Source organism: Synchiropus splendidus, chromosome 17 (genome assembly GCF_027744825.2).
Source record: "Synchiropus splendidus isolate RoL2022-P1 chromosome 17, RoL_Sspl_1.0, whole genome shotgun sequence".
Classification (NCBI taxonomy): Eukaryota; Metazoa; Chordata; class Actinopteri; order Syngnathiformes; family Callionymidae; genus Synchiropus; species Synchiropus splendidus.
In genome coordinates this window covers 4,669,148-4,740,551 of record NC_071350.1, presented here as the reverse complement: position 1 = coordinate 4,740,551, position 71,404 = coordinate 4,669,148, and the positions used below count along the sequence as shown (strand labels likewise).

Here is a 71,404-nt window from a genome sequence, read left to right as displayed (position 1 = left end):
GGACCCGCCTTCCCCGTCCACTGAAGCGTCTTGTGAATGGTGGAGAGTTTCAGCCAATAAGAGCAGAGGACTTCAAGCGGCAGCTCAGTGATTGGCTGACTATGGTGGCAGTCTCATGTGCACGAGTTGAGCGCGAGCGTATGACACTTCGAACTCGGCAGCCCGAGGTTGAGCGCGCGCGTATGTGACGTTGAACCAAGACACGTTCGCTCAAGTCGGTGGCAGAGATCTAGCTCCTTGTTCTGTCGCTCTATATTTCGACTCGAACAACTCGTTCTGGTCGTAACGAACGAGGACTCGTGAACACGAAAACGAGCCCGTCCGAGAATTGACGGCGTCATACCGCATGCGGTCACTTCCAGTATGGAGTTGCCTGAATTCGACCGTCTTGTCTGTGATTGGTTGCCTCTCCACAGCGTACATCTTGTACTGGTCTCGTACTCGCACGCGACGGTTTGGACGTCATTGCATCCCGAGTTTAAAAAAATACGAAGCACTGATCGATGACCGTTAAAAAATGACGTCAGCACTAAAGGCATCAAAGACAGACGTCTGAGTCTGAACTAGATTTTGTTCTCACTACTCTCCGGTCAGACATGGAGCTCGCCGCCACCAACTTTCTGTCATCGGTTGATCCAGGTTTCCACCATTCTCCATCTTCCTGCCACAGCATGATCGTTTGCACCTACGATCATCCCAGAGTCCCACTGGAACAGTCTGGACCAAACAGGGCTCAGCCAGGTGTGGGTTTGGCTTCTCCCAGACGTGCCAAGGACGCACCGACTCATGACGCCCAAGGCAACCAGGTCATCTGCATCCCCTCGCTGAAGACAAAACAGGTAGGAGAAGACAGAGGAACACCAACCGAGAGACTTGGACTAGATTCTGCACAGTCTAAACTTAGTGTCACCTCGTGTGTTTGATCGGTGACATTGATCACGTCTGTACGTTTTGGATTATATCAAGCGTGAAATCACATTTTCTCAAACAAAATGTCAATTTGTCGTTACAACTCAACAGAAACAAGGATTGGGTGCTTGTGTTAGATGTATTTTCACACTGTGCTGATGCTTTTCAGGTGCTGAGGAGTCCAAATGGGACCGTTCTGGATGCCTCTGGACTCTTGTAAGTTGTTCAGTTGACCACACATTTTCTCATATTACTGTACCATATTGAATAATCGTTTTGAATCTGTTGGCGAGTGTCAGAGACGTGAACTGTTTTTGTGTGTCGGTTATATGAATTTCTGTCCTGTACTGAATGTCTGGTTTTTGTTTTGTGTTTTCAAGTTTCAAATGTCTCTCTTCAACCAGGGAACAGAAAAAAGCAGCCCGTTTAAAGACGGACAACAAAAAGCCACCAAACTCCTTTATGCTGTTCATGAGGGAGAACAGGTCCAGGGTGGCAGCTGAGATGAAGATCAGCAACGGCTCTGTAGTGTGTAAAGCTCTGGGACAGATGGTGGGTGTGTGGGCTTCAAACGAAATGCAGCGAGTGTTGCCTTTTATCCAAATCACCCAATTCAATTCTGTCTTGCCATGTGTCCACAGTGGTGGTCTCTGACTGCCCAGCAGAAGGAGGAGTACTACCAGCGAGCCCTGCTTGAGAGAAGACTGCATGAACAGCAACACCTAGACTGCCCCAGGGTCGAACACGCGGTACGCATGTGCAACATTAAAGCATGTTGTTACTGACATGGATGACCAAACCCTAGTTAGTTCATCTGTGAGTGCCTGTTGAAAGCCAGTGTTGATGGGCTGAAGAGGCTCCATGATCATGTACTAACTTTTGATGGACACTAGATGGCACTCATTGTTCAATCTTTGGCTTTACTACTCAGTGCTCAATGTCACTTTATGCTCAGCTGCATGGGGTGACAGAAAGTTACAACGAAAGCATGCACTAAGAACAACTGCTGTCGTATTATTAATTACAACAATTATTTATTCGTTTTGCATTTGGAAAGTGACTTCACTTCAGTTAAACTGTGGAGAAGCCAGCATGAGCGCTATGAGGTCTTTTAATTTCATAATACTGAAATTTGATGGAAGAAAGTTCAAATCCCAAATGAGTGATTTTTTTTTTTTTTTTTTAAGATTAAGAAGAGAAGAAGAAGGAGCACAAAAGCACAAGAGCAGGACTGCCAGCCCCCCCGAGGTCGATCCTGTCTTGACAGCTTTGTAGCCGATTTTTACCCTGGATCTATCACTGCTGAGTTGCCAGACTTAAGCAAACTCTATGGACCCGACTTCATGGAGGAATTTAGCAATTTAGAGGGGACCGGTTTCTCGGCCAGGGGAATTCATATTTAGTCACCTTTTTATTCTTTGTTTTTGTGCTGACAAGTCCTTGTGGAAACATCTGCCTTCCGCGCCATTTTCTTGCCAACAATGGATCCCAGCGACGTGGTGCAGGAGAGACATCCATCATAAGAGCAGCTCCTGAAAACAAGAGAGGCACATTTCATCATCTGGAGTACAATACAGTTGGCTTCACCAAACTTTGTTGTGCATCTGTGTGTGGCAGAGAAATGCATATGAAGCTGTAATCAAACCAGTGGACTTGTGAACCAGTCCCCTACAAACTCCAGGGGAAAACACTGACAATGAGGGAGATAAACATTGTGAGGTTGTGCTCCATAGAGCTTAACCTTACACTAACAGTAGACTAACCTTTGGCTGCCTCCTTTCCTTATGGATGGATGCCTGTCTGTGGTGTCCACTTCAACATCAATGCCCTCATTAAAGTAAAAGATTTCTTTTTTGCTCGTTGCTTTTCTAAACTGAAAAAAATAATGTCAATTTTGTTCTCCTTCCTCAAGCCATTTAGTCCATGATCTAACAAATGCGCCCTTCGCTCTACAAAAATGTAGACAGATTATCAAGAGGTTATTTAGTGAGTAGCACAGATGTCACCGAGATCAGCACTGTTAAAGCTGTCACATATTATCAATACCCCGGTGATACTAAGAGAGAGTTTGCATTTTGTTCTTTAACCAGTTTTCTCACTATGAAAGTTGACTTGCGTCTGACATTTCAGTCAGTTTCAAGTCAACACGAGTCTTGCCATGGCAAAGACCAAAGAGCTCAGTGAGGACTTGAGAACACACATTGTAAATGCTAAAATAGAAGGGAAAGGGCACAAAAAAATGGCAATTTCAGGTGCCAGTAGCAACGGTGTGCCATCTGGAAGTACCAAAAATTTCACACCGTCAAAAACCTCAAAGGACGTGGACAGAAGTCAATAGTGGCAACGGTGTACCATCTGGATGTCAGGTTTACTCTGCAATCTTCTTATATCTAATTTATCCTCATTTGTTAAAAGGTTAGGACATTTTTGACACAATGTGTTTGTCTTTCACCAGATTCTCTTCTTCCATTCTCCTTATTCGAACAGCTTTACTCCCACTTTTCCTTAACAACATACCGACTTCATACTTTAAAAGTTCCCAGTTTGAGCTTTATTCTCAAGTTTAGCCTTCATCCAGAACTTCACGATCAAAGGTTGTAGCCTGAAGTTCTTGAAAGAGATGCATTAATTTTAATAAAAATGACGTTGTGGTCAGTAAGAGGGGTAGGATGTCTACAGTCACACCTTCCTTTTCAAGGTTATCTGAGATTAACCAAAAGTCTATCCTTGACAGATTGGAGCCAGATACACTGCTCCATGGATACGGTTTCTTAAATATCCAGATATCAACAAGATTGAAGGTGCTAATAAAAGTAACCAGATTTGCATTGGATTTATGGCTACTACTGGGAGACCGCTTCAGGATATTTTATTAATAAATATGTTAGTATGGCTGTAATGGATGATATAAGCACATCGTTCTCCTTTTTTTAATTATAACCATAGATGTTTGAAATGATTAAAATTCCTTCCCTGAATGTAATTTCTTGTGAGATGAAATGACCATTTGGGTCACAATGTGTGTGTGAGACCTCACCACCAGAAGTGTTTTTAAAGAGTAGTTACTCCACCAGATCGTTCTGTTGCATGAGAGAACCGTAAAGTATTTCCCCACTGACTTCTCCAAAAAGATGCATCCCGTGCAACAGAGTGAGATTCCTGAAGAAAAACAAAATCTGAGTTAAACTGCTTGACAAAAAGAAAGGAAGCTTTCCTTTTAGTGTTCTCACGCAACCCCCGAGCGTTAAGAGAAACAATCAAAAACGTAGACAGATTATCAAGAGGTTATTTAGTGAGTAGCACAGATGTCACCGAGATCAGCACTGTTAAAGCTGTCACATATTATCAATACCCCGGTGCTACTAAGCGAGAGTTTGCATTTTGTTCTTTAACCAGTTTTCTCACTATGAAAGTTGACTTGCGTCTGACATTTCAGTCAGTTTCAAGTCAACACAAGACTTGCCATGGCAAAGACCAAAGAGCTCAGTGAGGACTTGAGAACACACATTGTAAATGCTAAAATGGAAGGGAAAGGGCACAAAAAAAAATGCCAATTTCAGGTGCCAGTAGCAATGGTGTACCATCTGGAAGTACAAAAATTTCACACCGTCAAAAACCTCAAAGGACGTGGACGGAAGTCAATAGTGTCACCTCAGCTTGCCAGAAAAATCAAGCGGAATGTTGAAAACAATCCAACGACGACTACCAAGGCTGTCCTAACTAAGTTTGAGCGCTGTGACTCTGTCAAGGCAGACACTCCAGCGGGTACTGCACCCAAGTGGCCTCTATAGACGTCGACCAAGGAAGACCCCTCTGCTTCAACCAAGGCATGTAAAAGCTTGACTGACCTTTGCAAAGACACATGTAAAGAGAGATCAAAGCTTCTGGTCGTCCGTTCTGTGGTCAGATGAAACAAAGATGGAGCTTTTTGGGCACAGAGTCGTGGCTTTCATCTGGAGAAAGAAGGGTGAAGCCTTTAAACCAAAGAACACTCTTCCTATGGAGGTGGAAGTATAATGCTGTGGGGCTGCTTTTCTGCCAATGGACCTGGCAGCTTGGTTAAAGTGGAAGGAATCACGAGGAAAGAGCAGCACATCAAGATCCTTCAAGAAAACCTCAAGAAGGCAGCGGAGAACCTGGACCTGGGGGAGCATTGGACCTTTCAGCAGGACAATGATCCAAAGTATGCGGCGAAGGTGGTGAAGAAATGGTTCCAGGACAATGATATTCATGTGATGAAGTGGCCAAGTCAAAGTCCTGATTTAAACCCCATCGAGAACCTTTGGATGGAGCTCAAGAAACGGGTGGCAGCACGGAAACCCTCCAACCTCAAAGATCTGGAAACATTTGCAAAGGAGGAATGGTCCAAATTTCCTCAAAATAATCCATCTCTCCTGCTCGCTCAGTGTCACACGCTCGTGCTCAACTTCGGTTTCACTCGCTCAACCACATGCAGTTACCCAGCTGCCACAAAGTCAGCCGATCACTGAGCTACCGCTTGAAGTCCTCTGTTCTCATTGGCTGAACTTCTCCACCATTCACAAGACGTTACAATTGGGAGGATGGCGGGTCTTGAGGAACTGAAATAGTAAGTTCATAAAAAAGGCACAAGACAATGAGAACAACTTACAGCAACCTCAGGTAAATTATATTGTTACAAGTTTTCTTAATGTTGGGATTTGTTATGTAGCACATGTAATGGATAATTTTAAAGACGCACGGTCCTCTATATGATGCTAATGAGATGATTGAACTTACCTGAGGCTGAGCTCCTTATTCCTCATAGCCCAGCTATGTGGAGATGGCAGAAGTGACCCGGAAACTCCAGCAAACACAACACACACTCTGTCATGGATGACTCCACAAATCAGATGCAGGTAAGATGGTGAATTATTTTCACAATGGTCAGTTCTATGTTTTAGAGATCCTCATGCATATTTACTCTGTTACTGTTTGTCTCAGGCCTCAGGTTCTGTTGTAATGGGACCTTTGGGCTTGAAGAAAGACCTGGAGAAGAGCATTGATGTTGAAGTGGACACTACAGACAGGCATCCTTCCATAAGGAAAGGAGGCAGCCAAAGGTTAGTCTACTGTTAGTCTAAGGTTAAGCTCTATGAAGCACAACCTCACAATATTTATCTCCCTCATTGTCAGTGTTTTCCCTTGGAGTTTGTAGGGGACTGGTTCACACGTCCACTGGTTTGATTACAGCTTCATATGCATTTCTCTGCCACACACAGATGCACAACAAAGTTTGGTGAAGCCAACTGTATTGTACTCCAGATGATGAAATGTGCCTCTCGTTTTCAGGAGCTGCTCTTATGATGGATGTCTCTCCTGCACCACGTCGCTGGGATCCATTGTTGCCAAGAAAATGGCGCGGAAGGCAGATGTTTCCACAAGGACTTGTCAGCACAAAAACAAAGAATAAAAAAGTGACTAAATATGAATTCCCCTGGCTGAGAAACCGGTCCCCTCTAAATTGCAAAATTCCTCCATGAAGTCGGGTCCATAGAGTTTGCTTAAGTCTGGCAACTCAGCAGTGATAGATCCAGGGTAAAAATCGGCTACAGAGCTGTCAAGACAGGATCGATCTCGGGGGGGCTGGCAGTCCTGCTCTTGTTTTGTGCTCCTTTTTCTTCTCTTCTTAATCTTAAAAAACAAACAGAAAAAAACAAATTACTCATTTGGAGTTTGAACTTTCTTCCATCAAATGAAGTGAAGTCACTTTCCAAATGCAAAATGAATAAATCATTGTTGTAATTAATAATACGACAGCAGTTCTTCTTAGTGCACTCTTTCGTTGTAACTTTCTGTCACCCCATGCAGCTGACCATAAAGTGACATTGAGCGCTGAGTAGTAAAGCCAAAGGGTGAACAATGAGTGCCATCTAGTGTCCATCAAAAGTTAGTACATGATCATGGAGCCTCTTCAGCCCATCAACACTGGCTTTCAACAGGTACTCACAGATGAAAATACCCCAGGAATAGTTTCTTTATTTTAACCCGAAACTTCCACCTGGACTGCACATGCTAGTACACACAAACACAGATTTTTGTAAATCGGTGTCTTGGTAAGCTCCAACTTCTATGTGACCATAACGAGGGTTTGGTCATCCATGTCAGTAAGAACATGCTTTAATGTTGCACATGCGTACCACGTGTTCGACCCTGGGGCAGTCTAGGTGTTGCTGTTCATGCAGTCTTCTCTCAAGCAGGGCTCGCTGGTAGTACTCCTCCTTCTGCTGGGCAGTCAGAGACCACCACTGTGGACACATGGCAAGACAGAATTGAATTAGGTGATTTGGATAAAAGGCAACACTCGCTGCATTTTGTTTGAAGCCCACACACCCACCATCTGTCCCAGAGCTTTACACACTACAGAGCCGTTGCTGATCTTCATCTCAGCTGCCACCCTGGACCTGTTCTCCCTCATGAACAGCATAAAGGAGTTTGGTGGCTTTTTGTTGTCCGTCTTTAAACGGGCTGCTTTTTTCTGTTCCCTGGTTGAAGAGAGACATTTGAAACTTGAAAACACAAAACAAAAACCAGACATTCAGTACAGGACAGAAATTCATATAGCCGTCACACAAAAACAGTTCACGTCTCTGACACTCGCCAACAGATTCAAAACGATTATTCAATATGGTACAGTAATGTGAGAAAATGTGTGGTCAACTGAACAACTTACAAGAGTCCAGTGGCATCCAGAACGGTCCCATTTGGACTCCTCAGCACCTGAAAAGCATCAGCACAGTGTGAAAATACATCTAACACAAGCACCCAACTCTTGTTTCTGTTGAGTTGTAACGACAAATTGACATTTTGTTTGAGAAAATGTGATTTCACGCTTGATATAATCCAAAACGTACAGACGTGATCAATGTCACCGATCAAACACACAAGGTGACCCTAAGTTTACGTTGTGCAGAATCTAGTCCAAGTCTCTCGGTTGGTGTTCCTCTGTCTTCTCCTACCTGTTTTGTCTTCAGCGAGGGGATGCAGATGACCTGGTTGCCTTGGGCGTCATGAGTCGGTGCGTCCTTGGCACGTCTGGGAGAAGCCAAACCCACACCTGGCTGAGCCCTGTTTGGTCCAGACTGTTCCAGTGGGACTCTGGGATGGTCGTAGGTGCAAACGATCATGCTGTGTGGATCAATCGATGAGAGAAAGTTGGTGGCGGCGAGCTCCATGTCTGACCGGAGAGTAGTGAGGAGAACAAAATCTAGTTCAGACTCAGACGTCTGTCTTTGATGCCTTTAGTGCTGACGTCATTTTTTAACGGTCATCGATCAGTGCTTCGTTTTTTTTAAAACTCGGGATGCAATGACGTCCAAACCGTCGCGTGCGAGTACGAGACCAGTACAAGATGTACGCTCGTGGAGAGGCAACCAATCACAGACAAGACGGTCGAATTCAGGCAACTCCATACCGGAAGTGACCGCATGCGGTATGACGCCGTCAATTCTCGGACGGGCTCGTTTTCGTGTTCACGAGTCCTCGTTCGTTACGACCGGAACGAGTTGTTCGAGTCGAAATATAGAGCGACAGAACAAGGAGCTCGATCTCTGCCACCGACTTGAGCGAACGTGTTTTGGCTCAACGTCACATACGCACGCGCTCAACCTCGGGCTACCGAATTCGAAGTGTCATACGCTCGCGCTCAACTCGTGCACATGAGACTGCCACCATAGTCAGCCAATCACTGAGCTGCCGCTTGAAGTCCTCTGCTCTCATTGGCTGAAACTCTCCACCATTCACAAGACGCTTCAGTGGACGGGGAAGGCGGATCCTGCTGCAACTGAATCATCAATTAAGAAAAATGGCGCGCGTCAATGGAAACAGCGCTCAGCAGCCTCAGGTGAGTCATAGTCGTTTTCTCAACCAAGGGATTTGTTATGAAACACATGGAATGAATGGAGATGTTGAAAGATGCACGGTCCTCTACAGATGCTCCCCGTTGAGGAGATGAGAAGCTCAGCAACAAGTTAGCATGAGGCCCTGAAGCCAAGTGTCAGTTAGAGGAGTCAGGTTCGCTCTTTGGTTGACGTCCCTCTCTAAATGAACCACTTTTTTTCAGGGGGGACCCCCGCAGTTTTACTGGATTTATTGGACACACCAGGTATTTTCACATTTTGCTCATATGATCATCAAATGTGATGTGTGATTAATATAAAAATAAATCAGACTGTGTTCAGTCAGTTAGTTTGCAAAGCAGTTGTCATTATTATGGACTTGTTTCTGATTCGCTGAACAGTTCATGCCAGCATTCCATGAGCAACTAACTCTGTTGTCTTCTTCAGTGTTCAGAAAAGGAGCCTGACAATAACCAATCACCCCCCCATGTAAGTGATATTGAGGCATCCCTCGAGAAATGAGAAACAGACATCTTTATTTCACATCAAAATTTGTTTGTCCATATTCATGATTCATGCTTTCTAACTGAACATTTCCCCCATAGAACATACTGAGGCATCAGCTGATAGAAAGTCTTCTCGACAAACTGCAAGCGGCGTTGAGTCAACAACCAATCAGCTTGGATTATATGGACCTTCTACACACCATGAGCTTCTTCTATTTAGGTCATTTTCTGACCAAGTTGGTGATGTGTCTCAGATTACAGAGGCACTGCAAAACCTACATGAACTTGTCCAATGTGACCTTAATGCCAACTCGATACCTGTTGTGAAACTGGAAATGGAAACTCTAAAATCATTATTGAGAAAGAAAAACCTGACTATTTGAGACACACACCTTCCAGTCCCTTGCGTTGCTAAATGTCTGGGTGTGTCAGAAAGAACCACTTACAGGAGAATGCAAGAATTTGGGCTGTCTGTCAAAAGGAACATAAAGCACAATGAGTGACCAAGAACTGCACAATGTTATTTCTCAAATAAAGCAACAGATGCCAAATGCAGGGTATTGAATGGTTAGGGGCCATTTAGTTTCAATGGGCATCCGCATCCAGTGGAGTACACTGATGGCTTCTATGCATCGAGTTGACGCTCACAAGTCTGACAAAACTAGGATGTGTCATTCGAAGATGTTATTCCGTCAGAGGCCCTCTCTCCTTTGTCTGTGTCGATCCAAACCACAAACCAATCACGTTGGTGGCTTTTCAGAGTTATTATGAATGCCCCTGTTGAGTGCAAAAATAATTTTTGTTTTACACTGTGCTTATTGTGCTTTCCTTTCCTTTAATAGATACAACATTATGATATTCGGTGGCGTGTGAGCAACGGGATGGTTGTGACCGCAGAAAACATTCATGAAACAAACGCAATTGTTTAAACATCCGTATGTATCAGGACACTTCAAAAAGGCTGATGTCTGTAGACTGCAATCAGTTCATTGTCAGTCAGGTGTTGCTTTTGTCAGCTGAAACCTTGTTGGTTAAGCTCTGTGTGCTTGATAGGTTTGAACAAAAACCTGCACCCACGACGGCCCTTGCTGGAACAGTTTGCCCTCCACAGGCATACGCAGTATGACTTAATGTTTTTCTACTGCTGTATCATAATTTCTCTTTGTTCTTATTCTCCTTGTTTTTATTTTTTTAAGGAAATATAACCTGTAGATGATATCTGGACTGCAGAGTTGGCAGTCATTTCCATTGATCATTTTGTGGAGCAACATTACTGACAAAAGATGACACTAAAAGCGCTCTGCCCCCGAACAATTGGACTACAAAGTACTCCAGGATTTGATGGAGAGCTATTTAAAGTTGCAGTTGAAAACAAGGTGCAAAGAAGCAGAAGTAGCACATGTCCCCCTGTCTGTCCTTGCTGGCCTCACTGTCTCTCGAATTATTCATGACTCCTAGTCATTACACCATTCCCGTATTTTGGGCGGATTTTTTTGTACCAAATAACATTAAGAAAAACACTTGGCATTGTCCCTTCAAGGAATGTTCTCATTCCTTGAAGGTGGCATTGCAAAGTGGCATCTTTTTCAAACTCATAACTTTTTATAACCGTGTCATCAGCCCACACATCTGCAACGACACCTCAATCAGTCTGTCGCTCCCCTGCAGATATTGAGAGCTCCTACAGATTTCTGTCCATGATTGTATCCTATTGAAATCACACATACGCTTTGTGAAGAGATCCAATGCTGAGGCTGAAAATATAAGCTACAATCAATGGTATGGAAGGCTTAGTGCTAAGTAAGTAAACATTTTTTTGGATGAATGAGCATGTACAGTATTGTTAGTATTCATAGTGCTATTTTGTTGTATTTCAGACATTTCAACTTCCAGTCCTCTGGGTCCACCTGGTAGATGAGCTACTAAACCAAAAGATACAATGGACATATAAATTTTTTTGGTTATGCCTCTTTTTCAACACGTTTGCATATTACACATATGTCTGTTTTTGTTATATTGCTATCTTTTAAATGCTTATTGTGCATTTTGTATGCCCATTAATCTATGGTAAATAAACATGGCAGTCAAAATAAAACAGTTTCACACTATAGAGTTTGAGCTTCCTAATCAAACTGTCATTCTCAGGGAAAGGTCCATAGTCTGGTCCGTCTAACTGAATTGCTTCAGAGCTCTGGCAAAATGAAGCATTTGCATTCCTCATCCAAATGATTTGGCTGAGTGTAAAAATGGTAATATTCTGACTGTACGTTCTTCAGTGACGGATTTTTTTATTTCATAGGTGGATCATTTTGTGTCCCCATGGAATCGTGTACAGCATCAAGGTCAAGAGCTGAAAGCCCCAGGGATTTTGCTGACCTCTTGCTCTCATCGGAGCATTTCCCAAATGTCTGTGTTTATGACCTTGCTGGTGGGTTTTGCATGTTGTCATTTTAATGTCACTAAGCAGTCATAGTCGAAGTTCTGTCCTGCTGCACATGTACCTGATGAAACACATTGGTATCTGGATTTCATTATTGTAATGCTTCTGAACTGCTTCTCCAGGAAGCCTTGGCACAGAGGCCTGCTGATGACAGCTGAGAGTGCGTGGCTGAGCCGGAGAGGTTTTGTGTTTTCATCTCAAAGCACTGGAGTAAGGTGAGTGAGAGACACAATTTAGGAAAGGGACAGTTCAAGGCCACATATTTAATATGTTATTTAACTATGTTTTCACGATTGACTATTTATCATCGATCATTTATGCAGTGACACACATGTAAGAATAATATTGGACAGTATTTGTTTGACTGAAAGGTTGTCCCTTCTGTATTGGCCCTCATTGTATGGTTCATGAAATAAGGTGATAAGTATAATGAAAACACATACTGTCATGAGATAACATGATACTGATCCTAAAATATGTTGCCCCTGCTGTCAGTTCTGAGCTTCCGTGCATTTGTCATTAGACTATTACCCCCAGACATTGAATGTCTGCAATGGGTCTAGTGCCAGAACTGTGGGTGCACAGACTACATTCAACGATCAGGCTCTTTTGTTTTTCTTTACAGAAAGTGAAGTCCCTCTCTAGAGGTGGAAGAAAAGGCGAGACAAACGACTATCCAAGCCATTCCCATTCAAGAAAGGTCCTCAGCTGTTTCTACTTGGTACCATATATCCTAATGTGCAATGCACACTTACTGTTAGAAAATATCAGAGGCCTAGTTATCTGTTTGGACTACTTGGATTGCCTTGCTAGTTACGAGGTGTTATTTTCCAGTAATGGCCAAAACTGGATCTGGACTTTACTGAGAAAGTAAAAAAAAAAGAGGCATTTGAATTGTGATTATATTTGCTTCTTGGGGATGGCAGAATGCAACACCACTAGCAGGTTATATTGTTGGAATTTACACTTGACATCTGCTTGTTGTGATGGTTCCACTTCTGAGGTGTCTGGCTGTAGGACAAGCATCTTTATCAGTGTGGAGGCAGATTTTTTGTGTGTGGTGTAAAGACTATTGGGGCACTCCACTGACATACTGTATGATTTTTTTGCTTCCATGTTTGAGGTCTCTGACAGAAAAAAATCCTTGCGTGTGGCTCCCTATATACGGCTGTAGAATATTTTATCTGGCTTGTGTGGACAGATTCAAAAGACCAGTGATTTGGAAGTGGATAAATGCATAAGGACAATCGCTCACGCTCAACCTGAGAAGGGGTGATAAAATCAAGCGCTCCTGGTCATTCATCACGCTGCAGAGATGCAGCAAGAGTGCCTGAATATATTAGTAACTTTTATAATCAAAGGAGAGACTTCTTCTATCACGTAAAATTAATTTAAAACTTGGAATGTGACATCACAGCGTACAAATCAGAACCACAGAAACATCTTAGCGTCCCAGCCAAGCGCCTGCTCAGCTTGAAATATTGTCTCCTGTCTTCACTGTTCTCTGAAGCCTGACCATACAGATTGGTGTTTCTGGAGAGAAACATTTAACCTACATGAAGAAGGTTAAATATAAGTGTAATATTATTATTTATTATTTATATATGTTCCACATTGATTTATTGTTCATTGTTCAACAAAGTTTGAAAGTTTAATGACAGCTAAATCCTAAATTGTTCTATGACGTTTGAATAATCGTTATTTTAATACGAATAAAAATAATCGTGATCATCACAATCACATTTAAACTGGAAGTCAAAAGTTGTACTCCATGAAAAAAAAAAAAGATCATCCTCGACACCTTTAAAGGTGTCACAAAATACACACTGAAGGGCCATGAAAATCTTTAAAATGAAGACATTTCTAAATTATCGTTCTCAATGTCCTACAAAAAAACAAATAATACATTTCCCCTGACTTCTCTACAGTCTATTCAAATTCCCTCTTCAAGTTATTTTATGTATTTGTTTTAGAAAAGAAAACTTCCTCTAACCAAAACACCACTTAAACATGATTGAAGGTTACAGGACTGCCACTGCAGATATTTTGGAGACATATAAAGTAGAGCTACTGTACCAAAACCCATCAATTTAAAACATAATGCATTTACCAGGATGGTCAGCAGATTGTGCGGGGCCAAACGCTCCACCAACGGTTAATATATCAAACTCAAAAAGTGTTCGTATTTAACCACCGGCTGCAAAAAACAATTTGAAAGGGAAATTAGCATGTTCCTCTCAACTGTGCATCATCATTCATTTCTCATTTTGTAACACATGGATGACCGGTAGAGTAAATGTTACATGCCAATCTTGTGTTACAATAGATGACATCAATCTGACCAATGTACTAATGTGTTACAGATGAAACCACCCTTCTGCTGCTGGACCTGCTGGACAGTCATTGACCTCTTCCGTCGAAGCTGGTGTGTTACTCTGTAAAAACCTGGAAACAAAGCCAGGTGCCACGAGGCTACTATACACCATGATCATCGAAAAGAAAAAGGAAAAAACAAGGACGCCTCATACAGGACCTCATACATAAGGGCAGAATGCAGTCGAAGCATTTTATTGGCTTGTGGGTGACCTCTAAAAATAAGAGTATATATTTTGTGAATCTTGAATCTCAAATGATCCTCCACAGACAATGGAATAGATGAAAGGTGTGACTGTCGTACTTCCTTAAATCTACTTAGTGAATGAGATCATGTGGTTTATTGAAACATTTGCGCAGAGAAATGGACCCAAAATAAAGCTGCAAAACAAATTCAGTCATATCATGATGCATTTTATTGAAATGGCCCACAGAGAACAGGATATGATGACAACAATGAGGACATTATATTATAAACTGTGGTAGCAAGTGTCAAGCAAGGTGTTTCAAAAAGGATTGCACTTTGAGGTGTGGCATGTAGTTTCCCAACTAGACTTACTTTATTTTCCAATAGAGTAAGTCAGAATTGACGGATGTGTGTATGAATTGTATGGGGAAGCTGCAGTCAGAGACTTGTTTTAATGTTTTAGTGAAATATGGAAAGGCCTTATGAAATGAAGTGTTGTGATTTGTTCATTTGAATGAGTCTTTAAAAGGACACAAAAAAGTTCTTTGTTTTTTTTTAATCTGTCAGTGACCCCACGTGATTATTTTAAAGTCTGCTGTTGCCTGTCGGTGTCTGGTGTGAACCAGTAGTCTCTTCACACCGCATAACGCACATAAATAAACTTCTTCTATAGTGACGCCTCATTTCAGTGAAACCTTTCTGTAGTTTGAGGTGGAAACTAATACAGTAGCAGGCAAACAAGCTGTATCACTTGTCAAACAAGACAGCAGTATCAATTTTGTCCAGCAGGTGGCAGCAGTCGCATTGAAGTTTGGTGGTGTTCCTGTGAAATTCCACTGCAGTCTTAAACGATTACTTGGTGTTGAGTCGGTGCCGGCTGTGTGATATGCTCTCCTTCTACAACAAATAATCCACTTATCTTAATCTCTGAAAGAATTGAATGGCAGAAACTTCCCAGGAGCGTTAGACGTGGTTCTGTCTCATAAACATGCACGCACAAGACCGAATTCATGAGGGTAAAGACCAAGTACATCTGTGTCATCCGCCTGTGTATTTTTTATTATTTTTTTAATCATTAACTTGGTGTCCTTTTCTCACTGCCAATGGTCTTGAGACCTGATTCTCATATTGGCGTATGAATGAGTCCACAGGTTGTTTTGAGGCTTTGGTGGCACTGCTTTCGATAAAAGGAAGTGTTTCTTGTGGGGAAGAATGATCAAATTGTCGAGAGCGAAGAAAGTTGTCAGGACCAATGTTTATTTTCCATCTGTCAGGATTGAAAGTCATGTTAGACGTCAAACATAACAACAAAATACAGACACACATACAAATAAACACAAGTCAGTTTTTCACCAATTTCCGAGGGGCTCAATAAGAAAAAGCATTTCTTCTGGTAACTGCCACACAGTAGTTTCAGTTTTTATTATTGTCAGACTTTTCTAACAATAAACACTTTGACCTGCATACAGTGTCACTTGTCCTGCGCTTTTATTTCTGTTCATGAATACAGCCAGGTCAATTTTATTGAACAATTAAGTACACAAGTACTACTAACCTGAGGACTCAGATGATGCCCAGGTTTATACATGCATACTTTGTACTTCAGAATACTTCAATTATATTTCTTCACCGTAAAACTTTGCTGACCTTAGTGTTCAAAAGAATAGAGGCGGACCTGGTCAACAGACAAAGTGTGCATCTAACTTTATTATTAAAGTGTGCAGTATTGGCCACACAAGTGAATGCAATGAGGGACTAAGTCTACCGTGAGTGAACACACACTTTTCTCTGTTCACTTTTAGGAATCCAACACACTTCATTATGAATAAATATGAGTTGGCTGACCACTAGTTTCTTGCTCTTGCACTTAAAACGACAAAATCCTTGTGTATAATCAATAAAACATTACTACTTCTCCATTGTCAGAAGAGAAACTGCTGACTGACGGTTGAATATTGAACAACAGCATTGTTGGGAATTCTTTTTGAGCTGTGCAGAGTGTGCAGAAAGTGAGCTTGTTGATTTATTTCATGTATCAAATCACCCTGCTGTCACACATTGAGAAAAAGTTGCAAATGATTAACCGCCAGCGTCTCTCCAATGCCTGTAAGAAACCATACTGAGTCATCCATTTGTCTTGAATCAAACTTGGGTGTCAGTGATGACAATGTGAAAACACTAGTACTTCAGTTTTTACTTAAATGTGTTTGGACCTTGGGTTTTTAAACTGCTCTTCTCTTCTGAAGTGGCGTTTTGTGCAAATTATCTTATATTATTCTGACCTTTCACCTTGGCTCCTCAGACAAACCGTTCATGTCATGCAGATGAAGTGTTATGATCTGACTCTCCTTCCTTGCTTTAGCCTTCTGTTCCTCTGACTGTTTGGAAAGTCTTTGTCCGTTACTGAAACTGAGACGTTTCTGCACGTGGATGTGTGCATTCTGCAGTTTTTGGCAGGAGAACCGTTTGCAGAAAAGAAGGTCCACATAAGCACGGCGGAAGTCCCTATTGAGCAGTGCGTAGAGGATCGGGTTTAGTGCTGAGTTGAAATATCCAAGCCACAGGACCACGGAATGAAGCATGTTGGGAGGCGGGGTCATTCTCGAATTGACGCCCACGCAGGTGAAGAAGGTGAAGTAAGGAAACCAGCAGATGATGAAGGCGCCGAGCACAGCAGCCAGAGTCACTGTGGCTTTGTGTTCCTGGAAGATGGCGGCCGTTGACGCTCGTGCAAATGATGGTGTGTTGGCACGGATGCGCTGCACCTGAAGATGAGCAGAGGTATTATATACTTGACTGAAAAATGTTGGAAATACCAATACATCTGAATGACCATGTTTTCCGTCTCCATTTCTGTGTTCACATGTGCTCTAACTGCCGGAGCGAAATAAAAACGCTGCGATATAAACGGGTCTTTCCAGATGAAATGGACCCATTTGTACATACATAGATCTTCAGTTAACCAGCGCTTAGTCCTGGTCAGGGTTGCAGGGAGTGCTGGATATGAAGGGGAGTCAATGGAGGGAGGTTATTTTGTGATCTAGCTTGAAATATGCCATAGATCTCACATATGATGTTTGTCAATTTGAAAGATGCATTCTAACGCCGACCAGCATCAAAAGTTACGTAGTAGTGAACTACAAGCTCTACAAGGGTTACGGTGAGTATTTAATAATGTCAGGTAATGTTCTACCTTTGATAGTTTAGAACATTTTGCATCTGCTGTGACGCCATTCATGACGATTGGTTTGTCATCCAAATAATTGTTTTCACAAGCAAATAAATTATAAATTACACGACAAACAGTAAAAACATCACACAACACTTTTTTTTTCTTTTTCTTCTATTTTTTTTCTATTTTCTAATGTACAGAGACTTCCAAAAGCAGTTGTGTTTGGAGAAATAAAACAAGTGAATTATACTACATTATGCCTTTACATCTAAATATTTCATTTAAAATAAAAACCGTGAGGAGACACAGCGAGGGACAACCAATAAAGTTCATGAATCCAGTAAGAATTGACATGAAGAGAATCGGTGTGACAAGGCAACCACAAGGAGGATGCACAGGATATTATACAACATCCACTTACATCCTTTCATTCAGTCTTCTTTTTTGTTGTTGTTTAAAAACATTGCTAACAAAATGAATTTGCTTGTCCCAAGATCGTGACACTTGTCACTTGTCAACAAATGTTTTTGTTTCGTGGTTACGTACTCACCTGCTTTCGTGCCACTCTGAAAATACACAGATACATCCCCGTCATCAGCATCAGTGGCAGGTAGAAGGTGGTAATGGTATAAAAAAGAACATAGTTGTTATTCCATTCAAACACGCAGTATCGTCCCTTTTTGTCCTCCTCGCCGATTTTCCAGTCCACGTGTTGGACACTGTAGTCCGATGTGTTCCAGCCCATGTGAATGGGGAGAAAAGACACGGCCAGAGAAAGAGCCCAGATGGCAGTGATGGCCAGTGTCACCCTGGGGGGAGTGACTCTTCTGGTATAGCTGAGAGGTGACGAGATCACCAGGTATCGGTCCACACTGATGGCCAGAAGGGTCAGGATTGAGGCTGTACAAAGCAAGACATCCATGGAGATGTAAATGTTGCACAAGGCTCCGCCAAAAGCCCACTTCCCACCACTTATCTCCACAGTGGCAGAAAAGGGCAATACAAGAAGCCCTAGCAGCAGGTCCGTCACTGCCAATGACACCACAAAGCAGTTAGCAATGCGCCACAGTCTCCGACTCAAACCAACAGCCAAACACACCAATACATTTCCGCCGATGGTCAGGATGATAAAAATGACGAGCACCACGGCCTTGGAGATCATGATACTCTCCTCCACAACCACAGAAATGGGCCCACTCGGGAATGCGAAACAGCATTGAACATCAAAACGTCATTCCACTTCCTCCGCCAGTGAATTCTGCCACGACCTCAGTGACACGGGGTTAGCTGGTCCTCGAGTCGGTCATGGAACTGTACCCCAACCGCCTTGTGTTGCGTCTGCAATGCTCCCTGCAGAAGTGAAAGAACTGTTACTTTGCGTTCCTTATGAAGACTTGCTGGAGAAGACTGTGATGCAGGAGCTGATTGAGTGGATGCTTTGGTAACTAAGCACAGCTGGAAAACAAAACCAAACACTTGTCCAGGATAAATGCACTTGTCGATACTGCATGATAATTCATCAGAGAAAGGTAGTTCAGTTAAATGTGTGTTACGACCACCTCAGAATCACGTGCCCTATCACTGGTGAAGCAGCCCTATTGTCACACTTTGCTAGTTATGTTTTGTTTGTTTGGACATTCGGTTGTCGATTTCTGGTTTTATTTTGGTGAGAGTAGTCTGGTCTTCCTGGGTGCGCACATTAGAAAGTAAAATTTGTCATGTCTGTGGGTCACGTTTTCTCAAGTTTTGTCACATTTCGCCATCAGGTTAAGAAACAGTTTGGTTGAGTCTTGTCCATCCTCTTGTCAAGTTGGGTCTAGTCACCAGATCAAGTACAGTGTGGTCAATTGCCCTGTCAAGTCAAGTAACAGTATGGTTGAGTCCTGTCTAGCCAAGTCATTGTCCCAGCTTGCCCCGTAAAGTCCTGTCTCCAAGTCGAGTTAAGTAACTTTCAACTGTCGTCTTATCAAGTTAAGCCAAGTCTTGTCACATCTTGTCTGGTCATTGTTTTGTCTTCTTTCTTGTCAAGTCAAGGTGAAGTCTTTTATCTCTTGTCTTGTCCGCTTTTGTCCTCGCCCTCTTCTTGTGTTGCCCTTTGAGATTTGTGTTTGGATTCAGGACCCTGGTTAAACTCTGGTCCTGTTCTGTCTCCTGCTACTGGGTCCTAAAGCCCAACAAACTCCTGATACCTGTTTAGTAATTTTCGATCAGTAAGTGAATCACACAAACAAGAGTAGCTTCCAATGAAAAATACAATTTTAAACATGTACAGCGGTACCTCGGTTCTCGACTACAATCCGTTCCACAGGCGAATTGTTCAAAATCTGAATCGATTTTTCCCATTACATTGCGCTGTTCCTCTATGTGTGTGGCCGCTGCATGTGGGAGGGGTTGCCGAGTGAGTGACGTCTCTCCAGAAGTGAAGAGGTGCCCGGTGCGTGTCCAGCTCTGAATGTGCGCTTCTGTGCAGTTTGTCTGCATACAGAGGCTGCATTATACACAATAACAAAGCGCGTTGTGGGTCAGCTGATCGGTACGCACACGTTATGTTTTTTCCAGCTTTTTTCGGGGGTGTTCGAGTTCTGGATTTTTGTTGGAAATCCGAAGCAAAAAAAAATAGAAAATTTTGTTTGAACTCCAAGACATTCGAAAACTGAGGTACCACTGTCTTTATTTTTATTTAGTCAAAGCTTACATAATGGTCTTCATGTTTGAACTTAATGTTTTGATAGTAAAAACAAACAAATTTCAATAAGCACTCTGCAACTGCATTTCAACTCTTGACCACAAAACCTTGTCAGACTGACTCCTGACTGACATTGCTTTGAGGAGCACCATCTCTGTTTGTGCTCCTCCTCCTCCAGTTCGTATGTCTGTCTGACACCACCACAGCGCAGCGCTCCACAGGCATGGGTGACTGCCACTAAGGACGGCTATGTGCAGACCAGTGGTGGGAACATTTTCCAGAGATTGAGCATTCCTGTTCAAGTGAGCGTGACTGTGCTTTGTAAAAGTGCCAAACCTAAAATATCGTGAGATCACCATTGAACATTCTGACAGCTGCGTAAGGGATTATGTAAACACAGCTAAGAGCCTTTCTGGAGAAGCCGAGCTGTCAAATCAAAACAGGGAAAGTAAAAAAGACTTAAGAAGGAAGCGACGGTTTCACTGTTAATTATGATTTAAAAAAATAACTGACTCAATCAAAATAGAAAAACACTCATAATGTCACTGTGTACTCATTCAGTGCACTACTGCAACTGTAGCTCTCCCAATGTTTTGGAGTTTTGTCCCTGAATTAGCGCTAGGCGTCGCCAGTTTTTTTCATCTGTTGATTTTAATGGTTGTTTATTTCCAGTTTTATTTTGGTGCCGTTAGTCAGCGCTTCCTGTGTGCTCCTAGTCTGTCTTGTCTGTGTGCCCTCTAGTCTCTCATCCCTTCATTGGTGTCTTGCTTTGTTTCCACTGCATCTGCCCCTCTCTTCCCGCGCTGCTGGTGCATTTTCATTTGTATGTAACGTTACATCATGCCACCGTCGTCTGGTCAAGTTTAGTCAAGTCCCCAAGCCAAGTCAATAAACTGTCAATTCGTCTCCATGTCAAAGTAAGAGGCTAGTCCAGTCCCATCTAGTCCAGTCATCGTCTTGTCTTGTTCTGTCAAGTAGTGATGTAGTGATCATCAAACAGTGTCCTGACTGTCAGAGGCCACCAGTGGGCACTGTCTGCGGTAACATGTTTGGACTTCAACGACCATTTCAATGAAATATCATGAGCCATGGAGTGGTCTCTGAACATTTGTAGTAACCCAACCAAATACATGTCATGACACCTCATCTACCCATCACGGCTGTGTAGTGCCATTGACAGAACGTGTTTCGTTTCATAGATTAGCTTCTGAGAAAACACGGTTGAATTGATTCTCCAACAAGCAATAAATCATAACGGAAGAGGTGCTTCTCTTCTCAAACAGGAGGCTTCTGATCTACCCAGATCTGATTGTTTTATTAGCGCCTTTACAAGCTGTATAGTGGAGCTCCTCCAAGTGCAGCTTTTTTTAGTAGTGTAATAATAGCTCTGCACAAAAGCCAGTGTCAGTGGTGATGCGCCGTGTCCACATGGAAAAAAAAGATAAGATAATTGGAAGTCAAGCAAAGAACCAATGGTAGAAGTTCGTCCAAACTTTGTGCTGAAAAGATGACATACTGTAGATATGTTTGAAACTCAGTCCTATGTGTAGTTTTCACCAATGTGTGTTTGGTGTACAGTGTGTACAATCGGTTTTGTACAATTCCATTCAAGCCCAAAAAGAAATTATGGAATGGAATGGAAAAAATATATTACGACCACCTTTTCAGGGTCCCAGTGTTCCTGCATGGAAAGAGACACTTGACTGTGCAGAAGCCAAGGATATGAGCATGAGGGGTGCGCACTCGAAGTTTCCATGGTGACTTTGTTTGCTCAGCTCTGACACAGTTTAGATAGAGATGTCACCCTGGTCACACATTGTCAAGCTCATTACTTGTAGATTTAGAAGTCAGACCAGAACAATATTATTGCGGGAAAAAATGCGAGGCACTCATGATAATCTTGGCCTGCAGTTAAGGACTGACTTCTGATAAAGTCCACGTCATTTAAAGGGCGGGATGTCAACGTGCTATGCTGCTTTAATGCCACTGAGTTTCTACTTCAGGACGATGCATGTTTGGCAAAGCATTACCACTAAAACTATATTTAGTTTTGGCGACATTTCAGGAATTTCTCAGCATAGGTTGTGTGGCAGTACAGTGTTGAAATATTGTGATGTCCACGTGAGTGTGTACTGTCTGAATATTCAACCTCTTTGAAGCAACTTGAAGTACTTGCTCGATTGTTTGCCGACAAACATGGCGGCATGAGTACTGTTAAATCCTGCAGCTTAAACAAAATATCAATTAGTCCTGTTTACGCAGTGAAGCAGCAGATGTTTGCAAAGAACAAGTTGGGGGTGGAAAAGTAAATGATCCTGGCAAATATTAGATTACCTGGACAATAATTCAATTTAGGGCGACCAGCTCTTTGATGAAATCTGTGACTGACGCAAGTAGCCTCAGCAGTAGCACTGTGTGTGTTCGAAAAAATGAAATCTGAAATAATTTCTTGGTTATATAGGCACTTCAGATTAATCTTTGTAATATATCCTGTTCAGTATTATCATGGCAACTTTCTTCAGCTTTATGAACACATTGTAAAATGGCATATACTGCAGAGAGAGTTGAAGTCGCTTCACAAACCAGAAAATAAAAGCAAGTGACTCATCAGAATGGCTTTTCAATATTTCCTCTTGACATAATTTCTCACTGCAAATGTGATAAACACAACTTTTCTCATACAAATACATCAGCAATACCTTCTTTCTGGACTTGTTTCCTAAACACACTCAGGAGCATTGTTCTACATTGGAGCTCAAAGGGCTTCGGTGTGGACTCACCTTGTACAGCTGGTGTGAAATGAGCTGCTATTCCCGCAGATATTCCATGTGACATAATCACTTCATTTCCTTCTTGTGGTGCGATCACTCGCTCTTTCTCCCTCTCCTTCCCTGCCTCTGTCTGCTCGCAGCTCTTTCCTCATGTGGAGAACGCATGATGCACCTCCCACCAGCTCTGCATTCATTTATGCCCCACTACTAATCATTCTTGGTAATGTTACTCAGTAGCTTTGTAAAGTCTAACTCCACTGCACCACCAGTATCTATGAGAGCTCCAGGAAATATGGATTTACTCTACTTCATTTTACATTTCCAGCTGGAATGACTGCCGGAATATGTTGTACATATTACAGAGATGTGACTGAGGTTCATGTTGTGTACATTTCCATGTAGGCAAAGATCAAGCGATTAAAGGTAGTAGTGAATGTTTGTCTGACTAAAGCTGCAGCGTCGATGTTTGTCTTGATGTGGGAGTCTTCCTCCCCGTGATGGTCTCTTGAGGCAATTAAGTTATGCCCATCTGCCACTGCAGCTACACAAATATCCCCCACAGGTTTTTATATTGAACCAAAAAACATCATTATGAGACCCATTTTAATTTGGTCTGATCTGTTTTACGAAATGAAATCTAGTCCTATGACACAGGTGCCAGATCATGCGCCTCTCTGAAGGTGTTCGGCATGTGTGGGTGCGATGAGGTATCATGAAACACTTGTTCAGAGGTCACTAGATGGCGCTGTTAGTTTGGAAATGATGTGTTTATTGAGTTGAAAATCAGGACACTGTTTCATGAAACCTCACCAACCCATTTAATAATGTGTGACTCATGGTTCTTGAGTCAACATGTTCTTTTGATTTAACATATTTTATACATTGAAACCAAACATGGGACTACAAATATGGCTTCAAATAGTACTTTTTTCCCCTTCTTTTTGAATACTCAGTGAATACTTACTGCAGAAACATGACCAGAGTCGACTTTTCATTTCACCACTCACAAGACATGAAACGTTAGATTGTTGAGCAAGAGGTTTGCCATACTCTTCCACTTATTTTTCAAAGTCAGTGGAGATTTGACTAGAAATTATTGTTTGTCACAGGTTCCTAGGACATACTGAATATTTAAAAACTAGTGGTGGGACACGTTATTTATGATTAATTAATTACAACATTATTATGATGAATTAATCACAGCAACAAAAAAATTAATTTAATTCAACGGTTTGCTCTCCAGACAACAGGGATCCTGTGTAAGTGCATGAGTTCCTGGTCCACTGATCACACTGATGCACAAGACACGTGGCAGCTAGGATGATAACAACAACAACAAACATGGAGGAATCCCTGAACAAAAGCAAACAAAAGCATCTGTTTGCTTTTGTTCAGGGATGTTTTTTGCTACACAATGCCCAGGGTTTCCACTACTCTGAATGTACTTGAGATTCTTATCAAATTGAAATTCTTATACAAATATTTTCAAGACATTAAAAGAGCTTCAGTTTAAATAAGGCGATATAAAAACTTGAATATAGCCACTGTCGTGATTTATTTTGCCATTGTCAAACAGATCCAAAATAAACAATATTTTGTTGTATAAATGTTTGATTTGATTCAGTAATATCCCAAATTCATTCAGATTGAAAAACGTGGCTTCTGGTGGCAAATATTCTGATACCATTAAACTGTGATGGAGATTAATTCATCACAAATTCTCTAATTAACTAGTTTTTTTTTTAACTAGTTTTTCATTCCTATTAAAAACATGCATTGTTGGAATACATTCACTGCTGCTTGGGTGTGCAAATGTGTAACAAACACATTTAAATAGTAATGCTAGCATGTGTTGACATTACTCATCCAAATGTTGGCATTCTGTTATAGCAACATGCAAGAACCCATTGGCATTTCTGATAAATGGAAAATTTTACATGGGAAAAAGTATATGTTTAGTTTTTTCTTGATCTACATTGATAAGAAAAAGAAGAAGATGTATTAACCATTACTTACAACTACATCTGATTAAAACGAATTTAATTTATTTTTATTTTATCTTATTTGCAAGGAAACTCAGGCTGAGCAACTCCAATATACCATTTCACAAATAAATCCTGTGACTGACACGCAAATGACCCCACTTGTTCTTATCCTGAAGACTGCTTGCTAAAATTGATATTTGGGGAGGAAGTTGATTTATATGCCAAAATCCGCTATCCAGCAGGGAACCCTGATGTGTATTTATGGACTAAGAGGGAGGTTTTGTAAACATGTTGAACTGGAAGCAGCGGTCTGCTGTGATTTATGTGAGACATTAAGAATCACATCATCCTGTTAACAAACAAAACATAGTACTGGCAGAGAAAATGGCTTGATGTCCTGCCTTTTATGGAAAGCTTGACTTGTCTTCCACCTGCTGGACAAAGTGTACACCGAGGTTTATCTGAAGCACTGCCAGTAATAGCTTTTAGTGAGGTGTATTTATATATATATATATATATATATATATATATATATATATAAATATAAATACACACACATATATATATATATATATAAATATAAATACACACACATATATATATATATATTCCCATTTTGTTTGGAGGAGGTAGGCCTTGTTAAAACAGATGGTAAAAATCTTGCCTTGAAATCTGATTGTTGTCAGCCAATTTCTGAAGTTTCAAAGGCCTTCCAGCCACGCAGACTGTCAGTCCTCTTCACTCCCGCTGCTGCGCTGATGAGACGTGAGTGCGCCTGAAGTGATGTTTCTGACTAACAAGCTCCTTCTCACTGTTATGTGGCTGCTGGTCTGACCTGCTTCATGATGTAACTGCACTTCAAAATAAGAGATTCATTCAGAAAAGTGTTCATAATATTACATTTAAACCACAGTTAAACAATGCCCCTCAGTTAGATGTCACTGGTGCATTTTGCTTTCTGGTTTTTGAGCTCCAGCAGAATTTGCCAGGCTATTATAGAAGAATCCAAGGACAGATTTTGCCGGCGCTGGACACTTCGTCATGATTCTCTACTCCATTTTCAACATAAAATAGATAAATAAATTATTTTCGAGGACCAAACAAAATATACTTTGACAAGATTACCACCGCTAAAGTGGTGTAACTGCAAACGGTACCTGTTCCATCTATTGCACTCCGTGCGACCTTCCAGAATCCATTTATGTTTATAGACTCACCATCTTATTGCTTTCCTAACTTTGCTAGCTCCAGGAGCCCTACAGCGCAACATTATCAATGAAACTGGGGATGAAGACCCCAACTGTATGGCCAAGTGCTTGGGAAAAGATTATGGACCCAAGCACAGGGCAGTTTTTTAGGTCAGTGGCTGGAGTTTTCTGTCATCTGCCCAAGACTTGAGTCCGAAAAGGGCCGCAGTAGGTGCAGGTTTTCTTTCCAGCCAGCCACCTATTCACCAGTCAGGTGCCTGAAGACTGTTATCAGTTCATTGTGAGTCTGGTGCAACTTGTTTTAGGTGACACCTGATTGGTTAACTTGTGTGTGCATGATGGGTTGGTACCAAAACCTGCAACCACTGCGGCTCCTCTGTGGATCAGTTTGTGAACCCTGCTCTCCAGGACCCAAGTGAACACTGTGTCAGAGCTACCTGAGGTAGCTTGGGAAAGATGAGGATCCTTATGAATAAATGATAATAAAACTGTGGCATCATCCAGTGCAAAGTGCTCACTCATATGAAAGAAAAATGTCAATATAAACTGACTAGTTTCCTGCTACTACAGTTACTTTGTAGCTGACAGTATCTAAATGTGATTATTTAACCAAATAATTCTCTTTGAAAAATGCCCCGGGCGTTTGCCTCTGCTTTTTATAGGATAGTGCGGCAACTTGCTCGTCTTTTGTGGCTTGTCATACTACATCTACATGCCCGGGGAATCTAAGGCCTCTGTTAGCTTGCACTTCCTCCAAAGCCTTTCCGGCGGGGACATTTAAGCTTAAGAGGAAGGAGTGAGAGCAAAAACCCAGCTGGCCTGATCTGTAACCTTTCACCCGTCTATGACCACAGGGACACTGTCAGCAAGCCTCCAAAGTTCCTCAGCAGAGTATCGAACTGGTCGCAATGTTGACACAAACCCAGTGGAAACAGAAGTTGACTGAGTTGAGGTCAAAACTGTCAAATGAAGATTGTGTTTTTAAATTTATCTAGATCTCAGAGGAGCCACCTGAGCAGTAAAATCACTGCATGAAAATACCTCTGTCTTATTCCTTCAGTCACCAATCCAAAGCCTGTTTGAATAGGTGAGAGCCGAAGCATGGATCAACATATTTGTCACTCACTACTGTTCGATCCTCCACTGCATATTTGAAGATGGTGACAGCGTAGTTTAAGCTGCAGAAGTTCAATATCACTATAGGTGTAGACATGCATGATGTCGGTGAAGGTCAACATTCTTGTTTGGACCTTTATATTTTTTACGCTTTCTCATTTTGTTCGTACATGTAAGGGCTGACACTTCAAATTCATACTAAGTGTCACATCAATGAACAACAAATTCGTCCTAAATAAGGGAAATATGGTGAGAAATTCACAGCTACTAATTTGTGACAACTTGCTAATGTCACCTGAGGCGCTTCTCTGCTCCATCATACAGTTATGAGGCGTTCTCATTTGAAGCTTCACTGCTCAGCTATCAAGTATCAAGAAGAAAATTATTTTTTGAAAACAATAGGCGTGTTTTCTAACCGCAGAATATACTTCTTGTGGCTTCTTGTATTGACTGTAAACAAATGATAAAGGTTAATGACAACAGCGTCTCGACGATCAGACGATGTGTTTTCATTTCTTCTTTGGGCAAGTCAGATACTGAGAAAATATTTGGCGAAATTCATAAATGAATGAGTGCCAGCACAACAGGATCGTGGTTGGTTGTGCAGCCTAAGATCTAAGCCTTGGTTGGGAACAAACCTGAGATCTGGAGCTTGTATTTTCCCATGTTTCCTCTCACACTTCAGAGACATGCAGGACAGTTAAGACTGTCTATAACTCTGAGAGTGACAGGCAAACTGCAGAGGGGATACTCTGACTCATGACTCCAATGCTGCACCTACATGTTTAAACGAATCGGGGGTAAAAAAAAAACACATTTCTAATTGTCATTACAAGCTGAATTTCCCTGCATATAACTAATACAGCACACGCTCATGGTCCAACAACCATGCCGACGTGAGGCGCCACACTCAGGTGCTTCACAGCCGACCTCAAATTGTGAGCCGACCGCTTCTCGGACATTCATTAGACTAAGACTGGACGGACCATTGAGCCAAAATAATGAGATGGTCTCGGGGCTCTGTGTGTAGAAGCTATATGCACCGCTTTCAACAGTGTTGGCAGCCTGAGAGTCTCTTTCACCTCTCAACAGGAGTCATTGTGAGAATGATTCACTTGGTCAGTGTAGTTAAATAATGATTGAGGCTTTCTTGCAGGCTGTTTAGCAGAAGGTATAGTCTGTGTGTCTAAGCCATTTTCAGGGAAGACACCAGGTTCTTTATCAAGCAGTCAGCACGCTTCAAATGTTGGGAAAAGGGATTAAATCTTCCGTAAACTATCTCTCGATATTTAGCTGCAAGCACAATCCCACTCAGCTTTTGATGAACTGACTGAGATCGAAAGCAAAAAAACAAATCTTTGCCAAAATATTTTATCTTCAATTTCCTTCAGAAGCTTTAAAGGATGTGCTGTTGAAAAAAAAACATCTTCACATAATACTATAATGCTGAAGACAATACCTTTGTTTACTCCAAAGGAACTAGTTTTTAATAAAACTACTTGTGTGCTATTCTCCTCTTTATATTGTGACTGTTTATATTGTGAGTGACTGAAGAGGCTCTGGAGCTTTGCATTAATATGCAGTGTGAAAGATCATATATTGTGGGAAAAAAATCTATTCAATTAGAAGGCTAAACAAGTGTAAATCGGATTTCAAATTCAGCGCTCCTGTCGATGCATCCTTCAGCTGCAGATGAACCGGATCTCCCGCTTCAGTATTGCAGAAGAGATGGTGAACAGTCGTGTGGCGGCTGCTTGTGCTAATCATACCCGTGAGCCTGTTCTCTTCAAAAGAAGACGAGAGCTTGAACAAGAATAAAGGCAGTCTAATCTAATCTAGCAAATGGGAGGAGCAACATGAAAGAATGAGGGACAAGTGGCAACCATCTGCGTTGTCTGCACTCTGCTACGGCCATTTGGCTGCTGTGCAGGGACCTCATGGTCTGAAGTCCACCTCAAATGGGTTCTAAATCCAAGTGCAACCCCCACACTCCCCAAGCGCAAGCAAACAAGAAGGCATCATTAAAGCAGTGGAGAGAAGCAGCGGTGTTAAAACTCACCTGGAAATGAGTCGTGTTCACCCACACACATTATATTCTGCGCTGTTGAGCCTTCTTGAGGAAGTATAAAACCCAGCTCTTCTTCATCTTTAGTTTGACACGACCACTCTCTGTTGTGGAGCCGACCCACGATGCCACTTCCACGTCAGTGTGGTTTGAAAAAGTCATTTCTCCACATGGACCCACACGTCTTTCTCAAAAAATGCTGACAAATTGCTCAAATCTTTGTAGAGGTTGTACGCAACTATGTCACTTTATAGAGTTGATACCACTGCTTATGACACAAGGTCGCCAGTGTCTGACCCAGTTATGAGGGTTGAGAATCACACTCCTGTGCATCATGATGTAATTTATAATTATTATGAAAGTATATAGAGTGAAAACAGTATTTCTACTTTCGATAATCTATTGGAACACTTTAAACCGGATCAGTCTGTCTCCAGGCATCTGGTATTAACCTGTGTTTTTGTACCGTGTAGAATGTGTCCAGTGAGTTTTATTTGGAACAAAATCAATATAGTGTATAAAAATGAACAATTATGCACTTTTGTTCCAAACAAGGACGTCCATGGGAAATTCAAGTGTTAAATTATTATTAGTAGTAGTCAATACTACTACTGTTATTCTTCTTCTTCTTCTTAATAATAATAATAATAATAATAATAATAATAAAAGTATATTATGGGGAAGTTAGCTACGTTGATTTGATAGATAGCCTTCAAGTTAATTTCTTTCAAAAAATGTATCTTCAGGACTGTGGATTCATACATTTATTACACAATGCAAATACCCAAATACATGGATGAATGTTTAATCAAATGTTTCTCAAATTATGTTTATTTCGTAATAATAACAATAATAATAATAATAATAACAATACTACTACTACTACTACTACTACTACTACTACTACTACTACTACTACTACTACTACTAATAATAATAATAATAATAATAATAATAATAATAATAATAATAATAATTGAGGCCCAAAACAACAAGCAAGACTTTTATTTTTCACAGTCACTTCCAATATAATCAGGAAAATACAGCAGTTGGATTTATGTACAATCAGGTCAACGTACTGTGAACATGTACAACATTTTACTGGACAAATTCACAGGATTGCTTTAAGTATCAAAAGAATTAAGGGTAGAAAATCCTGCATACATAACTGAATAAAGTGCATGGCATCATTTCACAGTTGTAGATGAACTTCTTACATGAATGAATACTATCCACATGGATTAATTTGTTTCAAAACACAGTGGTTTACAACATTTGTGTAGGCCCATTATACAATATGTAAAGTTGAATGTAAGCTTATGTTCCCAAGTTTGGATCTAAAAACAGGATCTCACCTTCTACCTACAAGGTAACTGGATTTACGAGGCTATCTGGAATAAAGGGAAAAAATGAACCTCCTAGATGTTAAAACACAGTGTTGTCACATGGGGTCCAACGCCGGTTGCTGGTCATAGTCTTGTTTCATATTTGGGTGGGTAACCTACTGATAGTCGATCTTCCTGTTCTGCCCCTTGAACAGGCTCTTGCACAGCATTTTACTCTTTGCTTTTGACTTTTTCAGCTTCTTGGCGACACTTTTGAGCCACCTCAAGTGCAGTGACGAATGGCGTTGCGATGCCTCATTTCCAGGATGATTCAGAACCTCTGTGAAGTACTTTTCCTGCTGCCTGAAGTCATACTCCACGCTGGCAAAGTGCAATACAAAGAAAATAGATGTGAGGATCCTAAAGGTTGGGTTTGCTGCTCACAGAGGTGATTTTACAGACGAGACTGTAGACGATTGAATAACACAACCTACACAGCGGACTCTTGTCCTTTATACTTGAGAAATACAGATTCTGTCCGTGTAAAATCTTTGTGTATTAGAGGGGGATTAGCAAAAGATGTGGATGTGGGAAACTGTCCTCACATTACACTCTTCAAAACACATGAATAACAGTCGACAATGCGTCTAATTGTCATTCAAATATCTTGTTTTTGTGCAGTAAGTAGATAGACAGGACTTGCATCAAGATGAAGACGGTTCTGGATTTTGCTTTGCAGCACACAAGGCTATATATATTCTTTTTACAAATGATGGGGGAAAAGAAATCCCTCAGCCTTCCTGCCTTCTTCCCTCAAACGGCTTCAGATAAGAGCTGAGTGTGCCTGCTGCGGTGCACCTGATGCAAGATTTGACCAGAGGAGGTATGAAAGATGAAAGTAACACAAGACAAATCACATTGGTGTTAACACGAGGGTTTGAAAAAGACTCTTCATGCATGCAACATACCCCGCCTATGGAAAAATATGATACAGTGGCCCTACAAGCCTGTAACCATCTCATTGGATGAGCAGTAGGCGCTTGATTCTAAACGCTACAGGGGCATGTACAGTATTTCATAGCGACGGCACAATCTCCAGTTTGTGATGGTGTCACAAATCAGAGGCTAAAGGATGTGATCTTGAGAAGATGTGAGCCAGCTCCCAGCTAGATTTTCAAGTCCCGCCCCCTTTTCATACTGTCCACTGAGCCCAGCCCCCAGAGCTGCAGTAATTTTTTTTCCTCATGGCTCAGTGCAGTGAGAGGTCAAATACTGATTATTTTCAAGTGGACTTTTTGGGTCCAATGCGCTTCCAACACATCCCAATCCCAATGTATTGATGTTGGGAAAGTGGACTTTTGCGTCCTATGCTGAAGGCAATGGCAGCCTTCACCATTGCATGTTGAGGTTTTCACTCCTCAGGTTTTCATTCCTCACCACAAGGAATGTAAGAGGTATGAATAGTAACTGGCATCGAGTGCAAATCAGTGAATAAAGTCCCCCCCTACTCTCTGCATGACCCTCCGCGTCCCCTGCCTGGAATGTTACAGGTGAAGGAAATGATTTGTGTCAGCATGCAACATGGAAGGCTGCATTTGGCGTCAGTACAGGATGCAAAAGCCCACGTATCCTCACTATATTACGCCATGGGAGCTCACGTCAATAGCATGTAGACACACAGGTGTGTTCTTTCCTGCCTCTTGTTCCAAAGAAAGAGGTCGCTGAAAGCACCATGTGGCTCTGGTTTCACTCACCATGAGTCTTTAGGTCTGCTACGTTCCCAGTGAGGCCATCTGATGTTTAGAGCAAAGGGCCACCCCCTGGCCTAGGTCTAACCCCTGTTTTTCTTTTGGGTGATGTGCGTTACATGTCATTCAACTGAAGGCCGAATGTGTCAACATGCATGCAGTTGGCTGACTTCAGCATTAGGAGTGTTGCAGCCCAAGTTGAAGTTGGACCAGTTTTCAACTGGTTAGTTCAACTGAGTGGATGGTGCTTTTACAGTATGGGACGACCTAAATTTGGAATTATGTTTCAACCTTTAATAAACCTGTTTTAAACAAGCTGTTCTAGCAGCATGATATAAACTGCTGCAGGAAAAACCTGGAAGCAATGCATGAGTAAAATAAAAAAACATGGTTGTATTTTAGTCAGGTAACTTGGAGAAGATTATGAATATATATAACCGAACTGCCAGGCAGAAGGTGGAGAGCAAGGCCAAAGAGGAGATTTATGGACATGGTGAAGGAGGACATGAGGTTCGTAGGTTTGAGAGAAGAGCAAGACAGGGTGAGGAAGATGATCCGCTGTGGCCACCCCTGAAGGGAAAGGAAAAGAAGGTTCAAATTCTATGTGTGTATATATATATATATATATATATATATATATATATATATATATATATATATATATATATATATATATATATATATATATATATATATATACATATATATATATATATATTATATTCACTGCAGAAGAAACAAAAAAAGAGGTGGGTTCCAAATGGAACACAGATAACTTTGCAAAACACTGTATGGCCACCGGAGTCCTGAAAGCACTGCACACAATGTCGTGGCATGCTTCTGATGAGATGACCACGGATGGGCTTCTCATATGTGGAACAGGACATCAATCAGGTCCTGGACAGCTGGGTGGGATGATAAGGCGGTGCTGGATCCCTGTCTGGACAGACTGCAGGGGAAGAGGCTGGCTAGTCCATAGCGTCAGTGACTTTATTAAGGCAGGAACTGCTGGCACACTACAGCTCAGACAGAGACAGACAAATAGAACTAATGGAATACAGTAAAATAACCAAGGACAGTAAAATGGGCCAAGTGAACATAAAAGTCACTCTGTTTAAAAGGGATTATAAAGAAGGTATCGACCCAGGCCATTGGAGCCCACAGCCTCATGCTCTTGCATGTTCTTTGATAATGGCACTGTGGAGCACATCCTGCTACCTAAAAAAACCCTGATGTCAATTGTGGCTGTGGCATTTGAGCAAAAGCAGGCGAAAGCTTGGCATCCTAAGTTGTTTCTCTGGAAGAATCTAGGAAGCACCGTAAAGGGACATAAAATGTGATGAATCTACGCTTCTTTGTAGCAGTGTCGTAGTGCTGTAGTTTAGACCACCTAACCAGAGGCCGAGTTGAGACCAGACCAGAGCATACAGAGACCAAGTCCAAGATCAAGATGTTGAGGGCACCAGACCAACTCCAGACTGAGACCTAAGTGTATACAGAACAATCCAATAGTTTGTTCCCATGAGAGAATTTCAGTTCAGTTCATTTATTTTGAAAAAGAATGATGACCAAAGATTATTTTGCAGTAAGAAATAAATATGTGTCCAGATGACTAATGGAATTACTGTATGCATCTATATTATGGATTCAGTTTTGTCTTGGTCTCTTGTGGTCAAGATCTCGAGCGAGACGAAAATATTGACTGGAGAGTATCGAGACTGAAAACTGAAACAAACGGAACAAAAAACAGAATCCTTCTTATGACTACTATGCTCATCAGATAGTTTTTTCAGGAGGCCTCGACTGGTCTTGAATAGAAATCCCGAGTCTGCCCAGTCAGAGAACAAAATAGGACAAAGTAAAACTGCATTCAAGACCACGATAAGACCAAGCACCTAAAGAAGTGTTCTTCAGACTGATCTTGAGTACTATAACACTAGTTGGTCTCTGTATGCTTGGGCCTTGGGTTGGGTGGTTTCATCGACAGCACTATTTGCAACATCTGCTGCAGATTAAGTGACGTAAAAGACCCTCGCATCTAGAAAACAGATGCCTCTCTCAGTTAATATTGAGGAGCAGCTCAGAGACAAGTGCTTTTGGGTCACTAAAGGAAAAAAAAAAGGAAAGTTATCGACCACTGCTGTTTGGTAGAACACTCTTCTGTCCCCTGCCTTTGAATCATGCATGATAAAACCACTGCTGCTATGTTGTATTACATCCTTTCATGTTATTTGCCACAAGGGAAAAAAAAAAATCATCTCAAACTAGCCGCGACGTTTCCAAAAATAGCAGCCCTGGTCCTGCAAGAGATGTATGTTGTTTATGTCAAAAATCATTAATCCTTCATTTACTTTGGTTTCAAACGTGTTTTGTCACTCTTTGAACAAATGCCGTTTTAAAAAACTGCAGATGACTCAGAGGTTTCAGCGTTGCTCTCTGTCCTTATTACACACAGGCAAAGTTAAAACATTACAAATGGCCACTTCATTACATTTTCTACCTCAATACTGAAACACTGCCAATTTATTATTGTCTTTTGTTGCAGTTTGCTCTTTTAATGGAAACGCTCCATGGATGTCATTTTGCAAAGAGAATACGGAGTCACCCTGCACAGTCCTTGAACCCTTTGGACCAAATACTTGGACACCAGATAAAAGCCACCTGTCTGCCAAAGAGAAATGCCTTCCTTCAACAGCCTCAAAGTAATTACTTAAAAATGTTACATGAGCATCAGGAGCCATTTCTTTATTAAAGCCTGAGTATTCTATCACAATCTCCATAAATGGAATGTTTTGATAAATGACTGGTGTATATACCGAGCCGTGGAACTGGTGGTTATTCTAAAAGATTTATGGAGTCCTTTGGGAGGGAAATGAGAGTTTCCTGTGTTCCTCCAGCGAGGGGAAACAAAGCGGTGCAGCCGAGTTTTTGTTTGGGGAGCTGCCAGAACAGTGAATGATTCATTTCTGCTGAAGTGCAATGAGCCGTCTCTGTAAGTGAAAGCATCCTCCATTTTCTAAGTGTCAACTGCATGGATGGTCACACTGCCATGTTAATAAAAGAACCTGCCTGTCACCATATCTACCTGTAACACCGAAGTGAATCAGTCACATGTTAAGTGACTCCAGTCAGTGACTAAGATTATTGTTGACAATTCTCAATGACTTGTTCAATTGTACATCTTTTTATAGCCGTGAGCGTCTTCAGCAGGGCGATTCATTGATATATATATATATATATATATATATATTTATATGACTTCAAAGAAGATGTAAAGAACAAGAATGGGGCTCTCATGATGTTAAAGGGGCTAAGAATAGTCACACGAAGAAATAAAGATTTTAAGGCATGTTTTTAAGCAATATATACAGTGATATGACAGTAAATAAGGACCATTGCAAATTAACTTGGGCAGAAGAAAAAGCAATTTTTTTTATGTAGCATGATGAGAGAACTGCCTTCTTTTTTCTGGCTGACATCAACCAACAATACTTACATATTAATAATCACAATTCCGATTTATTTCAATTCTATTATTGGTGCAATTTGCTATGACTGGCTATTATTTTCCATTTTCCTTGTCAAAAAACCAAGTCGAGTTAGACCCCCGATCCCCTCTACCCTGTGGGAGGATTCGTGAAGTTATAAAGAATGTTACTTGCTCTTCGCAGTTCTACACAACACTACAGCCCTCCGTCACGTTGATTCTGTTCATCCAGCATCTACAACCTCAGAGGAGCAATACTGAGTAGTGGTCATCCGAAAAGTGTTAGATTCTATATGGATCTAGTCACAGACATCTACATCAACCAATACATAATTAGAAAGATTAAATACTGGGTTTTTATCCCGTGTATACAAAACAATTTAATAGAATTTCACTTCGATATACTACCATAAAATACAGTGTGATTCTTACAGGGTTGGTTAAAGCCACCTTCTTGTGTCGTCTTGTGTCGAGGTACCAAACACTGGTGCTATGTCCACTGAAGCGGTGGAAGTAGCAGCAATATCAGCGAATAATGAGGGATTTGTCAGCTGTTTCTCAGGAAGAAAAGCAGGTTCATGTAAATGAAGGAACGTCAATTTCGTGTCTGAATGGATCAGAGACGATTGTGGAAAAAGTGCAGTTCATTGTCGGTAAACTGGAAAGTTTGTTTACAAGACAGTCACTGGCTGTGAAAACAGAGTTTGTTAAACTCTGATCATGATGGAAGCCCCTGTCTTAACTGCCACACTTGTTCCCTTCACCGCTTCGGAAAAACATTGGTTTGCGATTGTTCACGTTTCACGAATGGAGGAAGGACCAAGGAGAGTGATGCGCGTATATATTTTGTTGTTTTCTTTGATATTTCCCGTTTGCAACATGAATCAAATCATGTGCTACGATGCTTCACAAGAGTCACACAGCGATCATTATTTTGCAGTTCATGGCATGGAATCAGTCAGTGTTCTTGATTTAATCCCAGTCTCCTCTTTTCAGTATCCTTCATGTTTCCTTCTCAAACTTGTCAGGTCTGGTGTAGTGAGCATAGCCATTAGCAGTGAGGGTGTTTATCAACTAGGATACGTTCGTGAACAGGAAATACAGATTTTAAATTTGAACAACTGAAAATGCTGGGTAATCCCCTATGAGTGTTGTGATAAAATATCAATATTTGCCGTGAGTGTATAGATTATTTATCCCCCCATCACCTCTAGTTTGAGACTCTTTTTTGACTCCTTTTAAACAGAGATGGACATGAAGTCATGTCATTGCCACTTGCCAAAGCATGAAAAACTGGAACCATTCGGATACAAATGGCTAGATTTACTTTTGTTATGGAAAATAAAATGAATCAAAGTTGTTTTTAGTATTATGGAGAGGTGAAATTTGCCATAAGCATCAAATGCCACAAGATTGGAATCAACCAGAGAACACCAGTTTAAAGCAGAGTTTCCCAGACAGTGGAATCAGGATCTGGCTTAAAGCATTGCGTAGTTGTTTAGAATATTGGGGGGAATAGAATAGGAGGGGAAATGTGTATGAAATTATGAGCTGGAGAAGACCCAACAAATGGGCTGAGCAGTGGTCTGAAAGTCTGAAGAACAGTACAATGTCCTAACAACGCTGAAATAAATCAATGTACAAAGGACGAATCAATCATCCAATAGTGGGAATGAGTTCACCAGTGGCAAGAAACAGAGGTGGCGCATCACAGCACAAACTGAAAAATCACAACCCCTGCATTCATGAAAGTAGAGGTGAGGACCAGTAACAAACAGGAAGTCACACAATTGTCAAGGAGAGTTTGTCTTCCCCTCACCTGTAGATAGCACAAGCAGTCTTCTGGCAGGTGGAGCAGTTCCGGATGTCTTGTGCACTCCCCCTCCTCCTCCTCCCACTGGAACAGCACACATGTAAATCAAACCGTTTCACTCCAAAACCAGGTTACAACACGGCCACAGAGTACCCCGGCCGCTGCCGGCAGTGATGACCAGATGGTGACGTGGGACAGTACCGCCCTATCAGGAGCTGCTTATTCTAAATCATGACCTAGGAGACGGTCACAACTCATTAGCGGACCAAACTGGATGAGACTGATTGACAGAGACACATTGCTGGTGGGCAGATTTGCTGCTAAAAAAAAAAGCTCTCTTGCCCCCATTGAATCAAGTAGGTTTCTGTCACAGAGGCCCGAAAATAGTGGTAGAACTCCGCCTCATTACATGGTAATCATTGGATTCTAGCAAAGTCATCGTGCACTTGAACGAAGAATCAGGTGTTGAAACTGCACGTGTTATTGATGACAACACACTCTTCTCTACAGGGGAAATGAAGCTCAATAATCTGCACTGGCAATGGGTCATTTCACCAACTTAAGTTAACACCATTACAGATGTATATATTAAGGGTGAGATTCGATTAAAAAAATAATTGAATTAATGATTCATTTGGGGTTAATTCATCTCAATGAATCGCAGTTTAATGGTATAAGAATATTTGCCACAAGAAGCCACATTTTTCAATTTGAGTGAATTTGGTATATTACTGAATCAAATGATGGAGCCATACAGACATTTAAACCACAAAATATTGTTTAGTTTGCCTCAGTTTGACAATAGCACAATAAATGACAATGGTGGATATATTATATATATCCACCATTGTCATTTATTGTGTCATATATAAGTTTTTATAACTAAAGCTCTTTTAATGTCTTGAAAATATTTGTATAAAAATTTCAATTTTAGAAGAACTTCAAGTACATTCAGAGTAGTGGAAACTCTGGCCATTGTGTAGCGAAAAACCTCCCTGAACCAAAGTAAACAGATGCCCTTGTTTGCTCTTGTTCAGGGATTCCTCCATGTTTGTTGTTGTTGTTATCATCCTAGCTGCCATGTGTCTTGTGCATCACTGTGATCAGTGGACCAGGAACTCCTGCACTAACAAAGGTTCCCTGTTGTCTGGGGGGTAAACAGTTTTTTTTATTTTTTTATTTTTTATTAAATTTAATTTCCTTTTTTTTTTGTAATTACTCAATCGTAATTACCTTATCCCACCACTGGTATATACTGTGCCTTCCTCACTCCTGTCCCCAGTTAACCTGTGCATGTATTGGACTGTGAGATGACCCACATAAGAACCTGGAGGGCGTACCGCCTCTTCCAAACAAGGACCAAAGTTGGCTACAGATTCAGGCTGGATTCAAACCCATGGCCTTCTTGCTATGAGACTGCAGCAACCGTATCTTGTTCTGAAAAGCATATGAATACACTTACCCAGTGTTGAGAGAGCGGCCTGCCTCCAGGTCATGTATAATGTTAAGTAGAGTTCGGATCCTGTCTTTGTTGGCTGCCAGGCTGGCCTCCACACTTTCCAGTCTCTCTTGGAGGCTTGCTGACTTGCAGCACTGAGGGGATGGAGGCAGTAACAAAGCGGCACCAGCTGGGTGTGAGTGTACCATAAAGCTGTCCTCTGACTGCAGGGCAGCAGGCTTTAACTTTGAATATGGGCTTATAATTGCTTCAGACTGAGGGCAGGGACGGGCAGAGGGTGTCTCACTGGCAACATCTTCAAAGCAAATAGTGCACAGTTCGCTGGCCCTGTTTGGCTTTGCTGCTGAAGAAGCTGCGCCTGCTTGCAGTGACGATGACTCAAAGTTTTGGTGAGAGCCGCTGTGCGGATGTGATGAGATAATGGGGTTGTCGCGTGTTTTGTCAGTGTGGGTTGAAGCATTTGCCTGTTTATCTGAGTTCAGCGTAACATTTGCATGCGTGGCGGTTATGCCCACGGCATCCGATTTGGACTGGGAGGATTTCACAGTCAGGCGTGTAGCAGCGTGTCGCTCATCTTCTGGATGTTCTTCATTGCTTGTGCTGCTGCTTTGTCGTGTGCTCCCCCGACCCTTTGGACAAGCGCTGCTGGGCTTCATTAAGCAAATGCTTGTCTGGTGGCTGGTGACCTGTGCTGGACTTTCATGGTGCAAAACTGGTGCGATTTGTTTCTTTAATTCGCAGTCCATGTCAGAACAGGCTCTTGCTTCACCAGTTCTAGCGTCGGCGGCTGCCGCTGTCTGCTGGTTATTACTCTGAAATGAGTTTTTGTTGTGAACCGTTGACACGTCAGGAACCACAGAACATGCTAACAGGCTTTTTTGGGTGATGTTTGGCGGACTGGGGGCGACTCCGCTGAAACCTGACTCATTAGTGTTATTAGCTGTGATGTTGATGCCTGTTGTTTTGTTTGTGCCGAGCGCCGCATAATGACTGACTAATTTGTCCTGTTGATGTGTGGTGCCTGTTTGAAGAGGAGATGAACACCAGCCGCTTGTGTAACTGTGGTTTGCTGGCTGCGTAGACAAAGAGGAGGAAGCTGAAGACGCAGAAGATTTCAGATGGGTGGAAGAGTTCCTGAGGGCTTTATTCTTGTACAAAGTGTTACTATGGGCTGCAGCAGAAACTAGCTCTGCGCTGGTACACATCCCGACTTGAGGACCCACGGCTGGGTTTTTGCTCACTGGCATGTCGAGAGAGGCAGATTTGAAGCGATGGTTCATTCTTGCGTTGGGCTGGTTAGTTGCAGTTTGGGATGGAGCGGTTTTTAAGACATTTGGACGAACGGATGAAGACGTATGAGACACTTTCTCTGGTGATTTCTCATGTGTTCTGTCCCCTAACAGAGGAAGTTGATGAGAGGAGTGTGATATCACAGCGGCAGATACATTTTCCTTGATGGTAATTCTTGCTGGTTCCTCATGCGCATTTAAGGTCTGTCTTTGTTCATCACTCCCAAACACGGTTTTAGCGGTTACATCATTTGTTTTATCCTTTGATGCTGCTGTGAACATCTGACTAGCGTTTGGCTGGACTTTATGTTCTTTGAATTGTGACGCATTTTGGTGCTTGGTGTATGTATGCGTTGAATTTGGGATGTTGGCTTTGGTAGCCGTAGCCATTAGCGGCGTTATGAGCCTGAGACTTGACGGTCTTATAAATATCTTTGGGGAGTTTGCCACAGATTTTCGATTATTTCTTGTCTCTATGGTTGCTTTAGTGACAGTCACTTTTTTCGCTGTGGCTTGATGCGTCAAAGACAGAGAGGGATCGTCCAGTGAATGCACCGGACACGCGTTAAATGGCATTTTTCTACACTCTAAGTGTATGTTGTCTAACGTCAATCTGTCTCTGAGTTGATGCTGTTTGGGGATGGAGTTACTTGACAGCTTTGGCTGTAAAGATCTGTCTGGTTGAGATGCTTTGGTTCTCCAGATTTTTTCATCTGAGGAGGAATATTTTCTACTCACTGATTGTGTTCCGCCACAAGAGCTGCATATGTTTTCCTGCACGTTTAAAGCTGCGTAAAAGGCCACACCTCTGTGTTCTCTGTCAGCACAGCTCTCTTTTCTGTTCTCCTGTATGGGCTCATCATTTAGCACGCTGATCCCTCCCATCACCTCTGAGTCCACCACGCTGCCATTGGTGAAGCGACTGGTAGGTTTAGTGCTAAAGTGGCTCACGTTCCCTGCCAAGTTTGTCTTAAACGCTCTGGTGCTGGGATGAGTCTTTCTAAAGTTCCCAGAGCAGGTTTCGCCTGCAGGCGTTTTAAAAGTCACTTCTTTTTTGGTTTTCAGCTCCCCACTTTTCACTTTCAAGGCAGCCCTTTTCTCCTTCTCACTCTTTGTAACCAGCAGTATCTCCTTGTACTCGGTTTCCTTGGTGACATAGCTTTTGGATGCTTGAACGGTGCTATCAGTGGACGGGAAGAGAGGTTCAGGTAGCAAGGTTGTTGGTTTGTTGATCCCTGGGGACGTCTGAACGCCAATGCTGCAATTAAGACCCAAAGTCTGTAGCAGGGCTTCTTTCTTTCTGTCCTCCGCCGCTGCCTTCCAGCCGCCCACAAGAGCCGGAACACCCAAAACTGGCACTGGAGTCGTCAGGTCAGCGGCTCGTCTCCCCATCCCCTTGTCAGGTTGACTTTAAAGTTTTATAAATCAAGAGAGCGGCAGCGTTTCCACGTCATTGAATCCATCTAAAAGTGAAGAAAGCAAAAGTAGCTAACAGTTTGGGCGTCTGTAAAATATATATAAAAAAAGAAAACGGTTCTCAAAACTGAGCTGTGACATGGAACAATGCACAAATTGGGTTGACTTTACATTACACAACCAGTTTCTGAGCACCAACAACACAAAGTTTTGAAATGACTTTCAAGTTTCAGCGTTCCCCTGTCCTCATAAATCTGTACTGTCATTTATCATGACGACAAACATTGTGTATCAGGGTCACTGAAAAATCACACATGCCGTTATTTGGTGTTATAACAATAATTATAATTTGTGAGTTAGGGAGACTACAAGGACATTTAGCTCCTATATTCCATTTTGAGATTATGTAAGTACACTGTACTTACATAAAGGTGTATACACATATAAACAAAGGTGTATATTACTGAGCTAAAGTTACCTCACTAGACTTTTTTTTAACTATACTAACTATACTACACACTTTCAATTTGTGTTACATTAAGTATGTTGCTGATGATGTTCTGCAGTATCATACAATTGCCACATGTTGGAAGTTATATCTGATATGTATAAATACATTGAAAAAAACAAAACACATTTTATTTCCGCTGTGGATGCTTTTAGTTTTCTACATTTCATCATACATTAAAACAGCTATCGTTTATTTTCTTTATTAAAATAGAGTGAACTATATTACAAAATGCATTTTTGTTTTAAAATGTTTACAGCTTGAAATGCATCATATGGTTGTGATGGCATATTAGAAAGATTTGCTGCCAACTAGTGATTGTAAAATATAATTTGTCTTGTAATTTATTGACTAAAATATTCCACTTTCCTTTTGATTTCAACTACAACGTTGTGTAACAAATAAATGAGGTCAACGAAAATCCGACACACTATTGTTCCAACGATAAAACTTTCCCAGTTGGAATGATTAAACCATATATAGCGTCATATATAGTGTATAGCGTCCTAATGTGATCGAAATAACATGAACATTTCAAACTCACCCGTCTTTATACCTGATCCTACTCAGAATAATTTATTATGGAGGAGGAAGAATACGCAGTGCACACAGCCACAACTCTGACTCGCGTGTCTTTAGTGATACCAGTTAGTGACTGGTCACTTCTGGCCTCAAAGGGGAACGTGAATTTCAATATTAAATGTCTCCGCTATATATAAATACAATGTTTTATATTGAAATGTATATTTTTGCAGCTTCTTTTTCACGCTGTTTGTATTGTACCTTATTAGCTTTAAAAACGCTTTTTGTCATTCAGTATCATTTTGATATGTTTAATATTGCCAAGTTGCTGATGGTTTCGGAATTGTTTGGAATAATAACGCACAAAATCCCGAAGGGGATGTCGCATTAGCTTAACACTAGGGGAGAGAGATTTAACCGCTTTTGAGTTTCAGATCTGTTTGACCACAAAACAAACAAAGACACAGTTTTCATTTCTCATTTTGGGACCCCCTGCAAGCTGTGACTGCCTTGTATTCAACAACATTATAGGCAGTGTGCGTGTGGGAAAGAGATTAACTACTCAAATATGCAAACATGAAAGGAATGGTGGACACATTTCCAACATTTTTCTGAGCACACATTCTGACAAGACTCCTTCCTGCTCATCACCCTAACAGCCACCTGTCAGCAATGTCAAAATTGAGTCATCTGCTCATGTGATTTACTTGAGCTCCCTGAAGTGACCTATATTTCATGTTACTCTTAAACTAAAAGTGACAAGGATTCTGTTCAACAAACACGACAGCCTTTCAGTTTGGTTGGAGTTCCAACGTTTATCAGAGCTAAAGACATGTTTCACCTTCTGTGTATCAAACTTACCAGGCGGTTTAATGCTGCTGCACATTTCCTCATGTTCGATCCAGGCATATCTGGAGTTTCCACAGAGTATTTACATCCTTGCAGCACCTCCTGGTTGCTGACGCCGAATGTGAAAAGCAAACTCCGTTCCTCGTCAAGTTCATGCAAGATGATCACATCCCTCTGGTGTTGGTGAGGCATTTATCTTTGTCCTCTACCTCTAGTTTGGCAGTGCTGCTCCAAGCACAGACAAAGAACAACGCGCTGTCCTCCAAGAGACTTGTGTCCTGCTACACCTTTTAGTCTCCTCTGTCCTCTCCCTCTCTCTTATTCCGGCTACTATCCCCTTCTTCCTCCTCCTCCTCCTCTTCAGCATCCATGCAGCCAGATTTACAGTTGGGTGGAGATCTGAAGAGAGGGAGGAGTGACTTGCATCAGTGAGGTAGGGACTGTCTGTAAATTACCACCCCCCCAAAAAAAGCAGAGTGCTATCGCTATTACACATTTAGTGTTAGTCTTACTATATATATATATATATATATCAGTCATGAGAACATACTGCATTAATAATAATAATAATAACTTATACTTTGACACTATAAATTTGTGTTGCTTGTTAGATTAAGTTGATGATGTTCTGCAATACCATACAATTGCAATTCATTGGTTATATATTATGTGTATAAAAACATAAAAAAATAATTAAAATCATAATGAAAAATTGTCATTGTCACCTAGATCACATATTATGATGCTTTAAGATGGATTAGGATTTGTATGCTTTTAGTTTTCTATATTTTATCATAGATTGAAACAGCTATTGTTATAAGATTCTTTATCATAATCGAGTGAACTATATTGCAAAATGCATTTTTGTTTTAAAATGTTAACAGCTTGAAATTAATCATTTGGTTGTGATGGCATATTACGTTTAGTTTAGTATTAGTCTTACTATATATAAATTATGAGAACACACTGTAAATAATAATAATAATAATAATAATAATAATAATAATAATAATAATAATAATAAGAAGAAGAAGAAGAAGAATATATTGCTTTAAAGGCCAAGTAATACTGCACTGACATTAATTAATTTATTTGCATGACACTTAAATCTAAGGTGTATTTTAGGTCAACAAAAACAGAGGAAAGAGCTGAAGACTTTCAGCAACACGGATGAAACATTCATTGTTTTCTGATCCCAAGAGTGAGTTCAGAAAGCAGGATCATGTGATCAAAGCCACTGTTCTTCTCTACTTCCACCAAAGACTTTTGGTTTTTGACTGCGTTGGTCTTTCTCTGTCCAAATAAACTTGAAAAGTTGTTCAGGGATCTGGATGAAATTTTCAGAAAATATGTGAAATGGGACAAGGAGCAGATGATTCAAGTTTGGGAGTGATCCGGATCGCCATCTGGATCCAGGAATGATTATTTTATTATTATTTAACATTGCGAGACGTAAGGAACATTTTCTGCATTTACACCAGATTGGCATTTGGATCCAGGATTTTTCTTTTTTCTTTGGTGGGCGGTGGGGTTGGGCCAAATCTGCTTAGAGGAGGTTTGCGCTCTCTAAGTGCTTTTCAAGTTTCCCCATGCGCTTCTATCTCAGCTACACACAAATAGTATCACTGGCTTACAGCGCATTGTTAGATCAACTGATATTTGGAGGCCAATGTGGAGCTGTTGGCCGCTGTCCTTCCATGCAAGTAGCTCCAGTTGCTGCTCAGTTTAATAAATTCAGGTATTTCAAGTTCAGGTATTCAATGACTAATAGCCAAGTAACTACCTTCACAATGTGAATATTGTATTGATGCTTCATGTGACTTGTGAATTTAAATCAAATCACTATATAACCAGGTAAACAAAACAAAACAAAAAAAAAAAAAAAGAGAGAACCAATGAATGAATACAGTTCTTCTGTACTTTTTTTTTTTAAATGGGAACAAATGGATGCACGCCAGGACTAACAGTGTCCTTTGATGCTCTAAACATGCATAGTGCTTTATAACAGAAAGCGAGGCAGAGCGTAGTCACTACAGACATACATTTAAAAAGTAAGGGACAACCACACACTGACATGTATTTTCTCTTCCTTGGCACTTTCCAGATGCAGACAAATGTTTTTAAATTCATGTTGACTGACGGCATAGCTGCTCCTTTGTCTGTCCCCCCATAGACTGTCAAATGTGAGCGCTTATGTGGACGCAAACAGGGTGCAAGACATTCAGTTTAAATCTGTGAATTTCATACATTTCATGTTTTTTTTTTTTAAATAGAATAGCTGTGGTCTCAATGGGTATTGACAAAACAATCCAGAGTCAATGGCATCCACGAGCGAGACTGAGACCAAATGCTGTTGAGTCCTGTCCAAAGTCACACAACACCAGGAGAAAGGCACAAAACACAGGTTGTGAAGTTGGCCATCACCCGCAAAAATATGGCGACATACTTTTTGCACACAGTTGAAATTTAGGTTATGGTACTGAAATGGCTGAGTTTGTTGAAACAATATTGCTTGAAATATGCTTATAACCACGGGGACAAAACATCCTAAAATATTTGACCAAATCACTCTTGACTTCACTCAAACCTCCTCTCTGATATCTAGCTGGACACACTCAGGAAAGCGCTCTCTCCACATGTGACATGTTTTATATGCATTTATGGGTTCGAACTGACAGAAAGTTTATGTATTAATTCACAGATAATATTTGCCTGACAGTCTGTCCACATCAAGCCACACACAGCTCCTCTGGATCGGACGTAAGAGGTCACATCTAAACAACAACATCATGACACGATGTGTCCTGGGATGTGGTCTGTCACACAAATGTCAAAACAAAAAAAATCAAATCAAGTCGTTTGAATGATAAGGCAGTTTTGACAGCCACGACTTTAATCTGCTTCAGTTTATGAATGAGGCACTGAAGTTTGTATAACAATATGAAACACATGCCTCTCATAAAGCACATTTTATTGATGGCACGTGTAAGAGTTGTTCATCCATGTTCTCTTAGCTTGGTGACCTCAGGATCATGGAGTTTTAGATCTGGAAAAGTACTGCATGGTAAGAGGTACATTGACTTACCTGCCTGGCTTAATGGACTTTATTTCTATTTTCTATCATTCATAATTTGAATAATATTGTGCTGTTTTTTTGCAGCCATTAAGTGGAATTTTTAGTTTAATTATGGCGTATTTTACAAATAAGACTAATACTTGTTAATGTATTGTAAACCAGTTCTCAAAAAAAGTGACATGTTTTTATCATTTTAAACTCCTGCTTTGTTAGTTGTCAAACTGGAACACAGTGACCCAGGAATAAGAATGATGCTTAGTGAATGAGAAGTGTGTTAAGCAGGTATGATACAAAAATATTGTGTGGCGATTAAAATAAATAGGTTTACTTCATGAGAATATCTAGAGATGCAGTGACCCTGACATGGTGCATATTCAATTCCTAATGTGACAAACGAAACTGACACATCACAAGTGCGCCAGCAGGTGGTAGCATTGCTCTGGATTGTGTCTTCCAGTTACGCATTATCTGCAGTCTACCGACAGGAGCCGCTCTTGACGCACGGATGAAATATTTGCTTGAGTGAGTCAGATGACATCAGACCTGGGAGGGAAGAAAGGTTCGACCATGTTCCCGTCATGAGTGTTGTTTATTCCTTTTTTTTCCCCCCAAACCTTTTGCATAAGATGTTTTGGTGCCGCTGGTCACTATGACTGACCCATTAAAGCAATGAAAAAACAAAGCATTATTTCAAAACAATTGCCTATATACTGCTGTGCATCTTGTGTTAAAAAGTGAAGATTCAACAAATCAAATATCTCGCGTTGTTCTTTTTTCCCCCCCTTCAATTAAAGCTGGCATTTTGTTTGGTATTTGAAAAGATTATGAAATGTCAATACACCAAATAACATTTGGGGGGAGGTTTTCACAGTATGTAACAGTTATAGCATGGTTGTTTCATTTTATAGTGTTCTGTCTTTGCATCCCTCTGTCCATTCCTCCCTCCCTCCCTCATCCATCCCTCCTTACTTCCCTCCCTTCATCCATCCCACTATCTGTCCATCCACTCCTTCATCCATACCTCCATCCATCCACCCCCCTCCATCCAGCCATTCCTCCATCAGTCCCTCCCTCCCTCATCCCTCCATCCTTTCCTCCCTCCCTTCATCCATCCCACTATATGTCCATCCACTCCTTCATCCATATCTCCATCCATCCATCACCCTCCTCCAGCCATTCCTCCATCAGTCACTCCTCCCACCATCCATCCATGCTTCCCCCCTCCCTTCATTCATCCCTCATCTTCCATCCATCCCAATCTCCCTCCATCATCCCTCTGCCCTCCCTTCATCCATCCCACATCTGTCCATCCATCCCTTCATTCATCCCTCCTCATCATCCACCCATCCCTCCTTCCCTCCATCATCCCTCCTCCCTCCCTTCATCCATCCCACATCTGTCCATCCACTCCTTCATTCATCCCTCCTCATCATCCATCCATCTCTCTCTCCCTCCATCATCCCTCCTCCGTCCATCATCCATCCACCCATCCACTCTCACGGACATTATGCAACAAGCATGAGACGAAGCATAGCCATTTCAGATATTTAAGAAAAAGCTTTATTTGTGACTTATTAACAAAACACGTTACCAGATTGATGAAATTATAAGAGTCACTATCATCACCTTAACAATGATAAGCAGGTGTACAAAAGAAGTTCTCAACAGATCTGCACTGTCACAGTCGAAGGGCGCGCCCACCCACCCACCACCACACCCTGCGACTGACAAACATTCACTATACACAAGCAGAGAATACATCTACTTATTTTTTTTTATATTCTTTTACACATTTTTATTGTTTTTTTTTTTAACATTTTCCACTTTTTGTCTACTAAGCAAGGAATAGATATGGAGGGTGTGTAAATGATTTCACAAGAGTGTTCTGATCAATGCTAGGCGGCTTAACAAACGTGTATTGGTTGATCTGTTTCAGTCGTAAAAATGAATACCATAACACAACAGCATTATGTATATCATTTTAAACAGGATAGAAATCGGTTTTGATGAGGGGTTTGCCACATGGTATGTGGATGAATGCAGGTTGTGGTGTGTTTTGTCACTGCGGATCACAGGTATATGCACAGCAAAATGCATTTGCCAGTGGAAAAAAAAACGAAAAAAAAAAAAACATATATGTATATATTTATATATATAATCTGTATAGTTTCTGTTTCCTTTGCTTATAACATGCAAACAGCCACTTGGTGATCTGACAGCACAGACGGACACCAGGGGGATGGCAGGGAGGAAACATGTGCGTGGAGGGGTCAAACATGATAGTAGCAGCTGTATACGATGACTGTATCATGATCTATACAAGGAACTCGACAGTCTTCCTTACTACCCTCATCTACTCCAGATCAGGATTGAGAACAATGGAGCTAAATGATTCATTCACTTACAAATGGGTCAAAGCGGAGTGTTTCTTCTGAACACACGTGTCCTGGACAGTCACTTTGAATCTTGCTACTGCAACCTATGGTCATCATAAAAGGCTAACGTGAGTTGGTTAAGACTATAATAATAAGCTCCCGGGATTCATGAGTTTGAATCTTAAACATAGCTACGAACAGCAGCAGTTCAACCCTTCCCCAACTAGATGTCATTATGCTGGTGGATGAAGGTTTTGCCTTCTTCATCAAGATGTCTGGATCATTGTTGTTGAGTCTTAAGTCCTCAAGGACATGAGGATTCAAACCTGTTGTTCAGCATTCTCAGCAGACCTGTTAAAAGAGCAAGTCCAGGGCGAGATGAAGCCCATTGGGTGCTGAGTGGTGATGTCTGGAACTACAATCTAAAGGTGACTTCATGATGGCAGACAGTGAACTCAGTCTTCTACGAAGTTTTCCCAAAGCTACTTTCTCATAGGTGGTGTTTCTAGCTAAGTTTTGCTTCCAAACGTTTGACAGCTAATTCAAAATAGTTGTGCTCGATTCTGTTTGTCTCGCTTTTTTGAAGCCCAAAATGGCCGTAGCTTCGACTTGCTGATTGTTTCCTGAGCACATGCTCTTCTATTTATGGTCATCAACCAGACACTGATGTGTGAAGAAGTGCACACACTAGACTGTAAAAGAAGGTTTTCCAGTTGTGATATCTGAGGTCACCCTTCACGACTGATATTATTGCTTCACTGTTTCACTGTACTGTCCAGTCCTTTCGCTCTCCTTTGAACACACCCAGTGACGCCAACTGTAAAAACACCACACGCCCATGAATTCATCGGCTCATCACAACCCTGAAGAAATGAGTCAGACTATTTACAAGTGTGTAGTATTCCCACTTTTCTACTCCTCATCTGCGTGTCTCCAGCACAGGAGCACCCTTCTCCACTCTTTCAATAATGCATTCCATCTCCCATGAATTGAAAGAGTGTTTCCCAGCTTCAGAGTCAGCCACTGATGTCTTCCCACTCCAGCTGAGCAGCACTGCATGTTGTGAGTGGCCCGAGACCGCCCAGGTTAATCGGTTGTCACTAATGCCTCGGAAAGCGATAACCTCATCTTGCGCTGAGTAACAAATAAAACGGGTGGTATCACTTCACTCTCTGCGGCAACACTGTATATCAATCTCCTCCACTGCCTCATTGTATCCCGACAAACCCAATCTGAGCTTTTGCGGAAGCGTTCTCATGACACATGCCACCTCCCCTGCGGGACAGATGACAGAGCTGTCAACCATGAGCAACCACAGGAACATCTTAGGCAAGGCAAAGTTGAACCTAACAAAAGCTGTGTGGGTGTTGTATATGTCTCGATGTGCATCACTTTGTTACCACTGCACACTCCATCGACCCATCGGGACTAGAAAGATGCTGAATTTGAGAAATGGGGGACGAAACTGACGGAGGATGAGCAAATTCTACAAAGCACTGAAGCGGTTGAGGTGGTGGAGAACAACTACTTAACATTCAGAGACAGAAGTAGAAGGATCAGGCTCCAACAGAAATGAAGCGACAAGCAACGTTCCTGCTTTCCAGCCGTATAATACACTTCCATGTTAAGAACAGCATTGGCCTTCAGAGTGCATATCCTGTCAGTGTGTGTTATATACTGTATATGCCTGTGTGTGTGTGTAGAGATTATGTGTGCAAGCGTCAGACTGGCTGTGCTGATGCACAGCGGGATCGTGACCTCCATTGACCTGCGCCATATTCCAAGGTTGCATCAGCTGCATGTCGGTTCCCTAGTTACATCCACAGCAACCACAAACCCCAGACTTGCGCGTTGCCTAAATACAAGCCATAGCACCACAAAAATTCTTAAATAACAACTAAATGGTTAAGCAAGCAGTAAAGCGGGTGCAAATGATACGACGTCACACAATTGCACTCACTAACAGTAAATATATATATAGGTTTTTTTTCCTTTTATGCACATTGGTTGCAAAATCCATGCCAGGTTCAAATTAAAAAAAATGTTTTGGATGCTTTTAACTGTCATAAGATGAACGGGTGCCAATCATCGGTTTTGTTGGGCTTTGGATAAAAAAAGTAAAATAAAGAAGCTCAGAACTTTTTCTGTTTTGTTTTCATTGCTACGTTGACATGTTTCAGTCCTTCTTAATGTTATGTATCTATTTCTCAGGTTGGATTTTTGGGTGACTTTGTGCCTCATACTTAAACAGCTTTTTTTTTTGGTGCTATTCAAGCCAGACATGTCCAGTGGAATAGGTACCGTAACCAAAATAGGTAGCTGCGTTAAAAAATGACCAGCAATAATCCATAGAAAGGATTTAAAAACATCCAAAAAAGTTCACTTGACTGACAAACCTTGAAACCAATCGAGTCTAATACTGAGTCAGGGTCCCGCCTCTAAAAATCTTATAACTAGTAGTAGCCATAGAAATCCTCTCATTCTACACTTAATACAATCAAATTTTATTGTTTTGTTAAATAAACTAGCAGGTATGAAGCCACTACGTTATAACCTAACCTGGGAACAAACTTGCGCATAGTTGGTGCAACCCAGTACAGGGCTTGGCAATGTGCTGATACACTGAAACAGAGCTTTAAATGTCTCAGTCACCTCCCTCATCCAAAGGTGCTATTTTCCATTATTTATTTCCTTTTTTCATTTTTTTTTATAAAAAAAAAAGACCACATTGCTGAATTTCTACAAGGCCTCCTCAATATTGAAGACAAAAGTGTCGGTTGGTTTAGTTTGGCTTTCTCTGAAGAGCCGTAACACGGACAGGGCAGGGGTGGGCTGCATAAAGACCCAGACGATGGATCAGATACAAATCGGGTGTGTCTTGTATAAACCGTGTTGGTGGGGCAGTAAATCACAGAGGCGCTGGTCCTAACCAATAAAATACGTTCTGCTTGAATTTGGTCCAGCCTTTAAATGGAGTGCATTTGTTCACCGTTAACTTTTACAGGCCAACGTTATCAGCCAAATAAGCCAAGAACCGAATGATTTGTTGAGCAAGTTTGCGTGTTGTGGAGAGCCACGTCTGGTCGAATGAGGGCTTGGCCATGGCCACAATGTCTCTATGGTTCAAGAAGGCTCCCTCAGGTCTTACTATTACCATTTGGCTTCTTTGTCTGGCATTGGAACCGGGCTCTAATCATCACCGCTATCATCCTTCCCTTTATCCTTCTTGTCTTTCTTGTCCTTCTTCTTCTTCTTTTTCTTCTTTGCCTCCTCCTTCTTGCCGAAGCTGATGAAGTCGCCCTTGTCGTCGACGGGGCCGGGGTCGTGACGGATTGAGATGATGGCGGGGGATCCAGGGATGATGAACGCTTCAGGCGGGATTTCTCCAGGCTTCAGAGGCTGAGGAGGGCCGTAGCCTTGTGCTGCACCGTATCTGAAGTGCCAGCTGTTGCTGTTGACGCCAGCTCCGACTGGTGGGGAAAGCTCTCCTCCCCCATCACCATCTACAGAGACGGAGATAATGACTTTTAATATTGCCTTCAATGCAATGAATATCATCAGTATAAGCAGATCATTCGCTTAACACAAAGCAAGCAAAGCCAGCAATAACTGTATGGGTTAGTTGTGCTCTCACCACTCACCAGCAGGGGCAGACTATTCAAACAGTGCAGCCATGTTGAGGTTTCATGACACAGAGAGCACCTCTGTAAATCAGATCATAGTGTCATGAAACCTCATCCGTCTGTGACTAGTGACAGCTCATACAGTCAAAGAAGTTGTGCCTCGAAACCTATTTTCAGGCCTTTACTTTATTTTTTTATATGGTAAAAAATAAATAATGTATATTCTAGTAATAGGTTATTCATGGATGTGCTGTGCTCTATAGGGACGGGATGTTGCCTCAAGACTGGATTTGAAAATCTATGTTCCTGGCACGCTGAATGACAGCATCTTGAAATTATTTAACACAGAAAGATTGCTTTCGGAATGAAAAAAAAAAACTGACAAGTACGTGCTTTATATTCGGGATTGTTGTTTCATTCCTTTTTTTCAGTGCATCTTGTGTCAGACTATTTTACTTGACAAAGGAGATAATGCAGAAGTGAGTCAGTTGGAATATTTATAAAACAAGGTTCATGACTTGGACCTTCACATTTCTTTGACTCAGCTGCTGGCAGTGGTTTCCTCATGGCACTAACATGGCCTGATGTCAAACCCTTAACGCACGCATACAGCCGGACTATAAATAGAGCGATTATTATATAACCTGTAACGGAGACACAGGTACTGAGGTGAGAAGGTTAAACTCGCCAAAATGAAAGAGGAAGAGGACGTCAGACAAGACGGAGAGAGAGAGCTGAGCAGAGCGGGAGCGGCAGGAAGAAAGATGGGGGGTGGGCTTGCACTGCAGACACCGTGCTCTGAAGCCCACACCAGTTCCCTCCGCTGTGACCTACTTTCAGTGGAGATTTTATTTAGATGAAAAACGAGTCCCAGCATAAAAATTCTGTTTGATTTTGTTTTTCTTTGTAGGCTATTTTTCGCCAGCAATCATTTGAACTGCTCCAACTGGAAGCACAGTTTATAAATAAATAAATAAATAAAAATCACTCCCATTCTGTAAGAGCATGGCCCCACTGACTTTTGGCAATGACCTCAACACGTCTGAAGGTCATGCATGGATTTTTATTAGCTGTAGGACGCTGCCTATGTACAGCCTGAATCTAAGACCCTCTTAGCTTCTTCTGTGAGGAGCAATATAGGGAATATTACATTTTATTTTACCTGATGTTGGGGCGAATTCACACGTTCACCACAGCAAAGAGCATTAGTTTCATCGTGACAGAAAGAGAGGAGACATATGCATATTTCCCCCCGACTACAAAAATAGGCATCATAAATATATAATCGTCATATTCAGAATCAGGTTATGTCAAACTTGTTCCAGACAACTCGCCTTGGGTTTTATCCCAATTGCCTCTGAATCACTTCTTCATGCTATACCTTGTTTAATCTTGAAATTAGCAGATTTAGTTCTTTAATACTGTAATGCAAGCCAGTTGCTAAGGATTATGTCATATGCTGGGTTGGTATTAATCTGGGTATTAAAATGAGGACCAGAAGTTGGAATTTAAAACGAGTCCCATTCAAATGCCTTTGTTTTTTTAATGACATTTACACCTTCTTACACCTGATTTTTCTATAACCTGCTCTTAGTGTGCTGATTTTAAAGACAGTGTCAACAGTGTAACTGTAACCCTGTAATCATATAGCACAAAAATATGTCTGTCCCTTTGAAACAGGGTTTAAACTTCCAAAATATTAAACACTTGGACTGAGAACAAAGGCCATATTTTTTAAATTCTCAATCCTACAGCCCATTAACACAGACTATAATGGACTTTGGCACCTAAGACTGACACAAAAGTCAGCCGTCTGCGTTGCATGTCTACCTCCCTCTGCATACTGCCACATTTCCAGACATCAAAGGCAGCGCGTCTTGCACAAGAAAGATAGTGGATGAGGGTCCATGGTCTTTTCGCTCTAGACATTTTGTAACGCATCACTTCATATATAAAGCACCTCAAATGATCTTGGTGCAAACAAAGCCATATCAGGAGCTACACCAAGTAGCATGTAACAAGCCATGATCGTTGTGTAGGAGGAGAAACATTCGACTCCATTGAAACGCCTACACTCCCAGAAGCTTACCTCAGCATCAACATTGGACAAAAGACCCCTGGACGACAGTCGATACGTGGGGCCTGTGCAGTGAGAGTGTGCTGGGATTATCCATGACTGGCACGTCTTTAACAGGAAATATGACTGCAATATTTTCCTGTCATTTAACTATTAGAGGCTAAAGTAAGCATCATTTTTCCTGTGTCTGTGATACTCTGCCTCATAACACATGCTACTTGAGCTTGAGGTGCAGACACTTTCAGTTTGAGGCAACAAACAAAATGACTCTGGACGCAGATCATTTGTTTTCCGATGCTTCAAAAGTTTTAAAACATTTTCAAAAAGGTTATGTTTTCCCATAAAACCAATGCTACCAAAATTTATTAGGGACACTACGAAGATGTGCTTCAGCAAACGCATTGTACTAAATAAGTGGCAGTTGAGCAGGGAATTCAAAAGCATATATGGGTCACGACTACTCTACAAAATACCAGGTTGCCATACAATATAATTGTGTAATTGCTGGCTATGAAGAGCACCGCTGAATCTTATTAAGATTTATGCATAAGATGCTACGTAGGTTTCCATTCAACCTACTCTAGAACCTTTGTTTCTTCCTGTTGTAGGGTGTGCTGCATGAATATGAGGACCACTGATGCGACTCAAAGGATCTACTTTTCAGAGCAGAGATTGAATCCCTCCTCAGGTACTAATCCCCATTAAACACACGTGTGATGCGGGAGATATTAATATGATCAATGTTAATAATGGTCCGGTCAGGTCACTGCAAGGAGGGCTGGGCACAGCACCTGTGTCTTTGGTATTAGCTCATATTTCACAGCAAGAAAGGGATTATGATGCGGCTGCAGCTAAGCAGGTCAGAATGGCTCCTTGTGAAGAGGTTGCCATGGCACCTGGTGCGTGTGGGTGTTTGAAGCCTCAAATTGTAACCGGATGTCCTACATTTAAAATAGGCACTGTTATTTTCCGCTTTGTTCATTCAAAACCGAATCCCTGCGATGGGATGTTGCAGGAGCACATAGCCGACAGCTGTGTGCTGCAGTTGTGCGGTTGTTCATTACATCAGACGTCTGTCGTTTCCCCTCCGTGCAATGGTGTGTTTATTTTCCCTGCTTCATACTTTCTTCCTACCTGTCCTTGTCACGTCCCCTTCTCTCGCCTGCACCCCATTCGCTGTCTCCAAGGCTTCCATTCAGAGATACGACCGGTTGCCTTGGAAACTGCTTTTGCCCACTCCCTGCTGATAGAGGGTGCGGCTGCTGCAGCAGTCTCTCCGTTAGACAGTGTTGCTAGGCAACAGGTCGCACTGCGTTCCCTAGCAACAACACCACTGCAGGAACTTGCCAATCCTCTTAACCTTTCTCATTCTCCATCCCCCCACACCTCTGTTCCCCCTGCACCCCCTCATTTCCAAAAACATTTCTGGGGGTGTATTTCTTGCTAATCTCAGCCTGCCACTGTAGCGTGAGACAAATGTCTCCTCCTCTGTGACACGGGTCACTCACAAAAACACAGTACGGCGGGTGCAGCAATTTGGATTCACGACAGCGTGACTTGATCATGATAACAAACGCGGTGCGGGAAATATGTTGCGCGAAAAGCTCTATATTTTAATGCACATAAGAGGATCAACCTGCGAGCCGGAGCGCATCTCTGCCTCCGAGCTGAACCACTCGGAACAAATTATTCCCATCGCATCATCATATTCCTGACTCGTCTGCAGCACACCAAGAACTCTTCCAAAGATAACGCTTCCAACACCTGAGAGGGAGGCTTGAAAAAAAGGCAACCGCCATTATCCATTTTCTAAAATATACTCACTGCAAGTGACAGTGAGACACTTTGAGACTTGGTGAGCCTCTGCCTCTGTTGCTCAGCTTCACACTGAGCTCTCCACCTAACTCTTCCAGCACGGCAGAAAATCAATGACCTGGAGCTGGGTCTGACGGAGGGAAGGCACAGCTCTGGGTGTGCCGAGAGCAGTGTGGAAAGCTGAAAGTCAGACAACCAAATCTTCCCCAGCGTTTTGTCGTGTGATCATACGTAATTACAGTCTTGAGAATGCATCTTTCATGTCAATGACAGCAGCTGTCGCTGAGGCGAGACGTGTTTATTCTCGCCGCCCACCGGGGGCAAATGTCTGTGGAACCAAAACACAGATTTGTGCTTTGTTTTTGTTGAAGGAACCTGCTTTGATGATGGCTGTCAGACTGTGAACTTTACATACACAGACTCACATTTGCTAATTGACTGAGCGACTCATAGTCATGACGAAGTGTTTCGACACAATGACACTGTGCTGACACTGTGTTGATACTGCGTCACTAAATACTGACACCTGCTGGACATTAGAAATCCCTCCAGGCAACCTACGTTACAGAATGAATTTACACTGATTCGACGACCTACTGTGCATAATAATATCATTTAAGTCTTTGCATTCATTATTATTCCATGTCTTTAAATCATGTGAACACGTATCACAATGTGAAAAAAACTGAAAATGAGGTTTTCCAATATTTTTAAATTTTCTAAATTAAAATATACCTTGAAATGAATTTGAATTTGAATGGAACAAGACAAGTCTAAAATCTGAGACAAACCATCTAGCACCCAATACCAGCTGTACTGTAAAAAAAAGAGATTTACTTGTCATATACCACAAAACGCTCAACATATTGACATTGACATTAGAGGTTGTTATTCAAGGCATTCAATTATAATGTGTATCAACAAAACCTTTGAGATTGGTTTTCATTGACGCACTTTTCTGGGATAGTTTAGTAATATAGGACTGAGAGAAATTCAGTGATAAAGGGGTGCACAACATAAATGTTGTACTTGTTAGGATGGAGTACAGAGTCTAAATAAGGATGGCAGATGGACATACAGCTGTGGAAAAAGTGACAGGTCAAATCCGCCTTCTTCCCTTTCAATTTCCAGTCTACTCCCCCTTCTCAAACCTATATTATGAATGAATGCAGCGACAATTGATTTCCTCAGGTGGGAGCACTCTTCATCCCCATAGACACCAGAGAGCTCAGGTATTCTCCGAAGAGATCACTGTGTGGAACACCAGTGTGCTCAAGGGTCTAGAAAATTACCCACAACAGAGGATCTCCAACCACACACAGCTGTCACAGGGCCGTGAGGCAGCCATGATGTTGAATGGCCTCTGAGAGGTGGATGAGCCATCACTTCTGTTCTCCAGCCAATAGCATTGATATTTAAATCATGACTTGCTTGACTTTGTGGCCTCATGTCAAACATTCTGACGACACCCCAAGTACACCATGCCTTCACACGCCTGTAAATCCCCTCTTAAATGCATTTTCATTCATTCTTTAATAACTACAGTGAATGCATGTGATATCATTTGGCTTTGAATATGTGTCACGCCAACAAACATCATGTTCCTACAGCAGAATGAGACATCAAGTTCATCCACAGGTGAAATGATTCGCCAAGAACAACAGGGAAGCAGAGCCTCAGCCAGTGTCAGATTGGGGTCACCAGGTCACTGGGTTGTGTGCAGAGCCATGAGCTTTGCCTTCGAATGTTTATCATCAGCTATTGTGGGGAACATTCTATCTCAACAGAATATCAATTTATCATAAGTAAATAAATATTTCAGATAAACTGACAAACAATTTTGTCACCCCTGAAGTGTGCCCAGTTTTGAATGCCAACCTAATTCATTTCAACAATATTATCTTCAATTATATGTTTCTCCTAATGCAACTAATGCTAATAAATGGAGTATATTTCTCACTATTACAAGGGTCAGTTGTCCTTACTAAAACAATCATTGTGAAATAAAAGGATTAAAGAATTGCGCACACACTATAGATCTTTGCATGAAAAGTAAAGAGACAGTTCTGACACCTGACATCAACTGCCACCTTTCAAATGGAGATTTACATGATACAAGTTAGATACAATAACGATAGCAGTATTGTCTGTAGTGGTTGTTTTTACTTCTGTGGTGAACACATGACCTGCATTAGAAAGAAGAAAGGGCAAATGTTGTATTTTGATGACCCTCCTACTAATGCCCCCCAGAAGCACCCGGGGGGTTTTGTCACCCGACACGCTGACTGCTTGACATTAACTCACCCGCAGCGCTGGACACAGTGGGCCAATTCTGGACCAGCATGCCCTGGGCTCCCTGCATCACAGACGCCTCCTCCATGTGGACTGAACTGCAAGGCAGCACAGATGCATGAGTTAGACACCAGAAGTCACACACATCAGTTGCTGTTTACGCTTACACACATTTGTTGCTATGCAGTAAAATGTCCTTGGACGGTACAATTCTTTCACTTTCAGTTGCTTGGAAACTAGCTGTTCATAGCAACCAAATGCTAAACTCCAAAATCTTAGGGAAAGTTGTAGGAATGCTACTGCTATGGAGTAATAACTTGGAAAAGAGTAGGGGGAGTGTTTGCTACACGGTGCACTTACAGTCCTAAACATTCTAGATTCACACAGTCCTTTAAGTTCATTACTAGTCATTCACAAATGGATCCACTTGTTGAGTTCTCCTTTCCAGGCTTATTCATTAAGTCAGCGTTTTTCAACAGACGTGCCGGTGTGAGAGACTGTCAGGTGCGCCGTAGGAAATGATCCACTTTCACCTAATATTGTCAAAGGTGGGTTGAAATGAAGACATGTATCATGAACAACTAGAATGCATTGTCGATCGAACGTAAGGAGGTTACGTGGATTCGGTCACATTCTTTCTATAGACCATAGATCTATGCCGGACGCTCCTCTTCCCACACACTCACAGTGAAGAAGCCAGTCAGATGGACAAGTTTGAGCTGTTGTGAAACCTGGTGAGCCTCTTACTTGACCACACACCTTCACGACAGAATAATGGTAGTGGGAATTGTGTAGGAATCTTTCATTCAATGAACATGATGATGCCACACAAGTGAGTTCCGCTTTTAGTTCCATCTATCATACAGTTAAAACATGGAATTGGGACATTTATGATTCGTATGAGAATCGTTCACTTGTGACCCTTAGCGGCAATGTCTGTGGCCAAATGTGAGCATTCACATATGGCATTTGGTGGGTGTCTACTCAACTCAGAAACGTGATTTGTGTTTCTGACAGAATGAACTGAGTCTGCACAAGCAGATCTGTGGAAACCTGTAGGCCTAATTTATACAGACAAAACAAACCATCACCTTAGACAGCAACTTTCCTCAGTAAATGAATCATGGACATAACGCAGCTACAATATTTCTGCCTCATGACATGCACAGTTGGTGATGCTCAGTTCATTCAAACATATGGATCCTTATTGGCTGAACAAAGCGTCCATCTGAACGTATGCTGCATGCGGTGACTGAACACTGCCCTTCCCATTTTGCTCCTTGTTGCTAGGGAGTTTTGTGCCGGCAGATGGAAGACATTTAAAACACGCTTCACAGAATTGATTCTGGACACATTTTGTATGCAGACACAATGACATTTATATCACCTAGTGCTAATGCACTCCTCGCCAAGCAATATTCATCCCTGACAGGGAGATTTAACCCGTTCAGAGTGTATTGGCTCAGGAATCCTTTTGCGGCAACTTCCCAGCTGCTCAGTGCCTTGCTCCCTCACGAACCAGTCTTTGTATGTGGAGTCTGGTTGAAGCTGAGGGCTGACTTTGGTTAAAATTCAGGTTTTTAAATGAATTTTCAACACAAGAAACTATGAATTGTGATTTGGACTGGACTGTTCAGTTCATCTCTCACAGTACATTTGCTTTAATAAACTGATTTAATCACATCCAAAAATGTTAATGCACGTTTCTGTCTGGAGTTTAGTGAAGTGAACATTTCTTCCCAATTCATGTTTTCCTTTATGGATCTCACACATTGGGGTTGACCCTTGACCTTTGCTGCTCAGCAGGTTCTGATCACTTCCAGCTCTCACAGCAGGACACACAAGTCTCATGCCATTATTGCATTCTGTCTCGGACTATGTCAATGTACAGTACATCCACTCCATGAATTGAACAAATGCACGTGACTCCTTTTATTGACAACTACACAAAATGTGTCAACACAACAACGTTCCAACTCGCCAAATTTAACACACTTGCTGCTCCTGACTCTAACCGGGACGTTGGACCTCTTAAGCAAACTCCTATAATATATATCCTATAATATAAGTACAGAATCTGCATAATACTGTTAAGTTCCAGATATAACACAACTAGCATGCTCATGTTGTTTTTAAACACCTCAATTGTGAGAGTTTCACTCTGACTTGTCCATACATCACGGTGTTTATATCAGACCCAATAACATTTCTGTAAACACATCTCTGATCGATTCTCATGAACTACTGACTCGTGTTTCGCAGAAAATTCTCAGCGTAGTGACTATTTATTTGGTCTTCTTTGTTAATATTGTTTATTTTCTCATTTCTCTGCACTATGTTGACAACTCTGTTCCGGTCAGTGGAAGAGGGAGGTGGTGCTCCATGCTGCTATCTAGTTGGCTTCCATGCTTGTATTAGATCAAAATAGTCTCAGTTTGAGAACAGCTCCTCCATCTGCTGTTTGCATCACGGACACAGGCCCTTTCCCCAGCCGAGATGCGTATTCTAGTATTGTATTTATTATTGTCATTGTATTGCAACTTTTATTTGCGTCACTTCAGGAGACTGATGGCTGATATCCATTTAATAATGTCTTAAGTTAACCACATATCCCTAAAAAGCCTTTGACAATCCGCTATCACAAATTCTGACCAGACAAATCGTACAGCTGCAGTCTTGAGCAAAACATTTGCTGTCATAATTCAGACATTTTTTGTGCTTAATTTCTGTTTTCATGAGTCAAACACCACTCAATGATGCCATTTTAGTGCTGTCCTTGGTCCTGCTTTGTGCAGCATCACGTGCTTGTGACTCTCCAAACTACCCTTGAGGTAAATGAGGAACCATGCACTCTGATTTAAGTGTGTAAATGCACATTGCTACGGCCCTCTTTATTGCTGAGACATAGCATCCTCAGTCACAACAACAAAAGACGAAGGTGCTTTAACTCCTCCGGGGAAAAAAACGAAGACAACTACAGCTAGGGATAAGATGGCAGTAGCTACTTGTTTATGTAAGTTTATGTTGCCGTTCCTCTTGGAGGAATTTGGCACCAAACCTTTTACCACTCCTCCGTTCCACTACTACCTGGACAAGGGGCATGTGCTAAGTGCATATTGACAAGATAGTACATGCCATCTTTACTATTGAGTGAGCTGTCCTGCCCTCCACGCTAAAGTCTCAGTGGCGCCAGTAGAGAATAAGGAGAAACCAGTGAAATATTTACGGCATCATGGCTCAGAGAAGACAATTCAACTGGATCTGTATCATAGCTCATCGCTTTCCCCCAAGAACAAGAGGTCAATACATAGGACATAATGCCATGAATAGAAATATAAGCGCCGCCTTCTATGTTATTGATTTCTTTTATCATCAAAGAAGATATAGAGGTGGTTGTACATCAAGACCCTGCCTGGCTGGACCCTCTGCAATGCAGCAACCCTCAGCGCCTCATATCTCAAACAGCAACTCACTGCTGGTGTAGAGATTTATCCTGAATGCTAAATGGTATCTATTTCTCCAAACATTACACAAGAGACCATGCGTGTTAACGTGCGCCGCTGTAACACATATCAGACAGGAGTATAGGCTACACCCTAAAAATAGGTCAGGGATAATGTTGGTGTGACATATAAAGCGTGAGAGACTGCAAGGAGCCGGAGTTCTGCTTAATATGAACGTCTCGCTCGTCGAGCCTTACAGGCACTGCCATTTTGGAGATGACAGTGGTAAATTAGTGTGATGGTTTATACTAATCCATGTCATGTTGGATGTTACTCAGGCTCCACGACATCATAAAGCTCCCACAGCATGCAAATGAGAACTAATGTCTACATGAACTTTGACTGAGCAGCTGACCCCACAAACAAGGGACTCAAGGGACTATGAGAAGCCCAATGATGACACGCAAAACTTCAGCTCATAACAAATAAAGCAAGGATTTTCACATCAGTAATTTAAGCATTTTTGTCTCTACACTGCCCAAATACAATTCAGCTGGTTTTTGGATGTGTGTAGAATGACGTACCATATGAGCCATGGAGGCAAAGTGGGGTTCTGCACCATGCATTTGGATGTCAATAGTAGCTTCATGATCTTGGTTAACATGAATCAAATACTGAAAAGTCAAAGTTTTAAAGTTTTACAGTATGGATAACAAACATTCCTCAGAAACAGTACTAAAAGTATTTGGCCTTATATAACAGTTTTTTTTTTTTATCAGAACATATGGAAGCAGAGATATTGATCATTTTAGGAATATTCCAAGATTTCGTACAAAAGTCTTGAAATGACTATTTTACAAATACATCAAGAGTTGAACCCACAAAAATAGTTTGTATTTCTGGGTTACAAATGCTGAAATTTCTAGAAAACAAGACACTCAACTGCAATGGTGCTTCCACTTTCTATTATTTGTAGAACAGGATGAGTTTTAAAATCACTATTATGAGCCTTTCTTTATCACAATAACAACCTGATTATGACCATAAATGTATGTATTTTCAATGATCTAAACAAGCATTTTGACATGTGGTGCTACACAAGGCAACTGTAGTTTTATTTTACTTATTTATATATTTACTTTTAAGACAAGATTCCATATTCTGCTGCAACTACTCCATTAATTTTGTCTTCACCGCAATATGGCTCTTCTTCAGTGCGGTTTATTTAGGTGGGATGCATTCCATGAGGAAATAAGTGCACGCACTCACAAGCAATGCCCATCATCTTCAGACAAAATTGTATAAAGACACAGGAGGACATGCAGGGCAGTGATAGGAGCGCACGATGCATGTGCGCATCAGATAATCTGGCAAAGGTCACAGTCAGCTCATTTGTCCTTCATGCTTCCTGCTTAAAGACTTCAGCGGGGGACGTGCTGCTCAGAATGTAGATGGCCTATATAGGATTACACTGCAGAGGAGGTACGTCGTGCATTCGCTGATGAGAATTGTGTGAGGCTTAAACACAGTGGAAGGAGTGGGCCATGGGGTTCAAACAGATGCAGCGGGTCCTCTGGCACTTGCTTCTTCCAGTGGATCCGCTGGATGATTTATTGCACGATATGATGTCTTATCTTTGAACAAGTTCATTTTGAGTACTAAGGAAGTTAAAGGACACAGTCAATTACAATCCATTCAACTACAGCCTCGTATGAGGGATGTTTGTCACAGGCACAACAAACAACTCTTAACAGGAAACATAACATATTTCTACAATAACAAGGTGAAGTTTGCTAATGTGACCCCATGCAGCTCATAGGGGAACAAGGCCTTGCTGAGGTTCTGACGGTTCTGGAACTGATGCTGTTCTTAAGTGGGTAAATGACACACCAGCACTGTGGCACTGACATTGTGAAAGTGTTTGTTGAGACAGAGAAGACGATTCTGTTAAAGGCGACCGCATGTGAGTGTGTATTGGCCAATGTATTTTGCAGACATGAAAGTCGAATAAGACACGCCCACCGATGGTGTCACAGTTCGCAAGCTCAAACCAGCATATTTGGGTTCCAGACATGACCAATTTTTCTCGTCTGGAACCAGAACACGGTCTTGAAAAGGTCCGATTGGCTTCAAGAAATAAGCTGGTGAAGTTCAGATTCTTCAAAGGGATCTGATACTTTTCAAGCTTTTCTGTCGTGGACCGACGGACAGGGAGGTGGCAACGTTACCAGTTATGCCATTTCAAGTGCCCCAAGTGGTGGAGTTTAAGTATCTCGGGGTCTTGTTCTCGAGTGAGGGAAAAGGGGAGCGTGAGATTGATAAACGGGGTGGTGCAGAGGCAGCAGTGATGCGGTCGCTGTATCGGACCGTCGTGGTGAAGAGGGAGCTGAGTCACAAGACGAAGCTCTCGATTTACCGATCGATCTACGTTCCCACCCTCAACCGATGAGATCGCGGATACAAGCGGCTGAGATGAGTTTCCTCTGCTGGGTGGCTGGGCGCACCCTTAGAGATAGGGTGAGGAGTTCGGTCATCCGGGAGGAGCTTGGGGTGGAGCCGATCCTCCACATCGAGAGGAACCAGCTGAGCTAGCTTGGGCATCTGATCCGGATGCCCCCTGGACGCCTCCCTGGGGAGGTGGTCCGGGCATGTCCTACCGGGAGGAGACCCCGGGGAAGACCCAGGACTCGCTGGAGAGATTATGTCTCTGGTCTGGCCTGGGAACGCCTCGGGATCCCCCCGGGGAGAGCTGGAAGAGGTTTGTGCGGATCGGGAAGTTTGGGCTTCCTTGCTCCGAATGCTGCCTCTGCGACCCGACCCCGGATAAGCAGCAGAAGAAGGTGAAGGTGAAGGCCATTTCAAGTTGTGCCTTGCTTCAATTCAAATGTCAGTGAGACTAAGAAACCTATGTGAGCCCTTGGGCAAGGCTGCTAGGCTACATTTGATATTCTCTAAATCTAAATGCTAAATGACATAATGAAATCACTTCCATTTTTGTAGTAATACGGGTCTAAAATATTGTTGTTCAACCACCTTTGATGCATTATTGGTTGTCATATAAAGCAAAGGATTGGAGAGAGATTGCCTTGAGTTTGTGAGTTGGCATTTTTATTGTAAAATGTAGAATCTGCTTTGCTCACGGCCATCAGAGTAACACTGCTACATTGAGAGGTGGGTGCCGACATGACAAGTGGGATGACAGGGTGAGGCATTAAAAGGATCATCATAACATTACCAAAGGCTTCAAGATGAAAAGTGCTTACCTCTGCACGCCGGCCCTCAACGATGCAGAATATCGCCAGTCAGCATTCGGGGCTTTTGGCTGAGCGAGCGAGGGGTGAGTGGAAAAACAGATAATGGGAAGGGAGAGAGAGGAGAAAAAGTTTAGTTTGATCTCAACCGTCCAGAGTGAGCTGGACCACAGCTTCATCAATGAATCATGATCCACAGCCCATGGATGAGTTCAAAGCGTTCACTGCAGCCGTGTCCCCCGCTGCAATCACACATCCATATTGATATCCCACACAAAACCCAGAGCCGGCTGCAACCCACAATGAGTTTTTGAACTCACAAGCTCAATATGTTTAAAGCTAGCTAGAGTCCAAGGTGTGAATCCAGCCTGTGATGTGTGTGGTCAGAGGCGCATGAGGGTGTGCACCTCCTGAAACAAAGTGCTTTAAATTCCCAGCAGCCCTATTAATGCAATAAGTGGGAGGCATCACCCACCACCAGAGCATCTGGACAATACTGGGCTCATGCGATGGCTAAGCTCCCTGAGGTATTACATGCATGATGCAGTGGCAGCTCAAGAAACTGGACACCAACAGGATATTGTAATAAGTAGGGACGACAGCTGGTGGTCATGGTTTGTCTTTCTTATTCAAGAGCCTATGTCACCGGTATGTTTCAACCGAATGGTCGGTACCTGGATGCAGCTCGGAATGGGTTGGAATAATCTGATGTAAATTCCATTGAAATAGATGGCGCTCAGGCAAAAAACAGCAAAAAGGTCTGTTCTGAGTCTGATCCAGACTTATTGCCAAAGACTCCAGTGTCACCGGTCACTGGTCTGGGCCGTGCCCATGTCGAGGGTTGTTCAGAAGCTGAGTGTGGTAGGAACCCTTGGTGTTGTCATGATGGATCTGACCGCAGCCGCCAAACTTTTCCACTTTAGAGCACGGTCTCAGTCGGCTCCGATGCTGGTGCCGTGTGAACTGACGGAATTATTATATGTTGGTTTAACATTGTTTTTTAATAGTATTTGTGAGTAATTTCTGGGTTCAAGCAGTAGTAAGCTTATACTATATTGATTGAAAAATGTTATAAATGAAAGAGTTTACAGTTCATCGAAGTTCCACAGGCTCATTGAACATGTTTCTAAATTCCTCCTGGCATTTTCACAAACACATCCACATTTTAATAAGCTTTTTTTTTTTTTTTTTTTAGGAAAGCATTACTCATGCATGGCCCTAACTTATTTTCCTCATGAGTAACTGTGGTCCACAAGCTTCATACGAGGATGAACATCAGGGTTTCTGCTGAAATGATTCATCATCAACAACAGATAACAAAGCTCCTCAGACAGTCGCTAGGTTACAGACACAAAGACAGCACATTATGTTCTATGGTTGAATTCATTGGGGAGCATTTCCTGCTGGTGGACCCGGCCTCTTGGACCAAATCTAATTTGTGGCGCTGAGGAACAGAAGCTGGAAGTTAATCTGATCTCCCCTGCTACACTTGTCTCCTATTTCTTTATTCATAACTAATGCTCCAGCGACTGGCACTTTTACAGAGCCCTAGAATGCCAACCCCGGTTTGCCAACACAGAGGGGTAAATTCAAACCATCAACCCAAGGTCATTGGAAATGCAGATCTCGAAGCAATGTCCTTTGTACCAGTTCATGAACATTTCAAGCTCACATAGATGTATAATGTATGTAGAAGCATGGCAGGCAGACTCTTAAATGGAGGTAGTTAAAAATGAAATACTTCAACACGCATTGCTTTTTAAAGTAGCTGATATTCCATTTGACAAGTGGAATTCATTATATATACTTGGCATTGTAATTCCAGTATTATAATCTGAGTGATACTGAACTTCATGCCTTTGCTTGACCGTACAAACACATCAGCCCGACCGATTGAATCTTTCCAAGCACTTGCGTGATGGCCCCTAACAGGTCAATTAACCCAGACTGCCTCATTGCAACTATCAGTCTTACTCACACAAGCACAGAGTTCAGACCCACTTGCTCAGAGAGGTGCAGTAGTGAGGACTGCACAACCCCCTCTTGGAGGCGCTGCGGTGACAGCCTCACACTGAAACACAAATCTCTGAATCATCAGAAATAACACGGGGCTGTGGCAAAGCATCAGAACTGACACTAATGCAGTGTGAGTGCTGAGCTGGACCGCGCTGGAACTGAATAAAGCGATTGAAGCATGGAGGGATTCAATTTCTTACTACAGGAGAGCGATATGAAGTGAGGGCAGTCACGGAAGCTAGATGAAGATGAACACCAGTGACCTTAGATGAAAAGAACTTAGAGGACAGTTAGCATGGATATAACTTTGACTCACCTCTGGGCAGATTTGAAGCGAAGCATCAGGCATACTGAGTCTGCGTACAAATCCACTTCCACTGGTGAAGAAACGGTCGGCGCCGCTGCCCCACGTGCCGCTTATAGGACGTCCTGTATTATAGAACATAAAGGTGTCGCTGCCCGAGGTGGCCGTCAAGCAGGTCTTGTAGCAGTATGTCTTTGTGAGGGAGCCATTCCCACGAACCTCAATATAGTGAGGCTCCACTTTAAGGTCTCTTCTAAGAACCACATTGTTGTTGGGTTGTCCAGCAGCGCCACCCGGACCCATACCACCAGCACTTACACTGTTACTACCACCATCTGGAGGGGGCTTCTGTGACCCACAGCAAGGGGAGCAGGACCCTGGTTGAGTGCAGTAGGCGTGACAGCGGACGATGGCCAGCACTACCACGGTGACCAAGAACACAAAAGTGGTGGCGCTCAAAGCCACGATCAAATAGAGAGTCACGTTGGAGAAGAGAAGGGTACTGTGAGGTCGGATGATTCTCTTCGGGTCAGGGACGACTTTGGGGGGTATCTCCATGACGGCCACGTTGATCGTGGCTGTGGAGGAAAGGGCAGGCATGCCATGGTCTTTCACCAAGATGGTCAGCGCGAAGGAGGTGGAGTTGTCCTCAAGGATCCTGCGTGTGGTTCTGATCTCGCCCGTGTGCTCGTGCACCTTAAACAAGTCCATGTCGGTGGATGACTCCAGCATATACACCAACCAGGCATTTGGACCAGCATCTGCATCATATGCCACAACTTTGGTCACCAAGGCACCAGGATCGGCATTTTTCTGAACCGTCTCCAGGGAGCGCGTGCCATTACCCGGAGGGTTGACTATCAGCGGTGCGTGGTCATTCTGATCCATAATGTAGATGTAGACGGTAGCCACACGGCTGAGTGGGGGGATGCCCCCATCTTGGGCTTTGACCTGGAAGTGAAACTCTCTAAGTGACTCATAATCAAAAGCGCGCAGGGCATAAGCCTCTCCAGTATCAGCCTTCACAGACACATAGGAGGTGACAGGGATGCCATGGTTGTTGTCATTGAGCACTGTGTAGGTGATGCGAGCGTTCTCCTTAATGTCCGCATCTTGAGCTTTCACAGTACACAAGGATGCGCCCGGGGCGTTGTTCTCCGTCACGTAGACAGTGTAGGAAGTTTGCTCAAACCGTGGCGGGTTGTCATTAACGTCAGCCACATCTACCTGGATGGTCTTCTGAGAGGAAAGAGGTGGGTTCCCTCCATCGGTGGCACTGAGAGTGACATTGTAGGCATCAGTGGTCTCACGGTCCAGGAAGGCTGAGGTAACCAAGGTGTAGTAGTTTCTGAATGACTTGATCTTGAATGGAAGGCCTGCTGGGATCTCCAAGCTCACCTGCTTGTTCGCACCGGAGTCCCGATCGGTAACACTAATGAGGGCCACGACTGTGTCGGCGCGGGCGTCTTCCCTGACTGGGCTCGACAGGGATGACAGCACTATCTGAGGCACGTTGTCATTCACATCCACCACCTCCACAACAACCTTACAGTGTGCTGCCACAGCCCCAGGGCCTTTGTCCATGGCTTGAATGTACATCTCATAAGAGTTGGTCTCCTCATAGTCCACGTTGCTCCTCACTCTGATTTCTCCAGTGTTTGTGTCCATGCTGAACATCTGCCTCACCCTCTCGGGGGTGTAGCTGCTGAAAGAGTAATACACCTCGGCGTTTGTTCCCTCATCAAGGTCAGTGGCGTTCAGTTTGATCACCAGGGTGTCTTTGGGCGAATTCTCCAGCAGCTTCACCTTGTACACCGACTCTTTAAACTTGGGAATGTTGTCATTGGAGTCCAGAACGCGTACATTGATAGTGGCGGTGCCTGTTCTCTCCGGTGTCCCACCATCCAGAGCACTTAGAATTAGCTGATGGTAAGGCGTCTGCTCACGATCCAGGGGCTTTTTGAGCACAAGCTCGATGTGCTTACTGTTGACGGAGGGTTTGTTGGAAACCAGCGCGAAATGGTCATTTGTGCTCAGCTGATAAATACGAACCGCATTGGTCCCAATATCGTGGTCCTCAGCGTAGTCTATCGGGTAACGTGACCCTGGCAACGCAGACTCCGTGATCTCCACCTGGTACTCTTCTTTGGGGAACTGCGGTGCATTGTCATTGGCGTCCTCAATCTCCACCTCCACATGGTGCACCTCCTTTGGGTTCTCCACCGTCACCTCCAGATTAATCAGGCAGCTGCTGGACAGGTCACACATCGCCTCCCTGTCGATCCTCTCATTGACAAGCAGCTTCCCATTTTTGGGATTGACAATCACGTAGCGTTTGCCGCTGGTGGAGGTGATCTTGATCTTCCGTGTGGCCAGGTTCTGAACAGCCAGCCCCAGGTCCTGCGCCACATCGCCGACCAGTGCCCCATTTTCCAGTTCTTCACTTATAGTGTACCGCAACTGTCCATACGAAAGGCCACAAAATAAGCAAAATATCACAAAACAAAAAGGCACGTTGCTCCCTGTCCGGTTGCATATCCCCGCCACAGCCATCGCAAGTTCACAGGATCCGCAGACGGATTAAACGCAGCCTTCCGCCTCTTTAGCTTGCAGTATCTCGCATTCCAGCACCTCATTCAGGTGGGCTAATGGGTGTCCGGGCGGGTGAAACAGCAGCGGCTCATCCATGCTGTGACCCGGTGGAGGTGAATCCTCTCCAACGCACCCATTTTCCTTTGTCCGTGATGCGCCTTTTTTTGTCTCCAATGCGCGCTGCTGACGGGTGTGTTTCTGTGCCTCCGGAGCTGTGACATCCATCAAGCGCGCACCACTGCACCCATAACATCGACAATCCAGCTCGAACCCTTCAAAATAAAAGCAGCCCTCATTTTTAAAACAACAACACCCCTTGCTTTTTAATAAAAGCGAGATACAGCCCAAATATAAACCTCACGTTTGTTTGTCGCTTACTATATTAAATATGCGATGATTTTAACGGTAGTCTAAAAATTTAAATTGGACATCGTTGTTTTATCAAAAGTAAACACAATAATGTTTGATTTATGGATAATGCTGCGCAGTTTGAAATGTATATTCCAAACAATGCGTGTTTTTGTTTCATGTTCGGGTGTCTTCTATATGCCCAACCGGAAGTGAAGCTCTAAAAATGCGTGTTTTTACACCATCCACCATCGCGCACACCCAGACTCCTCTCCTCCGCGGTGGCGCAGCTTCCCTCCTCCTTCTCCACCCTTTTCTCTCCTCTCTCTCCGCGTCCATCGCATATTCAAGTCTCAATGTGTTGACCAAATGTTTCATTGCTCAATACATCATTCCAATTATTTAACTAATTCATCATTTACGCTACGGCATCTGTCGTTTACAGGACGCGGGGCGCAGTTCGATAACAACACCGCGCGTATACGCGAGAAGAATTTCATCA

At 42.3% G+C, this 71,404-nt stretch overlaps 4 protein-coding genes and 1 long non-coding RNA gene across 10 annotated transcripts in view; 1 reads left to right on the top strand and 4 right to left on the bottom strand.

Moving 5' to 3' along the window:
* LOC128748667 (uncharacterized) overlaps nt 1-4,745 on the bottom strand; it is a 7,963-nt gene extending 3,218 nt beyond the window's left edge. For 3 of the 4 annotated variants that reach the window (XR_008412817.1, XR_008412818.1, XR_008412819.1), the window contains exons 1-4: nt 4,561-4,745; nt 3,947-4,068; nt 2,673-2,782; nt 1-2,441 (exon numbers count right to left, since the gene is read on the bottom strand). The exon at nt 1-2,441 is cut by the window's left edge. This is a non-coding gene — a long non-coding RNA (uncharacterized LOC128748667). The remainder of the gene's footprint in view (nt 2,442-2,672; nt 2,783-3,946; nt 4,069-4,560) is intronic. The other variant, XR_008412820.1, reaches the window with a different exon arrangement.
* On the top strand, nt 526-2,901 carry LOC128748666 (transcription factor 7-like 1-B). The gene is made up of 5 exons (XM_053847615.1): nt 526-839; nt 1,079-1,125; nt 1,314-1,461; nt 1,551-1,658; nt 2,097-2,901. Exons 1-5 carry the CDS (start codon nt 597-599, stop codon nt 2,310-2,312), a joined length of 762 nt encoding a protein of 253 aa, XP_053703590.1. The 5' UTR covers nt 526-596; the 3' UTR covers nt 2,313-2,901.
* A 10,796-nt stretch (nt 4,746-15,541) lies between the features above and the next one.
* On the bottom strand, nt 15,542-23,023 carry hrh2b (histamine receptor H2b). Its single transcript, XM_053847613.1, has 3 exons — nt 22,910-23,023; nt 17,994-18,793; nt 15,542-17,036 (listed from the first exon to the last, which is right to left on the bottom strand). The coding sequence occupies exons 2-3, from the start codon at nt 18,603-18,605 to the stop codon at nt 16,557-16,559; spliced, it is 1,092 nt and encodes a 363-aa protein (XP_053703588.1). The 5' UTR covers nt 18,606-18,793; nt 22,910-23,023; the 3' UTR covers nt 15,542-16,556.
* A 7,252-nt stretch (nt 23,024-30,275) lies between these two features.
* On the bottom strand, nt 30,276-44,046 carry LOC128748934 (uncharacterized). Of its 3 annotated transcripts, none has more exons than XM_053848031.1 (4): nt 43,703-44,046; nt 39,110-41,858; nt 37,654-37,731; nt 30,276-32,917 (listed from the first exon to the last, which is right to left on the bottom strand). In XM_053848031.1, the coding sequence occupies exons 2-4, from the start codon at nt 41,785-41,787 to the stop codon at nt 32,830-32,832; spliced, it is 2,844 nt and encodes a 947-aa protein (XP_053704006.1). In that variant the 5' UTR covers nt 41,788-41,858; nt 43,703-44,046; the 3' UTR covers nt 30,276-32,829. The 3 variants fall into 3 exon arrangements, with proteins under 3 accessions (XP_053704006.1, XP_053704004.1, XP_053704005.1); XM_053848029.1 differs by having other exon boundaries at nt 30,276-30,980; XM_053848030.1 differs by having other exon boundaries at nt 30,276-30,980; nt 37,654-37,725.
* Nucleotides 44,047-48,303: 4,257 nt separating this feature from the next.
* pcdh2ac (protocadherin 2 alpha c) lies at nt 48,304-70,772 on the bottom strand. Its single transcript, XM_053846229.1, has 4 exons — nt 67,975-70,772; nt 65,655-65,713; nt 58,961-59,046; nt 48,304-52,644 (listed from the first exon to the last, which is right to left on the bottom strand). Exons 1-4 carry the CDS (start codon nt 70,513-70,515, stop codon nt 52,331-52,333), a joined length of 3,000 nt encoding a protein of 999 aa, XP_053702204.1. The 5' UTR covers nt 70,516-70,772; the 3' UTR covers nt 48,304-52,330.
* Nucleotides 70,773-71,404: the final 632 nt, after the last annotated feature.

Bases quoted from the DNA above. Each gene is read 5' to 3' on its own strand.
- LOC128748934 (XM_053848029.1), bottom strand. From the start codon at position 41,787: ATGGGGAGACGAGCCGCTGACCTGACGACTCCAGTGCCAGTTTTGGGT. The intron at 37,732-39,109 runs GTAAGTGTATTC...GTGCTGTTCCAG, and splicing joins GGCCGCTCTCTCAACACTGG to TGGGAGGAGGAGGAGGGGGA. The intron at 30,981-37,653 runs GTGAGGGGAAGA...GCACTTTGCCAG, and splicing joins ACTGCTTGTGCTATCTACAG to CGTGGAGTATGACTTCAGGC.
- pcdh2ac (XM_053846229.1), bottom strand. From the start codon at position 70,515: ATGGCTGTGGCGGGGATATGCAACCGGACAGGGAGCAACGTGCCTTTT. The intron at 65,714-67,974 runs GTGAGTCAAAGT...TCGCTCGCTCAG, and splicing joins CGCTTCAAATCTGCCCAGAG to CCAAAAGCCCCGAATGCTGA. The intron at 52,645-58,960 runs GTGAGTTAATGT...CCGTCTCTGTAG, and splicing joins CACTGTGTCCAGCGCTGCGG to ATGGTGATGGGGGAGGAGAG.
- hrh2b (XM_053847613.1), bottom strand. From the start codon at position 18,605: ATGATCTCCAAGGCCGTGGTGCTCGTCATTTTTATCATCCTGACCATC. The intron at 17,037-17,993 runs GTGAGTACGTAA...GCTCATCTTCAG, and splicing joins TCAGAGTGGCACGAAAGCAG to GTGCAGCGCATCCGTGCCAA.
- LOC128748666 (XM_053847615.1), top strand. From the start codon at position 597: ATGGAGCTCGCCGCCACCAACTTTCTGTCATCGGTTGATCCAGGTTTC. The intron at 1,126-1,313 runs GTAAGTTGTTCA...CTCTTCAACCAG, and splicing joins CTGGATGCCTCTGGACTCTT to GGAACAGAAAAAAGCAGCCC. The intron at 1,462-1,550 runs GTGGGTGTGTGG...ATGTGTCCACAG, and splicing joins GTAAAGCTCTGGGACAGATG to TGGTGGTCTCTGACTGCCCA.